The following is a 72,089-nucleotide window of genomic DNA, read 5'->3' on the forward strand; positions in this document are numbered from 1 at the left end:
TGGCTACATGTTAAAAATCATACATAATTTGTGTATATTTGATTAAATAAAATATATTAAACTTTTTAAAAAGTGCATTAAAAGCTCCTCTGTTGGTTTTAGAGCCAAAATGCATGTAATTCAACATATAACACTATCAAGTTTTATTGAATATACAGACTTTTGACAGCTAAAATGTTCCTAATTATATGTTTGTAACTCATCTCTCTCACACAGAATTTCGGTCATCATCATCACACTAATCAACTCCTTCCTTCTAAAAATAGTAAAAACAAATTCAGGGAAACCCTTTTAATATTTTCTAAAATGTTCTCCATACTACCATATTTAACACTTTGTTGAGACAAAGTCTATGGTTTTAACTACACATCTAAACCTTCATACTTACAAAGTCTTCTTCTTCAAACTGCAACTTTTCCATCTTGTCTTCTTTCTTGTCTTCCCTAATCTCTGAAGGTGGCTTTTCCTGAAAGGCACAGCCTTTCCGGGAGTGGAAGCTGCCATTCCAGTGGCGATGGTTCCCTGTGCCACCTCCACTACGCTGGTTCATGCCATCATGACCTCGTGAAGAGCTATGCCAACCAGACAGGTTCCCTGTGATTCCAGCATATGCTCCCTTAGAGACACCAGAGTCCACAGAATCATGACGGAACAGGGAGGGTTGGTGCCAGGAATCTAGAATAAGGAAAAGGAACATATTAGAATGCTTGCTTCCTGGAAAGTCAACAGTTGCAGGAGACTAGAATTTTAAAAAGCAAAGTTAGATTGTTTGCTTCTTGAAATTCAACATTGGCTAAGATACTTTCTGATCTAATTTATGATACAGCCAGAAGACCTTCAGGAATGTTTAAAATAAAACTAAATTCACAAAAATCAACTTTTTTTGGAGGTAATATGAGTTGTATGAGTTTTTCAAGTGAATAAATGACTCACAAAAACATGAGAATGATAGAAAATGAATGAAGTTGAGGATCTAACTGAGAGCAATATTTTAAAAAGATTATTTCAGAATTACAGACACCCTCAGATTCAGTCTGTTCTAATGAACAGTTCAAATGTAGTCATGAGAACTGGGGTTGGCTCACCTCCTGTAGTTCGCAGAGGTCCATTGTTAAAAAAGCCATCAGAGGAATTATGTCTTCGACGGCTTACTCCAAATCTACCATCTCCTCGTGGTAGGTGCTCTCCGTGCTTTTCAAAGGTGGCTGTAGGTGACTTACATGATATAGCAAAGAGATATGTGAACAATAAGTCTCTCAGCATTTTAAGTTTTGCATCAGGTTGTTAGAAAACAAGTAGTAAATGACCCAGAAGCCCACATTATAAGCATAGGGGCCTTAATAAGTATACAATGGGTTTTTGAGTTAGAGAAGTTCTAAGTCACATATTCAGTAATTAATTCTTTTTCTTTTATTTGTCCCAGAAGAGAAGGCAGTTACTCCAATTGTTAGCAGGAGAGAAGGGGGGAGAGGGAGAGAAACCCCTGTTAGTATCCATAAAGAATAAGCTCTATATAACAACTTCTTATTAAGCTAACCTTGCAACAGGAAAGGAAAAGCAAGGGGTTTGCGTTTTAAAAAACAACATTAAGTTTGTTATTTCTGTAATTTATCTAAAACTGGAAAGGAGTGGTTTAAGTATCACCTTGGTAGGTCATTAACAACTATACAGAGATTTTAAAGTTTTGTATATAAAACAATTCCAAACATTATTTAATAGTCATAGCAGTACTAGCTATAATTTGGCATTATCCCTATTTCACTCATTTACAAATGAGGAAATAAGTCAGAAAGAATAAATCTTTGATGCTATACAACTAAAAGGAATTAACTGAAGAAATGCTATTAAAGTTGAGCCCTAATATTCCTTCTTATTTTGTGACACTGTTTAGTCTTAAAAAGTAAAAAAAAAAAGCCAGAAAATCATGAATTATGAATGTGGATGTTTGACGTCTTATATGAAAACTATAGAATATGGCATATATGTTTATACAACTATTCTTTAATGTTTTCATTAATACTTGACATTAGTCTTTAGTCATTCTAATTAACCACACAAAAATTTTAATATAAAAGACTTATTTATTTATGCATATAAGAACTGTGTCGGCCAGAGGTGCAGGGGAAATGAATGGATTCATCAGGGACAGAGTTGTGGAGCAGAATAGGCAGAAATATTGAGATGTACTGCTGAGGGGAGCAGCAGGCAAGATAGGTCTTCTGTGCCATGTGGGTCAGCTCCCTGGCCAGGGGTTGAACTCATATGCTAAACTGGCTGGTGATGGCTTGATAGTGCTAAGACTTTAACCCATGCAGCACCAGGGAAGCCCAAGACAATTCTTCTTTACATATATAAGATCTGCGTATTAAATGCATTCTTGGATCCCATACCTACATACTTCAGTACCCCTAAGACTGGGGTCAGATTATGTCAAGTACGAGATACTGTAAATTTCATAAGGGTAATTCAAATGAATCAAGTTTAGAATAAAAGTTTGGACAGTTGGAAAACACTTCCCAAAATCCACATTCAAAATAGGTAAGGTAGACCATTTTAGGGGAAGCTACTTATCAACTCTGTTGCTCTTCTATTATTGGCAAAATGGGGAATGCTTTTAAGTTTGCTAGCTTTCAAAAGGTTTCCTTTACCAATAATTTACACCGTTGGACCTCCCTAGTGGTACAAGTGCAGTACTATAAAGCTATCCACCGCCACTGCAGCATGAGTTAGATCCCCTTTCCCCCCACTGTCTCTGATGAATCCTCTCACCCCCCTGCACCTCTGGCCTATACCCCAGTTCTTATATGCATAAATAAAAAATTTTTTTAAACCATCATAACCATTTTTTATAATGTTTATTTTTACATCATTTTGTACATTTTTTTTCATGTCAATTGTAATCCCCGTGTGTTTCTCATCACCAAGTCACCTATGTGCCATCACCATAGTCCAGTACACTTTCCTCCCCCCACTGTTTAATAAAATTAGACCAGAAATCCTCAAGGTATGACCATTAAAAATAAAATACTCAAACTATAAAACAGAGGCTATAAAATCAAAAGATGAAAAGAGCTGGTATTTGAATGAAGAACAGTACCTTAGCTGACTGAGGTGTTGAGAAATTTAGCCAAGCAGGAACAAAGTCATGCTGCGCCATTTAGGTCCAGTGTCTCTTTTCAGCTAAGTGAGGCATCCAACCTCATGGCCAGGACCTAAAAATGATAACTCTCAAATCACTTATGTTTGCAAAAATCTGACACCAGTGTGTAAAGGACTCTATGATTACTAAGATCCCCTCTTTGGAGTCTCTATATGTCTCCATACCTCAGAAAACTTCTAAACAAAAGCAACAGCTTATGAATATATGTCCATGAAAAACAAAGGGAAAAATGTGACACAAATCTGGAAGATTCTATCAAAGAAATTAATGAATTCCTGAGTTACAGCGAAAGAATCTTAAGAATAGTCACCTACTTAAAACTACAGATACATATGAAAAAAGATTAATTTATTGAGTATTCAGGTAACTTCTGGCAAAAGTCAAGATTTTTACAGGAGAGATATATAACCTCAAGAGTTTTCCTATTTAGTTCTCATTAGTTTCCTCAAACAACAACTTGCTTAGTTTTCCAAAGGGATTAATGGTGTCTCCAAACCATCCCACTGATAATTCTCCAAAAGTACGTACATCAGAAAAAACAGATATTTTCAATAATACATAGTCTTCTCCCAAAATAAGACATCAGAGAATATTTACCCCAGAGTGTAACCTCTGTAATCCTGTTTCCTGAGTCTGCCAGCTGGACTTCCCACGAGGTTCTCTTGTTAAAAGGATGCTTGATTACGCTGGCCAGCAGCTAGTCTTGTGATGAAGCACAAAGAAGCCAGACTCTGCGTGGATCACTCTCAGTCCCCTCAATGGCTCATCCTAAACTATCTAGTTCCTGGCACGTTTCCAAAAGGGGGAAGGGGAAGGGGAAGGGGGGAAGGGGAACATAAAAAGTATTTGTTACATTTAAAAAATGGGGGGAAGGGGAAAGAGCTATGTCTATGTTCACCTCATTCAACTTCCTTGAGTGATGTCACTATGATGTTGCTTAAACAGATAATTCAGGGACATTTGCACACTAAGTCCAAGTTCTATTCATAAAAAGGTCATAGCTAGAAAGACAGATGGGCTCATGTGTGGGTAAGTATTGTCATCAAAGTGATAGATCAAAAATATTAAAAAACTAGAAAAGATCTTCTGAGCAGTCAACTCCAGTGGCAAAAACTGACATGCCAAAGCCCTTAATTTACAACTCTCATTATTCTTACACAGCTGCTAAAAATATTATGCAGATATGTATTTGCATTTGGCTTATCCTTCAAAATCTAAGGATTTGGAAAATAAATATTTTTTTTTAAAAAAAAATCAGACAGGAACTTGATATACTTTTCACTTCACAGAACAGCAGCTTTCAAGGCAAATTTCTTGGTATGAAGCTCCCAAAAGTATCTTCTATTTCTTTGGTCTTCCCTATAAATTGAGAGCAAACTAAAAGTAAAAGAAATGGGAAGGGTAAGGGATAGTCAAGTAGAGAGACAGCTTCAAAGTAAGGCTTTCTTCTCTTCTGCTTTCTGTATTCCACTTAGTTGTGCCCTTCTTGAAGAACAACACGAATTACTGAAGGTGATATGAAGAATCTTCTGCTTCAGTAGAGAAGTCACTTATTTTTTGGATCCATTTCTGTCATTCAATCATTTAAAAGGTCACAGGAATCTATCACTATAAATGAAAAACAAAACACAGTATCATAAGAGGCCAAAATTATAATTGCTAAAATTACACAGAAATGATCAAAGGTCCTAGGAGTCAAAACAAGTTCAATTTAGACATAACATGTCAAACACCTACATTAAGAATTCTAAAAAATTTATAGAAAAGTCACCTGTCCAAAGTTTGCTTTTTATATAACTCATTTTTAATTAGCTAAGGTAATTCAGATATGCAAATTATAAATCAGATTTAGATTTTCATGTATATAATAGCTTGCAATGGGCCACATAATTTGCTGATTACCAGTCAACAACTACCTAATCATTCAGTAATAACCACAGTTAAGTCCTTAAAAACAAGACATCTGTCATAGCACTTCTCATGTATTTACATATTTTCAGATAACTAGGTATCAATTAAGAGAATTAGGCTTTTGTGCTCTGACTTAAGAAATGTAGTTAAGAGATGACACAAATATTTTTTCTGCTAAATTTCCCACGTATTTCCAGAGGCTAGAATGCTTTTTGATTTAAGAGAATGCTTGCATTTGTGGGCAATTCTGGTCTATAGAGTAATTCTAGGTTGGAAGCTATTTCTCCATATAAGGTCAGAAAAATTAACAAAATACTTTTGAAAAAGATTATTGTTAGGCCAGCCCAGGCAGGGCAGGGAAGCCAGAAGGGCTCCCTGACCTTGGCCAACTGATAACATACAGGAGACAGATGTCATGACCACAGGACATCTGCCCCCCCCATCCCATGCCTGTTTATGCAGCTTGAGAATCACCTGGGCCTTGACTTCCTCATCTGTACATTCCACCTTAGCTGTTCTGAGCTACGGCCCTCCCTCCTCCTCCTACTACTCTTGGGTATAAATTCTCTCCCTACACTTGCTTGGCATGGCCCTTCCTCTCTTGGAGTACTGCCCGGCAACTGGCCCGAGTAAACCTCTCCTTTCAAGACTGCTAGTGTGGGCTCCTTTCAGCAACACCTTACAATTATTAAGAGATAAACTCCATTAAAACTGCTTGGGAAAAAAGATACAAATAAAAATAGCATGAAAAAGATAAAAATTTGACCATCTTAAACTAGATACGTTTCTGTGAAATGGCAAAATTGGCACACACATGAGTCAAAACTGCCCACTTCAAAAGTGTCCCAGGTGAAGAAGAGAAGCTAAATTTCTGCCTGTAATTTGCTCAGCAAAGAGGTATCCTACTTAGTGAGCTGGGAAAGGATGGCTGGTACTTTACTTTAGCCCAGGCCTAGAATCCAGGGTCATTCTGCATAAAATAGAGCTTCAAGGATAATCCTTTGCCCTTCTTTGAAACTTACAGCATCTAGCAGGGTGCCTTGCATATATTAAGGAGTCAAAGATTTGAAGAATTAAGTTTTACTAAATAATAAGCAAAGGTACTGAGAAACTGGAATCGCAGGCAATGCTGGTAAAAATATAAAAGTAAAAATGTTGTGGATAGCAGTTTGAGAGATGCTCTAAAAGTTAAACACAGAGTTGCCATATGACCTAACATTTCCACTCCTATCCAAAAGAAGTGTTTTGTCCACACAATAAGTTGTAAATGAACATTCATTCACAGCAGCTTTATCCACAATAGTAAAAAAACAACCCAAATATCCACCAATAAATGAAATAAATTGTGGATCGCCATAGATTATTGTTCAGCTTTACAAAAATGAAGGATTGACTGCCAAAACATGGATGAAACCTGAAAATGTTATGCTAAAGAAAAGAAGTCTGATACACAAGACAATACATATCTTATGAATCTATATGAAATATTCAATCCATCCAGACAGAAAACTGATTAAGAAAAAAAAAAAGATCAGTTGCTACCAGCAGTGGGAAGGTGAGGTGGGAAGTGTGACTATTTAATGCATATGAGGTTTTTATCTGGGACAATGAAAAAATTCTGGAAGGAGACACTGGCGATATAAAATACTACAAGTGCACTTAATGTCAAGGCACATTTTTAAACAATTATAATAGGTAATATTAACTCACAAATTATAGAATCAGTTGAGTCATAGAAAGTCAATATTAAATATAATCAAAGCTTTACTTATACTCTCCATTCAAGTTTTATCCAAGAATCTAGTAAGCATGTGATTCCTGATCCTGAAAACAACAACAACAAAAAATGCTATTTTGTTTGACTCCCTTAGCTATGAGAATACCAGAAGGACCACATATCCACCTCCAGCATTGGGTAAAGAGTTTAAAACATACTACTGAGCCATCAAACTCTGAGGACCTGTTATAAGCACAACTAGCTGAAACAAACAAAAAAGCCAAGAAGCAGTAATAGGTTCTCTCAGCAAGAGGTTAACAGTTTTAAATGACTGGCTAAAAAAGTTAACATGGAAAGTCTAAAAGGAATCAACTTCCCTACTTCCTACTCTCATATGCTTACTTCTCTAAAACTGATCTGCCTAAAAAGGTACCTAAATCAAGGTTATTTTGTCGATTTTCCTTTCACACCTCCCTGGTTCACCAGTGCCCCGTCACCTTCCTATGTTATGATTTTCATTACAGAAAAAAGGACTTAAGTGCTAAGGGTGAAAAGGTCCAACTTACTTCCAAGAGATTATGTCTTTGGGAAAAAAAGGGAACTTTACAATATTTGAATAAAAGGGAATATGCTAATAAAAGGGAACATATTAAAAGTATGTTGGGGATTTTACCTTACATTTTCTTCAAGAGCTAGTCAGGAGTGGGCCCTCCCTGGTGGTGCAATGGGTTAAAGCACAGCACTATGAAGCTAGCAGCAGACACTTCAGCAGAAGTTGGATCCCCATTCAGGGAGCTGACCCACATGGCACAGGAGACCTCTCCTGACCTGCCCGGCTGTTCCCCTTAGCAGTGTATTTCAGTAGGTCTACCTGTTCTGCTCCCCACTCTGTCTCTGGGTGAATCCTCTTACTGCCTCTGCACCTCTGGCTATACCCCAGTTCTGTATGAATAAATAACTCTTTTAAAAATAAATAAATTCCTCAACTGAGCCAGAATGAATGGGTGGGCTGAGCAAAGGAGAAATCTGAAGGTTTGAAAAAAGGGTATGAAAGGAGAACTAGAGAACGAATAAGGAAATACACTGCATAGTTTCCCAGCACAATAAAGTCCCACACTTCTAAGTCATCATGAATTCAAAGTGAGACCAGCCAGTTTAAATTACCCTAGGTCATCATTATGATGCTTCTCTTCTACTCTTCTCTCAATTACCAGTTTATCCATTTTCTCAAACTGCAATCCTAGTAAAACCCAACACTTGCTTATTATTCTGTTAATCACCCTTGAAGCTGATTGCTTAGGTAAACACACAAAGTCATGCTTTTAAACATTTCTGTTCTCTACAACAAAGAACCCTGACCAGTACCATCAGAGATCATTAAATTGTGAATCACCACTCTTGATGGCTTCCGCTGTTCACCTGTTCCTGGGTCAATTTCATCTTAAAATCTCTAATGTTGGTTTCCATTACATCATTTAACCAGCAGTTTTCACATTTGGATTGCATCGAGCTAACAATTTCATAATGTTTTTCAGGGGCTAATATTTTATTTGGATATGCTGAACATTTAAGACAATTTACAATACTACCATTTCATAAAGAGAAGATAATTAAGGCCATAAAAGACAAGCCTCAGCATAAAGGACATTTAAAAATAAATGTTGGTATCCTACATTAAACTTATTTATGAAAGAACTTGTGAAATCTTTGTTAGAGTGTATCAGGTGACAACTACAATGCATTAAGATATCCTGGTCTTCACAATGTGATGACCATTTGAAAGGATAGGCTTATTAGGAAAAGGAGAAAAAAAATAAATAAATAAGAGGCACCTGCCTAGACAAGGTGGGCAGAGCTGCTGCTTCTGCAAGGGGGAAGATCTGTTAAAAAGAATGCCTGTGTACACAGGCAGGCAGTCCTGAGATGAGAGCTGCCTGTTTACTACTTTTGAATTTTTTCTTTTACCTCTTAAGTATAACAGTTACTTAAAATTTTTGATGCAACACGGGTGACTTGGTGATGGGAAACTCGCGGGGATTACAATTGAGATGGAAAAAAAAAAGGTACAAAATGATGTAAAAATAAACTGTTGTAAAAAAAAAATCTTTGATGCAGAATTTTTTTTCTGTTTCTCTGGAATCTCTTCATTCCAAATGAATCACATATCATATTTTAGTCTTCACTTCTCACCTCTTAAGTGGATAACAAATTTCTACTTCAAGGAACACTGTATCCTGCACATAGCTGTATGAAAAATCCATCTTAAAGCATTATATTTAGTTTGCATATTTAATCTGTTCTACAAATGGGGGCAAAGCTGTAAGGATTAACAGCAAATGGAATGATATCTAAGTATAGGGTGCCCAATAACTAATTTAAAACAGATGCCAACAATTTCACCAATTAATAGTTCCTTTACCTTAATATTCTTTTTTTAAAGATTTATTTTTATTTATTTATGCATACCAGAACTGGGATCTAGGCCAGAGGTGCGGGGGTGAGAAGATTCACCAGAGCAGTACAGGCTGATCTACAGAAATACACTGCTGAGGGGAGCAGTGGGCCAGACAGGAGAGGTCTGCACCACCAGGTGATTTAGCACCCTGGCTAGGGGCAGACTTCGTGCTGCACTGGCTACCCATAGCTTGATAGTGCTGAGACTTAATCCCTTGTGCCACCAAGGGAGGCCCATTTTTAAAATATATTTAAAAAGGGCTATTTGTGGAAGTTTTTTACTTTGATTCAGACTACCCTAAATAAGAGGTGGTAAACAAAATCTAGAAGCTCAAATTAACCAATTTTATTCATCAGGAACCTTGGTTAAGAAAATAATTTATCAGGATATTAGCAGTTGACTTGGCAAACACACAGAAATCAAGCATTCAAAACCACCAACCAAGGTTGCACCACAGGAAGAGTGTCCTTAAGAAATTGCCCAGCAAGCAATGGAATGAATTTGAAATTGTCCTTGCTTCTTTGCATATCTCATTCCAGATGCAAGTCCCCATCTAAGTATATTGGATGGGCGTCTGGGTCAGGAATCCACAACAGAAAATGTACAGAGAAGGTATGTATATGACGTAGGTACACATAAAAGTTTCACACTTGTACTTTCCAAAATTCTTTAACAGTCTCAAAATGCAACAGTGAAAAAAGGTTCAAATGATAAACTAACAAAATAAAAAGGTCACTTTAAAGATCAATTAGAACATCCAACTTATAGGAATCCTGCCAGTCTTTCCATTAATACTAATCTTTAGTCATCATGCTTTCTGTGCTTCATTGTTCAAAAAAAACCCACTTCCTAAAATATTCCTAAAAATTTCACAAAGCACAAAAGTTTTAGAGTGAAATTTATAACCTTTTCTCAGGTAACCTCCTTTACAGTATTTTGTTATTCCAGTTTGACAAGTACTTGCGATACCTATACCCTGACACTCACGATCCACTAACAGAAATGGAATATACCAAATTCATAACAGCTCCGAAGAGGAATAGCACTTTTAGAATTACATTTATCACTAATGCAATCTACACATTAAATTCTAGCTGTAAAAATCAAGTAACTAAGGGCCTTCCTGTTGGCGCAGAAATTAAAGACACAGGATTATCAAGCTATAGCCAGCCACTGCAGCACCAGTTGGATTTAGTTAACCCACACGGTGCAGCAGATTTCTGTCTCACCTGCTGCTCCCCTCAGCAGTGTATTTTAGTACATCTGCCAGTTCTGGTCCCCAATCTGTCTCTGGTGAATCCTCTTACTTCCTCCCCTACTCTGTCCCTCTCCCCCCACCCTCTAGTATATCTTAGTCTTTGTATGCATAAATAAATAAATAAATCCTAAAGTAAAATAATCCAGTAACTGCAAGTTACCTGAAACTCTAAGGTTTTAGAACCACCAAAATTTTTTTATCATGGGCCCTCCCTGGCGGTACAACGGGTTAAAGCACAGCTCTATGAAGCCATTGCAGCCTGAGTTTGATCCTTGGCCAGGGAGCTAACCTACATGGCACAGCAGACCTCTCCTGTCTCAACCACTGCTCCCTCAGCAGTGTACTTCAGTAGATCTGCCTGTTCTGCTCCCCACTCTGTCTCTGATAAATCCTCTCACTCCTCCACCTCTGTATGCATAAATCAATCTTTTAAAAAAACTTTTTATCATGTTTGCTACAAAAGTCACTATATCAACTACACTACAAGCAAACCATTCAGTTGTGACAACTTTTATAAAATAATTTCAACTGCAGTGATCGATCCTGAAAGGCTCCATTCTTTATGAGTATGTTAGTAAGGTACTTGTCACATGTAAAATTAAAAAAAAAAAAAAAGATTTATTCATTTATGCTTACAAGAACTGGGGTACAGGCCAGGGGTGGTGGGGTGAGACAGAGATAGGTGGTGAACAGAACAGCAGACTGGTTGAAATACACAACTGAGGGTAGCAGCGGATGAGACAGGAGAGGTCTACTGTCCCATGTGGGTCAGCTCCCTGGATGGGGGTTCAACCACTCCTGCTGAAGTGGCTGTGGCTGACTGCAGCTAGCTTCATAGTGCTGTGCTTAACCCCTTGCATTACCAAGAGAGGGCTCATAAAAATTTTCTTTTTGATTTGAGAGATGTAATAATAGTAACTCCTATATCATAAGACACACATTTATATCAAGAATAGGCAATCCATAGATACATAAATTAAATAGGTGGTTGCCTAGAGCTTTACTTCAAGTGCCTTTTACTTTTTTTTTAAAAAAAAGATTTATTTATTTATACATACAGAACTGGGTGTAGGCCAGAGGTGTGTGTGGGGAGGGGGGGGGATGTGGGCAGTGAGAGAATTCACCAGAGATAGAGTGGGGAGAAGAACAGGCAGACAGACTGAAATACACTGTTGAGGGGAGCAACGGGCATGTGGGCATGTCAGGAGAGGTCTGCCATGCCATGTGGGTCACTCCCCCGGCGGGGATCAAACTCGTGTTTCAGTGGCTGCAATAGCTTAACAGTGCTGTGCTTTAACCAGCTGCGCCAGCAGGGAGGGCCCAGTTCCTTTTACTTTCAACCACTTTTTAAAATCTTGTCAGGAATACTTTATGTCCAATATCAACTTAGTTTTAAATTAGAAGAGGAGGCTTGGACTTAATTGGTTCTGTTATATACTAGCTCTGTGACTTGGAACACATCTCTTCAACTTTTTGCTTCAAATCCTCATTTGTAATTTGAAGATTTTAATATTAATGAAAATGGTGACTATACATTAAGTGTTAAGATTAGTATCTTAACAATAAAACTACCGTAAGTCTATTATTCTTAACTCAATTTTATAAAACAATAAATATATGCTAGGGAGGAAAAAAAAGAATGAGAAATGATTACCAGGAAAAGTTAATATTGAACTGGTCACAAAAATAAGTCAAACACTCCATTTTACAAGCATATCCAAGGAGGGTAAATATACAATTATCCTATGCTGCTCAAAAGAGAAATTGTAAGAAATTATATAGAAGAGAACCAATGAACAAAACAGGAAAAAAAAAAACAAAACTAACAAAAGAATCACCTACAAAATTGTCAATCCCCCTCACCCCCAAGTCAAATTCCAATATAAGTCTCTGTGTTTAACAATTTACTGAAAACCTAGAATGTGAAAAACTGCATGGCAAATGACCTGCAGTCTTTCTCAATGTACGAGAGGGAATGTAGAAGAAACAAACCACGAACACAAAAAGAGACTTGAAAGAAATCAATCAATTACACTAAGTGTGATCAAGATCCTGGTTCAAACTAGGAAAGTCCAAAGAAAAGTATTATCTAAAGGGAGAATATAAATGAGACTCCACATGCAATAGTTTGTTCAGACTTCATGAATTTCACTGGATTGGTTTCCTTAAAAGGGCCTCCCTAGCAACTAACAAGGGGTTAGTTGCTCAGCACTATAAAGCTACAGACAGCCACTGCAGCACAAGTACAGCAGACCTCTTCTCCTGTCTCTCAGCAGTGTATTTCAGTATATCTGCCTGTTTTGCTCCCAATGTCTCTGGTGAATCCTCTCACACACCCTTCCCACACCTCTGGCCCAGACCCCAGTTCATGTATGCAAAAATAAGTAAGTCTTTTTAAAAAAAAGGTGTTGGGCTCTCCCTGATGGTGCAAGTTAAAGCACAGCACTATGAAGCTATCTGTCCACATGAGTTGGATCCCTCTGCCAAGGAGGTGACCCACAATGGCAAGGCAGATCTCTCCTCCCTTGACTGCCGCTCTCATGGGCAGTGTTCTTCAGTTAGTTCACCTGTTCTCACCACTCCGTCTCTGGTGAGTCCTCTCAATCCCCACACCTCTGCCTGCACCCCAGTTCTTGTATACATAAATAAATGTAAAAAAAAAAAGTGTTAATTAAAGACCATATCATACGATTTATTTAGTAATAAATAAATACCTTACCATGGTCAGGTATTTTAAAAAGATTTATTTATGCATACAAGAATTGGGGTACAGACCAGCAATTCAGGGGAGTGAAAGAATTCACCAGAGTGGGGAATAGAACAGGCTCATCTGGCCCTCCCTGGTGGTGCAGAGGGTTGAAGCGCTGCACTAAGAAACTTAAGCCACTTCCACATGGGTTCGATCCCAGCCTGCCCCAGAGGAGATCCATATGGCGTGGCAGACCTCTCCTGACCCGCCGCTGCTCCCCTCAGCAGTGTACTTCATCAATCTGCCTGTTCTGCTCCTCAGTCTGTCCCTGGTGAATTCTCTAACCCTCCGCATCTCTGGCCTGTACCCCAGTTCTTTATGAATAAATAAATAAATCTTAAAAAAAAAAAAAAAAAAGAACAGGCTCATCTACAGAAATACACTGCTTAGGGGAGCAGCAAGCTAGACAGGAGAGGTAAGACACACCATGTGGGTCACCTCCATGGCCAGGGATTGAACTGCTGCTGCGGTGGCTGCCTGTTATAGCTTCATAGTGCTGTGCACTTTAACTTGGTGTGCCATCAGGAAGGGCCCTATGGTCAGGTATTTTGTTCTTTTAAGAACTACATTTATTTACCATAATAGCCCTATGAGAAGGTACTATTTAACAGTGAAAGAAACAGGCAGAGAAATCTCATCTAAAACTCCTACAAAGTCACAGTAGTAGTAACACTGAGATTCAAACCAAGGCCACACAGTTGGTGCCCTCATTACCATACCATGCCACCTCTCTATCTGAAAGGGCAGAAAAAAATCTTGCTTTGGAATCCGAACGAGATGCCACCTGAAGGCCCTCTCATTGTTATGCAAATTACTTAACTTGTGGGAATTTCCTATACTACTTTAAACAAGTATTATAAGCAAAAATAAGATCACACACACTAGCTCATGAAACCCACACTAAATGCTTCCCATTTCCTTTCCCATCATACCTGGTAAGACTAATTAAAAAGCAGAAATAGGCCCTCCTGGTGGAGCAGTGGGTTAAAGCACTGCACTGAGAAACTAAAGCCACTTCCTCATGAGTTTGATCCCCGCCTGCCCTGGAGGTGACCACATGGCGTGGCAGACCTCTCCTGACCCGCCCGCTGCTCCCCTCAGCAGTGTACTTCGTTGATCTGCCTATTCTGCTCCCCACTCTGTCTCTGGTGAATCCTCTCACCCTCCGCATCTCTGGCCTGTACCCCAGTTCTGTATGAATAAATAAATAAATCTTTAAAAAAAAAAAAGCAGAAATAATAATTCATAAACACATATCAGGAACACTGGCATAGCACTGCCTTCTAATTAACCAAAGCCCCCAAAACAACTTTTCAATATATTTCAACTGCAAGGATAGCAATAATTCAGGGGGGAAAAAAAGTGTAACAAAATTTAAACTTACAAATCAAAGAAACAAGAGTTTGCAATGCAAGTGTGTAAGTCAAACTTAAGTGAATTCAATTTTTCTGGAAAAACAAAAAACCTCATCTACATAAATAGACCTACTGCTCAGAGAAATGTACTAAAATCTAAAATACTGGTGATTGTCTATCCTACTTCTGGTTAATTTAAGGCAAAGTCGTTTTATCATTAAAATGGATAAAGGTAATGAACATGTTAAAAATCAACTCCTATAAGAAAGACAGCTTTCAATGCCATTTCCTTGTGTATTCTGTGCTTATCTTGTTAAACTACTAAGTTCTTTAGTGGCAAGAATGTTTTATGGTCATCTAAGTATTCATAATCCTAGCATGCTCAAGCTTCACCCTAGTATAACCTCTAGCATTTCTTAAAAGAATGAGCTGTTTTGTCTAGAAAAACAAAAACAAACCCACAACTTGACTAACAGAACAACTAGAGTTTGACTTACTTGCTTTGAGAGGAAGCAACTATTTACTCCTTTAAATACTTGTCCAGTATATTTGAAATCATATATAAGAATTAATTTTATATAGTGTTAGGAACACTTTACCTCCTAATTAAGATATACTTATGGACAAAGATTCAGCTCCTCTTACTGAACCGAAAACTACTGTTCAAGTTTGACTATAAAGTTTTATTCTGAGCAGACTTCAGTGGGAAATAAAGATCAGAGTCTGATTTATTAGTGACATGGGCAGGTAGGTCGCAGTGCATTAAATTCCAATCAATGGCAACTATAATCAGTTATGAGTTAGCACATTATCTCTGTACCATAAAAACTGTCCAACTTTGGGGCTTTCCTGGTGGCGCAGAGGTTAAAGTCTCAGTGCTATCAAGCTATAGACAGCCACAGCAGCAGGAGTTCCATCCCCAGCCATGAAGCTAACCCCCAAGGCTCAGCAGACCTCTTGGGTCTGTCCGGTCAGCAACCTATTTCAGTAGCTCCACCTCTTCTGCTCCCCACAGTCTCTGGTGAATCCTCTTATCCCATTCACCCACACCTCTGGCCTAGACCCCAGTTCTTTACACATAAACAAATCTTTTTTAAAAAGGGAAATTATTCAACTATTTGAAAAACCATACACGCATACCAGCATTTATATTTTCTACTTTTTTAGTTGTGATCCTTTATGTTTTTATGCTCTCAGCAGTTTCTTTCATGGCGAAAGACAGTAATCACAAGAGTTAAAAGCATAATGAGAAAAAGATTGCTTATGTTGGAATACAGGATCGTCCTACTAGTTGAATGAGTCCTATCTTCCTCATCCATAAAATGGGAATAACACACTATCCACCTCATTGGAATAAATTAATATAAAGCACTTCCACAGTTCACCCCTGGCATGTTCATACAATTTAACCATAAAACAAAGATATTTTTCTTCTTTGAGTATTTAAATATGAATTATAAACAGAAATAAGAGCCAGATTTCTATCACCCCAAAACTATTAAAATGTGCTCTTCTCAGTCACTTTTAAATTACTGATTAAAAAAAATTAGTAAGTTGAATTCATTCAAGATAAAGATACCTAAGATTTCCCAAATTTCCAGGTCTGACCACCCAAGTATTCTAGACCAGGAGGCAATACTAAAAACAACTCTACTTATTTGTAACTCCTATAAAGCATTTTAAATGTTTTCCTGTAAAACCACCTAAGTAATTTAAGAACAAAAAAAAATCCGCTGGGAATTGACAAAACTTGTGCTGAAAAAGTTCAGGAAGGCAAATTAAAATTGATTTTGCCGGGAAGATGACAATTTACTATAAATTCAAAAATTCTCTTTCACAATGAGCATTTTTTTATTTTGTCTTTTAGACAGACTGTAACTTGAAAATCACCTTCCAAACACCGAAGTGAACTGTTCTTGGTTTCTATTCTGACCTTTTTCTTTACAATTAAACTCCTAGATATACTGGTTTAAAAAAAAAAAAAGGCAAACTGAAAGCCCTTTTGTTTGAATGGACACACCAATAATGCACTCCACAACTACCGTTTTTCATTTATCACTCGGATTTTTCTAATAAACAACAACACTAATTAACAACACTCCTGCTTGCTTTTCTTGTCTTAAGACGTAAAATAAAAGATCTTAGAAAGGTCAGCAACCCACCAAAGTACGAATCTAAGTCTATGGAGACTACCAACCACTTTTAGATGTAATTTAAACAGGAACTAGAATTCTAGCAGTAAATTAAAACATGAACCACCATTAACTTTTTTTCCTGGTCAGCAATAATTATCAAAGTTAAAAGCAAGTATCTCAACAAATAAGACAAACCAACCACAGAGCTGGTTGATAAAGCTAACCCAATAGCACAATTTCAAAAGTTATAAGCAACTAACAAAAAGAAAAACACACACACACAACCGCACCCATCCTTCAGTAAACTTTTGGAGTAAGCAAACTTCTTTAATCCACCTGTTTTCACCTAGCAAGGAGTCTTCAAGATAACACCGCAAATGCAAGAAAACCAAAACCTCAAAAGATTCAGTTTCAGGACAACAAAAATGTAAGATACGTTAACGTGTTTAAGTTACCGAAGCGCCGGGCACTTCCCCAAGTTACAGCCATTTTAGATGCAGTCTTTTAGAATTTCACAGGAGAAGTAGACTTAAAATAGAAAAAATATTCGTTAAAACACTTCCAAGATCGATCAGCTTTTTTCCGAGGGCAGGAGGAGTCGGTAGATGCTGGGAATACTTAACCTAAATAAATGAAAACACCTCGCAACCAAAGAGGACCTAAACGTTGGGAGTTAAAGCTCCTCTTTCCCCCAGATACCCCACATTTGACTTACACTACTTTTTCCTTTTTAGATTTTCCTTCACTGGAAAGCAAAAGACTTTCGCTCTGGTTTAAGAAAGAAAGAAAAAGCCCGTAAATCAGGCCTCTCGGCCACCAGCGAGCCGGAACTTCTGGAGAGGAGCCAGAAAGCCTCAGGTGAGCGTTCCGACCCGGAGACCAAAGTTGAAGTGGAAGCGCTCAGGAAGAGCCGCGGCGACCGCGACGCTCGTGTGCAAAGCTCTAGCGCGGGGGAGGTGCCGCGTCCGAGCCACTCGGCCCGTGGGCTCCACTCCCTCTCCCCCAGGAGACCGACACCCAACCACCTGTGCGAGAGCCTTCTTCAACTTGTTTCAACTGACGTGCGGTCAGGCACCGGGCGGAGCCCGGCCCCCGGACGACTTAAGAGCCTCTACTTCTCTACGTCCCAAAGTCCCACTCACCACTCACCGGGCAGCCGCGGGATTACAGCTACGGGCCAGACGCGGCGTCCGAGGGCGCTTCCCCAGCTTCCTGATCCCGCAGAGGTGGAGAGCCCACAACCATAACAAAGCTCTTCCCAAAATGGCTGCCCGTCCCACAAGGCCCACACCGCCCAGAAGCGGCAGAGCGGGCGAGGGGGAGGAGCGACACGCTCCCCCCACCCTCGTCCAACCCCGCCTCACACACGCCCACCCGCTCGCCCCGCCTAGAGGAGCGCACGCGCGCGCGCATAAGCTAGGTGTTGGGTGACCCTTCCGGAGACCCAAGCCGCCAACGTTCCGCGTGGTGAACAGCGGTTATTCCGTGCCCCGCCCCCAGCTCCCATCACCGCGGTACCAGGCGGCGCGCGGCCGCTCCCGCCCCTCAGTAGGCTTGAATGCTCTGCCCTCCAGGAGCCGCCTCAGAGTCGGAGGCCGGCCGTGTTTAGTGGTCCCCTTAGTATCTCCCAGCACAACACTAAGGCCTGGGCGCGTGTGAATGAGTGGGTGGTTGTGTTGTGTGTGTACCCATTTTTCCCCGCCCCTTCGTTCTTCTCCATCCCACATCTCACCTCTGCAGGCACGCGTCCCCAAACTAGCAAACCGGTTTCGTAAGACCTTGCGTCCCGACCCGTTCCCACCTTCCGCTCCTGCCTTCTTTCACGTGCGCGCGTCTACTCCAGCCCCAAGAGGGCCAGGTTCCCGAGGCCTGCGCGGCTGGGTCCGCACTACCCGCTGGGAACGGTAGTTCAGGCCCACAGCTGGCGTCACGCCCCCGGCCAAGGCGCCGGATTTCTGCCCTGAACCGGTTCCTATGCCTAACGAAGATGTTACTCCGACCCAAAGCCTCATTGGGTATCGCTGGACGGGAAGGGGCGGCGCCGCCAGGACAGAAAAGGAAATAAAAGTGAAAGCTAACGCGACAGGGCGCAGTTACTATTGCCAGAAATCCGCGGAGAGAGTAGTGTATGGAAAACTAAAACACAGGATGGCCGGCAACCAAAACGATGTAGAATCGGAGGAACAGAGAAACTGGCTGGCGCGGACTCCGTAAACTCTCATAGCGTGCCTTCAAAAGGACGCTCATATGCCTTGTGCTGTTTCCTTTGATAGGCCATTAATAGAAAGAAGCCTAGAGACGGGAAGGGACCTGCCCAAGGTCACATAACCGACAAATAAAATTCAAAGCTGACGGTCACCCCCACGTCCAAGATTGCTAGTAGCATACCTTTCAAGGAAGCGGAAATCCTACCCTTAGTGCTTTTTATTTCCAGGTGAAGTTCCCAGGTCCCAAGAAGGAATAAATACAAGTAGTTGGCTGTAAAATACTGGTAGTTTAGGTCCCTTAATGCGGAGTGAGATGAGCCCGGTCGGTTCAAGAAACCCTATTGTTTTGCGAGTTCTAAAGATGGCCAGCGATTGAATTTAGCCAATTCAACCTTGACCTGTATTTCAAATCTCTCCTACCTTTCCCTCTGAGGTTGTTCCAGTAGTTTTTGGCCCTTCACTTTCCCGAACTGTACAGGTTAGATTCTGCTGGCTAGGAAACCTAGGAAACCTAGGAAGGCACGGACCGTTCAGATACTCCACAGATTTCAACAAAAGCTTTCACTAGAATTAAGATATTAAAAGATTTGCCCGGTTGAAAGTCAGGTGTGGGAACCAGTTAACTCTGGTCAAGTCCCTACCCGGACTCATTTATTTTTGGTTCTCAGGAAGCCGGAGCTTCTAATCGCATGTGCCGGAAGTGCCTTTTCGTTAGTCCCTGGATGTTCTTGAAGTGCTGCTATATCTCCTGGCGTGACACTGGCAGGTAAGCGTTAGAATGGCAGCTACAGTAGAGGTTGGAAAAGGGGTCATCAAATGGTTGGGAGTAAATAGAAGCTGCAGGTACCGTTGGTCCGTTTTCCCGGGAATCTTTGTGTTCAAACTCTATACTTTATCTCAAATAACCGACCTGAGGGTTGCAGTTGTGTCTTATTTCCTTTGGGACTGTGGAACTATTGAGTTCACCTAAATCAAGCGGATTAACCAACCCTTAGGTCTTTCTTTTCCTTTAATTCTCTGTCTAGCTGCCGCTCCCAGACTAAGATTTATTTTTTGCGCATACAAAAGCTGGAGGGTGTTTGTGTGTGTGAAGAGTCACCAAATAGTGGGGAGCAGAACAAGGAGGCTTGATAGAAATACACTGCTGAGGGGAGCAGAGGGCGAGACAGGAGAGGTCTGCTGTGCCATGTGGATCACCTCCCTGGCCAGGGATCTAGGGAACTCTTGCTGCAGTGGCATAGTGCTGAGATTTAACCCCTTGCACCACCAGGGAGCTCCCGCGCTTTTTCGTCTTAATACAGTTGGAAAGCACGTCTCAGTGTGTAGAAATTTCGAAGGTGGAGGCACCGATATGATGTTTTAAATGGAGTGGTCAGGAATGCCTTTAATGCAGATGCTTTGATCAAAGGTGAGTGTGGGCCCTGCATATATGTGTATCTTAAAGTCACTAGGTGGATTTGGGTGTAATCTAAGTTCTACTCGAGAAACCCAGGATAACTTGTTTCTTTATATATGGAAATAAGACAGTGAAGGGGCCTTCCTGGTGGTGCAAGGGGTTAGTCTCAGCACTGTGAAACTATCAGCAGCCACTGCAGCACCAGTTAGATACCTAGCCAGGGAGCAGAACAGGCAGATCCACATGGCATAGCAGAACTCTCCTGTCTTGTCTGCTTCTCTCTTCTGTAGTGTATTTGAGTCAGTATGCCTGTTCTCCCCACTCTGTCTGGTGAATCCTTTCACCCACGGCCTACCAACCCCCAGCCTTGGCCTACACCCCAGCTCTTGTATGCATAAATAAATCTTTTTAAAAAATAAAGAATTAAGACAGTAAATGGTATATAGGATTTCTTGATCTGCAATCAAGATCAATTTTTTTTAATTAATCAGCAGTGTGGACTTCTAATTTTGTAGACACCAAATTTCCCTGGTTTGAAATGGGACTCATCTAAGACAAATCTAGATTAATAGTCTCACCCATCCACTTATTGGCAGCATCTATTAGACCAGGCTCTTAAACATTTCCTTTTGTGTAAGGTAGGAATACTATGTTAGTATTTTTAATGCTTTTTTTGGTGTTAAGGATAGTTACACAATTATATAAGGATATGTAATTGAGTTACATATATTAACTCAATTCTTACAATGGCCCCATGAAGAAATGGGGCAGCAGGCCTGCATGGTGGTGCAAGGGTTAAATCACAGCACTATGAAGCAATCTGCGGTCAATGCAGCACCAGTACAATCCCCAGTCAGGGAGGTGACCCACACATACAGCAGACCTCTTCTGTCTCCCTTCAGCAGTGTATTTTAGTAGATCTGCCTGTTCTGCTCCCCACTCTGTTTCTGGTGAATACTCAAGAAATAGGAAAGTAATTGGGCCTGAATTCCAGCCCAGATTCTTTGAACCGTATTACATTGAGTTAATCTGAAATATGGAGTTATCTTATGGTGCCTGATTCACAGCTAAGTTGTATTGATTGCTACTGTCATTATTTTGCTCAAAAAAAAAAAAAAAAAAGAGGGTCCTCTCTCTGGTGGTGCATGGGTTAAGTCACAGCACTATGAAACTGTCCACAACCACTGCAGAACAGAGTTCTATCCTCAGCCAGGGAGGTGACCCAATGGCACTGCAGACATTTCCTGTCTTAGTGCTGCTTTCCTCACTAGCCTTCTGTTCTCTGCTCTCCACTCTGTGTTGAGTGTATCCTCTGACCCGCCCTCAACTCTGGCCTGTACCCCAGTTCTTATATGCATAAATAAATCTTTAAAAAAATAGATAAAGGGGGTAAAATGAACAGAGAAGCTGTAACCTTCTGTTATAAATATAGAAAATAGGCACTAAAATATTTCTCAGGGTCACACAGCTGAAAATGGTAGGGATATTTGTAAAATACAATGTTCTGTCTCTGTACTATTTGTTAATCAAATAGCAAAAACTAGAAGAAATTTTCAAATAGCATCTACTTGTTTAACTATTAAGAAAACATTAACAGTTTTCAAAAACTTTACATAGAATAAATTTTTAGGAATTACTACTTTTGAAAATTATATACAAAGATGAAGAAAATTGATGACAGTTTTTTTCATACACAGGAACATGTCTCTGATTCAAATCCTCCACTTACCTGTAAAAATACATTAGAGACCTGCCTGGGATCTTCCTGAACAAGACTCTCAATAAGGCACGATATGTTTCACTTCTTCCAGAAGTTTTCTCAAGCATCTTCAAAGGTTGGTTTATTTCAGTAAATATTTAAATACTGTTTGCCAGGCACTGCTTGGCTGGGGCAGTATCAGTGAAAAAAGAAGACAAAAATCCTCATCTTCTGGTATTCAGGGTTGGAAGGGAAGGAGTGGTTGAAATACAAATATGTAAAATAATATGTCAAGACATAAGTGCAGTGAAGAAGGGATGTGAAATAGGGAATGTCAAAAATAGGATTGCCTTGTCCCCCAAGACAGAATCATTCTTAACATTCTGAGGACTCACAGTAGCAAACTTTTTTCTTTATTACATAAATATTTTTGGTTATTGGTATGTTTACTAGTTGAAGTCCGGCATCTGTTCACTAAAAAATCAGCAGGAAAGGTTATGAGTTTGGCTTTGTACCACAGAAGGCATTGGGGGAATTTTTTAAAGGCAAAAAAAAAAAAATTATGGTACTGGCTCTTAAGTCTATTTAGACAAGTAGACAATTTTAATTCACTATATGCAGAATTATTATGGAAGTGTATATAGCCTACTTAACTGTTAGAGCGTTAAATCAGATTACAGAGGTCAAGGAAAGCTTGAAGCCAATTTGAAATATGTGACAGAAGTTTTCTAGATAGAAAAGTAAAAAACTTCAGACAGAGACAAGTAGAAGGGCGTATAGTAAAGTATGCAGTTTTGTAAAGCTAATTTGAAAGGTAAATTGCTTTTCTACATAAATTAGCATGCCCACATTAATTAGTGCTACTGCTCTTGCAGTTTATAAATGGAAGAGACAGTGTGGAAAACCAAATACTCAACACCTAGTCTTTACCTGTTTCATTTCCAGATATTTCTCTCATGGGGTAAGATTAGTGGTATGTTGAAACACATCTCTGATTATAATTCAGTTGTTTCTTTTGCATGTTGTATAGCTGTTTAATAGTATAGCCAACAAAAACATCACCCTGCTGTTGATCCTTTCTGAAACAAAAAGCAGATGATTTGTTTTCATACTGTTTCAGATTAGAATTTAAAAATTTGGTGATATATATTTTTTAATGTTTTTGTCTTCTGGTTCTACTGTCTCTATAGATGCTGAAGTCCCCTTTTACAGTTGGACTATCACTCAGCAAAAGAAGAGATACACTTTGTCGTAAGACATGGGTTCAGCAGAAGTTTCCCCCTTTGTTTCCAAGACCTCGGCTTTTCTCATCATTTCCAGTCTGTATGAGCAGGACACAGTACTATCATACTTCCCCATGCTGCTTTAAGAAGAAGCAAGCAGTACTTCCAGCCAGGCCACCAAGAACCATCACTTACCTTCCTGATAGCCCAAAGCCAGCATTATATATAACTCTGGCAGGACTATTCCCTTTTGTTGCTCCTCCACTGGTCATGGTGATGACAAAGACTTACATTCCCGTTTTAGCTTTTACTCAGATGGCTTATGGAGCCAGTTTCCTATCTTTCTTGGGAGGAATCAGATGGGGTTTTGCTCTGCCAGAAGGCAGCCCAGCCAAACCAGACTTCCTTAATTTAGCTAATAGTGCAGCTCCTGTTTTGTTTTCATGGTTTGCCTTTATTATTTCTGAAAGACTCAGTGAAGCTATTGTGACAGTAATAATAGGTTTGGGGATAGCATTACACATTGAGCTTTTTATCTTACCAGATTATCCCAACTGGTTCAAAGCCTTGAGGATTGTAGTCACTTTAGTGGCTTTTTTTTCATTTGTGGCCACTTTAATAGTTAAAGAAATTTATCCAGAAAAAGGACCCCAAAGACCTGAGCAAATCAAATAAATATAAAACTATTCTGTAAATGACATTACTATGTTGACAACAAGCCTTACAAGATTGTGTTTGATATCACCTTTTTCTGTTTCTCCCATGTGGCTCTTTGCCTACCAACAGTAATTTTACTCTCCACAGACTATTTTTCATTTCTAGAAGGCTTTATTTCATGGAGTTAATTGAGCAATAACTTGAAAATCCCTGACTCCTTTTCATGTCTTGTTACAATTACCTTTTCATTAACTTAAACATCACTATGTTTTTACTTGTCTTGAAAAATAAAAAAGAAAAGAAAAATGTAAAAAAAAATCCCTTTTGCTAGAGCCTTATCGTTGTGGATTGGTGTGGGGGGGAATCAGTGAGGAAGAGCTGATATGCATGAGTGTCTGAAAATAACAGGTAGTGCCAGCGTGGGGTTTTCATTTAGTTTCCCCTGGGAAATGCATTTCTAAGCTCATTTTACCTGGATAGCCTAGTTATATGAACTGAAAGGATCTCTTAAGTCAGGTGTAGTGTCATATGGGGAACACATATTCAAAGGAAAATGACACATTTTCCAATTTTTATGAGGATGTTTGGCATAGGTATAACTTAGCTCATTATCATAAAGCTTAATACCAGGTGCTCAAAAAATATTCAGAGTAATAAAGCTAATCATACAAATAAATTATAAAGGAAAAGTTATCTAGAACTATCTTGTTCTAATTGCAGGGCTATCCAGTTCTACATGCCTTTTTGAAACAGTAAAAGCAATTCCTAGGTTCTAACTTTGAAAACCTAATCTCTCAAAATCCTTATCTCATAAAAAAGGGAAAACAGGCCCTCCCTGGTGGTGCAGCGGGTTAAAGCACAACACTGGGAGACTGAAGCCGCTTCCGCATGAGTTCGATTCCCGCCTGCCCCGGAGGTGACCACATGGTGCGGCAGACCTCTCCTGGCCCGCCTACTGCTCCCCTCAGCAGTGTACTTTGATCATCTGCCTGTTCTGCTCCCCACTCTGTTTCTGGTTGGTGCTCTCACCCTCCACATCTCTGGCCTGTACCCCAGTTCTGTATGAATAAATAAATCTTTAAAAAAAAAAAAAAAGGGAAAACAAATGATGTAAGAATATAAAGAAATAATATCACCTCATATGTTAACTTTGTGTTAAATATTGAAGTATTTGTTAAATTTCATTAAGTATGTACATATGATTTCCACTCATGATTCTTGGTGTGAATAGATAAATCAGAGGCCACTTATTTGAGTTATGAGGTCATATTGGTGGGCTGTAATATAATTATTTCCTGTGATCTAATAATGAAACATTAAGAGAAATAAGCATACAGAGAGAATGCCAAGTGAATATGAAGATGGCAATCTACATGTCAAGAAGAAAAACCTGAAATAGATCCCTTTATCGTAATTCTTAGAACCAACTCTAATAACACCTTCATTTTGGACTTACAGACTCCAAAACTGTAAGACAAATTGTGTTGTTTAAATTTCTGCAGTACAGTAATTCCAGCAAACCGATACAGTATGATAGAGCTAAACTAGTTCTTATCATTGAGAAGCTTGCCAATTAGAACCATGACTGAAACTACCACAGGATCCTTGTTTGTTACATAGAGAACAATTTACCCTGATTTGTAAGGAAAGAAAGCTCATACTCTTCAGATATTCTCAGATTTTACTTACGTTTTGGTGGAGGAAACTTATTTCTAAGTTGCATGAGTACTATGCAAACTCAGGATTTTTCTCTGATAACAAATTCACTATCTTTTAGAATAGGATGAATTAACACTTTTAGGCTAACTGCCCTATTTCACTACACAAATATGGACATACTCATTCTGCAAGTGAATTAAAGTGTATGATTTAAGAAAATGGATTTTAAAGTACATTGAACAGGATACTTAGAAACATACTGAAATGTCAAGTATTTTGGAGGAAGATCCTATTAATATGTTGCTTAGAAAACAGTTAAAAATAAATGTTTAAGGCCCTCCCTGGTGGCGCAGTGGGTTAAAACACAGCACTGAGAATCTAAAGCTGCTTCAGCATGAGTTCGATTCCCGCCTGCCCCGGAGGTGACCACATGGTGTGTCAGACCTCTCCTGACCCGCCCGCTGCTCCCCTCAGCAGTGTACTTTGTTGATCTGCCTGTTCTGTTCCCCATTCTGTCTCTGGTGAAGCCTCTCACCGCTCCTGAGCCTCTGGCCTGTACCCCAGTTCTGTATGCACAAATAAATAAATCTTTAAAAAAAAAAAAATAAATAAATGTTTAAGTCCCTATTGTTAAAACATTTAAGAAAAATGGGACAATTCTACTACAGTTTGGTAATCTAGGAAAGCTGCTACTTAAGTATTATAAGGGAAGCAAAAAGTCAAAATACTAGTACAATGTCATTATCTCAGTAGTAATCATTTATAATTACCTATTTCTGGGATTATCTGGATCTTTTTAAAAAAAGATTTTATGCACACAAGAACTGGGATACAGGCCAGAGGTACAGGGGGTAAAAGAATTCACCAGAGACAGGGTAGGGAGCAGAACAGGCAGATCTACTGAAACAACACTGCTGACAGGAGCAGCAGACAAGAGCTGTGTCATGTGGTTCACCTCCCAGGGTGGAAATCAAACTGGTGCTGCATTGGATAGTTTCATAGTGCTGTGCTTTAACCCACTCGGCCACCAGGAGAGCCCTATCTGGATCTATTAAGTCCAAATACTGATTGTCTTGACATATTTCTACAACAGCAGTACAAAATGCCTTTACAGTGAAGTTGTAGGTTGGCATCAGAAAATGAGAAATGATAGGAACATTTTGTAAGTTTCTCTTGGACCAGAATGCAGATTTTCTATCACTAAAAGTATTAAAGGCACATGGGTCAGAGCTTAAACAGTCTACAAATTACCATAATACTTCATTTCTTGACATTTTACAGATTCCAGCCAGGAATCTATGACCCTACTGACTTTAAGAATACCTGAAAGAGGGCCCTCTCTGGTGGCACAAGAGGTTAGGATGCAGCAAGCTAGCCACAGCCATCTCAGTTCTAGTTCAATCTCCGGGCCCAGAAGTGATCTACATGGCACAGCAGACCTCTCCTGTCACACTGGCTGCTCCCCTCAGCAATATACTTTGTTGATCTACCTGTTCTGCTCCCCACTCTTGTCTAGTGAATCCTCTCGCCACCCCTGCACCTCTGGCCTATACCCCAGTTCTGTATGCATAAATAAAATCTTTTAAAAAAAAAATGGAATTTACTAGGTGTATACCAACGGCTGGGCTCTACCCAGCTTTACATCATCCTATTGCAATGAAGGGCTGTCACTAGGAACCTGCTATCAATTCATCATTGCATTCTCAGCATCAAGTAAAAAAATATGAGTAAACAAAATCTTTGTGCTGTTATTAAAAATAAAAAACATATCTATATAAGTAGCTAGATATCTCCTACATGCCACTCTCGGCATGTGTTGCAATAAAAAGTTGAGGCTCATGAAAATTCCTGGTATCAAATAAAAGCAGGAAGCTTTTTCATTGACTTTTGTAATGTAATTTAAGCTATGACTGTAGAAAAATCATGCTCTGGATTGAACCATGAATATACAGGCATCTTTGAACTGTCTCATTCATATAAAGGTAATGTTACAGCTTGAATTGCACTGGGAAAACTGCTAAAAGGGCTACAAGTCAAAAACTGCTAAAAGTCAAGACATTTCCAGCAAATTATTTTTACAAAAAGGCTGTTACCCATAAACAGACAACTGCAGAGAATAAACAGCATTTCTATTGGCAAACTTGCAAATTTGTATGAACTTTTTATTAATTTAGGATATATTTCATAGCCTTCTCACTCAAATTCTCAGAAAAAAATAACTTTTTAGTCATTTATCTCCCAAATACATGGAAAACTCAATACAGAGTCCTAGTAACAAATACATTTTTGATTTGCAAAAGGTCAGATCCTGTATTTGCAAAATGTTTCTTGTTTTTATATTTTACATTCATAGTACAGCAACGCCTCCTTCACAACGGCTGGTTATCATGTTACTGATTTCTGTCCATGTATCTGAATGAGGGTTATAAACTTCAACTGAATCCAAGGTACCTGGAGCCAAGAAATCATGGCTGGAAGACCGACCTCCAGAAACATATAGAAGCCCATTGACTGCCACAACACACATGCCTGCTCTAGGCACTTTCATTGAGGCAACTTCAACCCATTTTTCCTGATTAAAGAAAAAAAAAAGTTAGTATTGTCTTAAAATGATAATAGAGAAAACTACTAAGAAACCAGATACATTTTTAAATTTTATTTTTATTTGTATTTATTTTAAAGATTTATTTATTTATTTATTTATACCTGTTGTAAGCCAGAGGTGGAGGGGCAGGGTGAGATGATTCACCAGAGACAGAGTGGGGAGCACAACAGGCAGATGTACTTTATAAAGTACACTGCTGAGGGGAGCAACGGGCAAAACAGAAGAGGTCCGTTGCACTATGTGGGTAGCTCCCTGGCTACCCTGGGACTGAACTCATGCTGCAGTGGCTGGCGATAGCTTGATAGCACTGTCTTTAACCCCTATGCCACCAGGAAGGCCCCATATTTAAACTTTGAACTCACATTCTTGTTGGATAAGTAGAACATTTTTTTTTTAGTAGAACATTTTTAATGGACTCATTTTTATAACATATCTACACTGATATACAAATACTTATAAATGAATGTGCACATATATATACATAAATATATGTACATACATATATTTCTTCTATTTACTGAGAGTGCCTAGAAGCTATAATATTCCAGAAGAAACAGTAATCTGGGTAATTATGTATCAATTTCTAAATGCTGCCCTTCAGTACTAGAAAACTAGAGAAAGCAGTTTAGCACAGAGAAAGTACAAGATGAGCTTGAAATATCACTGTACCACAGGTGGTAATTTGTTAACATAGTAGATCTTAAATGCTCTCATCACATACACAAAAAGAGAACTATGTGAAATAATAAAAAAGTTAATTACTTTGATCATGATAATAATTTTTAAGGTGTATATATATATATATATATATATATATATCTCAAAGCATCACACTGCAGATATTACACAATAAATTTGGGGGGGGAACCCTAAAACACAAAAAGAAAAAAATGGGGGGGAGAACTAAAAAAGCCTTATGACTGGGACAGTGACATCAAGGGGTTTTACATGCCTATTATTGGAGTCCAAGAAAAAGAATAGGAGCATACTTGAAGAAATATGAAAACATTCCAATTTGATGGAAGCTATTATCAATTCTACCAATTCAAGAAGTGCAATTAATTCTAAGCAGGTTAAACCCATGATAAATCAATTCTAAGCTGGAACCTCATGATAAAGAAGAAATCTTAAAAACCGCTAAAGAAAAAAAAAAGACACATTAATACTTTGGGAATAAGAACTTCCCATCAGAAACAATACAACTAATTAAACTAATACAAAATAATTAAACTCTTTTATGGTACTGGAGGAAATATAACAACCTAAAATTCTATATCAGCAAAATATCTTTCAAAAAGGAAGGTAGGGGAGAAAAGAGTTCAGAAAAATGAAAGCTGGAGAATCAGTATCAGTAGACTAGTGATAAAAGGAAGGTTAAAGGAAGTTCTTCAAGCTAAGAGAAAACCTAAGAGATAGGAACTCAGCTTTATAAAAAGAAGAATGAATAGAAACAGAGGTGGTAGTTATAATTACAAAATATTTTCTCTTCATTTATTTTTTAAAGATTTAAGTTTATTTAGGCATACAGAACTAGGGTACAGGCCAGAGGTGCAAGGGCAGTGAGAGGATTCACCAGAGACAGAGTGGGGGGAAGAACAGGCAGGCTGACCAAGTAAACTGCTGAGGGTGAGTCAGGAGAAACTGCCACGCGATGTGGGTTACCTCCCTGGCTGGGTATCGAACTTGTGAAGTGGCTGCGGATGGGCCAACTTCATAGTGCTGTGCTTTAACCCATAACGCCATCAGGAAGAGCCAAAAAGATTATCTCTTTAAAAATCTATCTTGGGGGCCCTCCCTGGTGGTGCAGTGGGTTCACACACAGCAGTTAAGAAGCTAAAGAGAATTCAGCATGAGTTTGATTCCTGCCCGGGAGGTAATTCACAGCAGACTTTTCCTGACCCACCCACTACTCCCTTCAGCAGTGTACTTCATCAATCTGCCTGTTCTGTTCCCCATTCCATCTCTGGTCAATCCTCTCATTTTCCTCCACACCACTGGCCTGTACCCCAGTTCTTGTAAGCATAAATAATTAAATCCTTTTTTTAAAATGATAGGTTCATCAAAAAGACATGATAGGCCCTCCCTGGTGGCGCAGCGGGTTAAAGCACAGCACTGAGAATCTAAAGCCACTTCCACATGAGTTCAATTCCCGCCTGCCCCAGAGGTGACCACATGGCGCGGCAGACCTCTTCTGACCCGCCCGTTGCTCCCCTCAGCAGTGTACTTCGTCCATCTGCCTGTTCTGTTCCCCACTCTGTCTCTGGTGAAGCCTCTCACCGCCCCTGAGCTTCTGGCCTGTACCCCAGTTCTGTATGCATAAATAAATAAATCTTTAAAAAAAAAAAAAAGACATGATAATCTCAATGTGTGTATATATTTAGTAACAGATTCAAAATATTTTAAGCAAAATCTAACAAAAATGAAAGAGAAACAGACAAACCCATAATTATAGAAGACTTCAATAGCCTTTTTTAGCAACTGATAACATAATCGGCTAAGTTGAAAAGTCTAAAGATTTGAACAACCCAAGTTCAACTACACAATTTGACCTGACATTTATCAAGCACTACACTCAACAAGAGCAGAATGTAAATGCTTTTCAGGAGCACATGAAACATTTACCAAGACAGAAATCAACAAGTATGTTAGTTTAATTGGAATTAAATTAAAAATCAATTATACAAAGATATTTAGAGAAAATCCCTAAATACCTGGAATTTAAATAACATATTTCTAACAGCACATTAATCAAAGGGGATATTAGAAGATACTTATAAATGCTAATTAAAGCTCAACATATCAAAATGTGATCCGAGGGATGAAGTAAAATAACAGTTAAAGCAGGGTTTGAAAATGATTTACAGTTTTAAAGGTTTACAATACAGAAAAAGGAAGTTTTTTTTTTTTGGATTTATACGGTTTTTTTGGTCAAAGTATCCTAAAAAAAGGAAGTTTTAACTCAATCATCTAAGCTCCCACTTTAAGAATGTATAAGTGCCCTTCCTGGTGGCACAATGGTTTGGAGTGGAGCACTATGAAGCACTGTGAAGCTAGCCACAGCCACTTCAGCTAGAGTTCAATCCCTGCCAGGAGGTGGCCCACATGGCTCTGCTGACCTTTCCTGTCTCTCCCACTGCTGCTCCCCTCAGCAGTCAATCTGCCTGTTCTTCCCCCAACTCTGTCTCTGGTGAACTCTCTCACTCCCTGCACCTCTGGCCTGTACCCCAGTTTTGTATGCATAAATAAATAAATGTTAAAAAAAGAATCTATAAAAGCAGCAAAGTAAATCCAAAACAAATGAAAAGAATTAAAAAAAAGCAATCAATGAAATAGAAACTAGACAATCAGTAGGGAAAAAGAAAACCATTGACACTATAAGTTGATCCTATTGTTTAAAAGAAATCTACAAATGATTGCTATCATGAATGGCAAGTACATTACCACAAGTCTTACAGACTTGTGAGACTGAAAGAATAGGGTATCAAACATTCGAAACCATCCAACCTACCTCTTCAAAGGAATATTTTTCTACAGTATGAAGAGCATCTTGTGTTTCATTCCACCCTCCAATAGAATAGATGCAGTCATTGAGTGCTGCCACCCCAAGATACGCTCTCCTAGTTCCCATTGGAGGAAGTGGAGACCAACGCTTGGAAAGTGGGTCATAAACTTCAAAAGAGCGAAGTTCTATTCCTTCATTGCTGATGCCCCCAACTACATAAATTAAACCTAGAAATGGAAGATTTTTGCTCAGATGCTATAGAAACTACAATGCAAATACTTACAAAAAGTAATAGCTGTGATATAAGTTGTTAAATGATGCTATTCTTAATGGTTACACTATTCTTTAAAAGAGAAATTTTACTTCTGTCTAGTTTATTACAGTTCACATTTAAGCCTGTTACAAAGAATTAGGGGTATGAATTTAAAGTGGCATTGAAATTTCAAATAATTTAGTGATGTTATTTATAACAACTAGTCAGAGATGGATAGCCCATCTTTTTGTCTGCATGATGGTCTCAAGTTCCAGATCCAATACCGTCATGTATAAATAAAGGAAGGAAAAGGAGAGGGATTTTTTCTCCCTCAAAAAATGTCATAGTGGAATGACAATATCCATCACCAAGGAATGGTGGCATCCTATCTATTGCTCAGATGGACATAAAGCAGCTGAATTTAATGAAGAATTACATGGCTATAGAACAGGGTCAACCAATAATGTAAAACAGTATAATATATAGTGTTCATTTTAAGACTTTACTTGAACCTAATGATTATGATAATTTACAATTACTTTTTAATCCTAGTGCCATGTCTAAAGTGAGGAGTTGTTAAGATTTGTTTTTAAAAGATCCATTTATTTCTGTGAAGAACTAGGGTGCAGGCCAAAGGTACAGGAGTTGAGAGGATTCACCAGAGACAGTGGGAAGGAGAATAGAAGTTTTGAGACTTATAGCCTATACCACCAGGTATAAGTTATAAACAGTGGCATTTTAAGAAATGTGATTTATATGTTAATAAACTTAAGTTCTAGCTCCAACTTTGCCAATAATGTGCTAAGAGCAAAAGACAATTCACCATTTCTTAAACTATAAATACAGGGGTTGAAAACACTAAACTTATGGGCCTCCCTCCTGGCATACAGGTCAAGTCTCAGCACTACCATGTAATCACGACTGCAGCCTATGTTTGATCTCCGCCAGGGAACTAACCCATATATGGCACAGCAGACCTCTCCTGTCTTGCCCACTGCACCCCTTAGCAATGTGTTTTAGTAGATCTGCCTGTTTTGTTCTTCACTGTGTCTCTGGTGAATCCTCTCACCTCCTCTCTCATCCTCAAACTTCTGGCTTACACCCCAGTTCTTCTATGCATAAATAAATAAATCTTTAAAAAAGAAAAGTAAAAACTAAACTCCAAGATGACTCTCTAGCTCTATGATTTTAGATGGGAAAATAAAAATAATAAATCTAAAACAACTAGGGAACACTGTAATGTTAAATAATAGAATATAATAATATAGAATAGAGTATCATGTAATTTGAACATTTAAATGGTAATGGAAATTTGAGAAAATATTCCTAAAGCAGAAACAACTTAAGGTGTTAACAGAGCAGGTTGAGTTGTCACATAATAACAATAAGCAATTTGCTTCCTCTTCTTCAAGTACATATAAATATGCCCCCCAAAAGAGGATAGAGAATCAAGTTCTATTTGACAGTGCTTACAATACACTCTGTTAAGAAAAACAAAACAAAACACTGAAGAAGCCTATAAGACCAAGATTGTTTTAAATTTTTTTTCCCTACTTAGAAATACTAAGACTTTATGGGAGAGAAACTGACAATAGATGACATTTTATTAGTCAGGTATATTTTTGTGTATTACAAATATAATTTTTGTTTATTTTGGAAAAAGGGATTATTTGGGCACTACAGAAATAAAGAGACAAGAGGCTAAAAGAAGAAATTGAAAGCTGTTAGTGTCATTCTGTTAGTGTCAATTATTCAATACTAACAGACATAAAATATGTTTCTGTGAAAACAGAGCTGCAAGCTCAGGTTTTTTAAAAATATTTTTTCAGGAAAATTATTATAAAGCAATTACCTTGCATTTCACAGCATCCAAAGTAGTAGCGTGACATCGCCATGTTGCCAACTACTTCCCATTTATTTTCATCAGGATCAAATCGTTCAATGGTGTTCCCAATCTCAGCTCCAACCCACCCACCTGTAGCATAAAGAAAAATGTTACTTCTGGAATAAGGAAATTTAATTTATAAAAAGTTCTTTAGAGGCCCTCTCTCGTGGCGCAGCGGGTTAAAGCACAGCACTAAGACGCTACAGCCACTTTCGCATGAGTTCGATTCCCGCCTGTCCAGGAGGTGACCACATGGCGCGGCAGACCTCTCCTGACCCGCCTGCTGCTCCCCTCAGCAATGTACTTCGTTGATCTGCCTGTTCTGCTCCCCACTCTGTCTCTGGTGAAGTCTCTTGCCGCCCCTGAGCCTCTGGCCTGTACCCCAGTTCTGTATGTACAAATAAATAAACCTCTTTTTAAAAAAAAGTTCCTTAGAAAACATCTCCTATGACCTCATATTCTAAAGGATTAGCACATGGACCAGAAGGGTTATCTGGCAAGGATCACACAAAAAGTTGTAATTTGTGTGTAGAACTCAAGTCTTTTACTCTGTCTAATTTTTACTAGCAAATAAAAACTTATTCATTGCATAGGAAATATGGCAAGTTGCAAAACTACTTTGAAACATTTGCATATTCAAAATGCCTTAACTAGTCAACTGAAGTGATTCAGTGGTTATCTCATTTATAGTTCCATCTTCTTAAGAACTAAAAATTCCATGTCTGAAAGTATTCCCCATTAATATAATTTTGGGAATAAGAATTTATAAAGCTAAAAGATACAAATTTCTTAGAGGAGGGAAGAAACAATTCTAAAATAATCAGAATCTGAGGATGTAAATAATACTAGCTATCCTGGAATTGAAGAGTATAATTACCCAATGCATAGATAGCTCCATAACACACGCATACTCCCAAGCCACAGCGGGGGTGATTCATGGAAGCTACAGTTGTCCACTGTTTAGTAACTGGATCGTAGCATTCAGTACAGTCAAAAATCATTGAATCCTTTTCGCCTGAATTAATGAAAGAGATATATGAGGTTTAGTAATTAATACTAATAGGCTAGAATCATAATACAACATTCAGCAGCATACCTTGTCAGAAATGCAACCATTTTGTCAGATTTTATACTTCTCATTAAAATTCATTTGTCCAGCAAACATTATTTTGAACCTTTAACACTGTCATTTATCAAAGTCCATTTAATGAAACAAAGGCACAGTTTTCCCATTATTTTTAACTCTACCCAAAATAATCCATGAAATATTTGAGGAGTCAATTTGCATTTTAACACTCCTTTATATCATGTATTAGTTTGAATAGCTGGCCCTGGTACAATTTGAGATTTAATGTAATCCTTATCTACAACAGACAAAATGAAACTTAAAAATAGTTCACTGAAAATTGAATTTTATTTTATTTATTTTTAAAGATTTTATTTTTATTTATTTATGCATAGAAAAACTGGGGTCTAGGCCAGAGGTGGGGGGATTGAGAGGATTCACGAGAGATAAAGTGTGGAGCAGAATAGGCAGACTGACTGGAAAACAATGCTGAGGGGAGCAGAGGACTAGACAGGAGAGGTCTGCTGTTCCATGTGGATCACCTCCCTGGACTGGGAGTTGCAGTGGCTGGTGATAGCTTGATAGTGCTATGTCTCTAACCCCTGCACAGGGAGGCCCTATTTATGATGTTTCTTGATGTAAGGTTTCCTATCAGATACTATTATTGTGAGTTATGTGGATAACTTAAGTAATCAGATCACTTGCTGCAGTCATTCTTTTTTTTTTTTTTAAGATTTATTTATTTATGCATACAGAACTGGGATACAGGCCAGAGGTGCAGGGGCGGTGAGAGGATTCACCAGAGAAAGAGTAGGGAGCAGAATGGGCAGATCAACAAAGTACACTGCTGAGGGGAGCAGCTGGCGGGTCAGGAGAGGTCTGCTGTGCCATATGGATCATCTCTGGGTGGGGATCGAACTCATGCTGAAGTGGCTTTAGCTTCTTAGTGCTGTGCTTTAACCTGCTGTGCCACTAGGGAGGGCCCAGTCATTCAAAAAAGATTTATTTAGTTATGCATACAAGGACTGGGTACAAGCCAGAGATGCAGGGGGTGAGAGGATTCACCAGAGACAGAGTGGAGAGCAGAACAGGCAGACTGACTGAAACACACTGCTGACGGGAGCAGTGGGTGGGTCAGGTCTGTCACACCATGTGGGTCACCTCTCTGGCCAGGAATCCAACTGGTGCTGCAGTGGCTGTGGACAGCTTCATAGTGCTGTGCTTTAACCCTTTGCACCACTAGGGAGGGCCCTTGATTCAGCCATTCTAACTAACTGATTCTAAGGTATGAAACTAGAAGAAATCACCAAGAGTAAGTGTAGACTGTCATTTTAGAACTGAGTCTGGGGAAATTCTGCTATTTATAGGTTTGAAAGAGAAAGAAGATTCAACAAAAAACAAAGAACAATTTCTAATGAGGGAGGAATAAACTGGGGAGTTCATAAACCCAGAAGCCAGAGGGGATAAAAGGAGGTGACAGAAGGAGAGGTGGTATATAAATCATGCTTTTTATTTTCTGCATTTCTGATATTTTAACAACCAGGGCCTTACTGACACTGAGAATGCTCTTCCAAGTGCTCGTCGTTTCTCATAGGTAGTAAAAGATTGGAAGTATAACTTTCATATGCAAACTAATCAATCAATCCAGACCCCATAACTCTACCACCTCCTTCACTATTCTTCCCCTACTCTTTCACCCCAGGGACAGGTACCTGTTAGGGACCATCCCTGTATCCAGAGGTTACCAAAAACTATTCAACTATATCAAATATATATATGTAAACTAATCTTATATCTGCTTACTCTGCTTAGCCCATTCCTTCCTACAGAAATCACAAGAAAGTTCTTGCCCAGATTTTCCTCCTATTTATTTTCCTCCTGTTTCCTCTATCCCCTAACCCTTGTGCCTCCACAAGTGACACTCTCCACCCACCCACAACATGGCATGGCATGGTGTGCCCCCTCTTCTTGGGAAGTATGAGTAACAATTATTATTTCAATGGCATGATGATCTTATCATAACCAAAGAGTAAGATCTACATGATGTAAGGGGGGAGGGGCACTTTAAGAAGCAGAAAGCCATGTGTTAAATGATTGTGAATGAGGATGAGTAACTGGCCACTGATTTTGACACTGATAGGAACTGCAGTGAGTAGTCTCGGTATACTAGTGGGGATGCCAGTAAGCATTTATTTCTCTTTAGATCTCTCTCTGGCAATTATTTCCTTCCAACATCTAAATTCACTTTAAATGTATTCATCTAGGGGCCTCCCTGGTGGCGCATGGGGTTAAAGCACAGCACTATGAAGCTATTTCCAGCCACTATAGCACAAATGAGTTTTGAGGCTTTCTTCAGGCACAGCAACACAAGTTGGATCTCAGGACAGTGAAGTAACCCACATGGTGAAGCAGACCGCTCCTCTCTCACATGCTGCTCCCCTCAGTAGTGACTGATTGGCTTGTTCTGCTCTCCATTTTGCCTCTGGTGAATCCTCTCCCCCCACACCTCTGGTCTGTGCCCCAGAGTTCTTATATGCATAAATAAATCTTTAAAAACAAATACATGTATTCATTTATAACTTTACAATTCACGACAAATTCAAGAAACAGTGACTTCAATCAAGAAATACATCCTAGTGTCTAATTCACTTGGCTTTTATATACCCCAATATCCTGATTACTTGGTTATTAAAAAGGTAATGCAGCTTTCAGAATTTTAAAATTTTTTAGTATAAATGCTGACCTACATTTTGGTGCCACATAAATTTTAGCATTTGTTTTTAAATAACTTTTTGCTAAAGCCAAACCTAAGTGTTCTGTCTTATGCAGTATCTCTCTGGTCTGAAATATTTAATATTTCCTTTCCTTTCATTCATTTATTCAATAAATATTTATTGAGCACAACTAAATCTATGTATGGCTAAAAGTATCTATATATAGACACATACACACACATAAACACATTTAAGAATATAGCCAAATTATAGCTAGTGACTAATTAAGGAAATAAAATATTATCACTATTACCTCCGATAGCGTAGACCATCCCTCCCAGAACTGCTACTCCAAGCCCACATCGAGCCTGATGAAGTGAAGACACAGTGGTCCAGTACTGGCTAAAGGTGTCAAAACGCTCTACACAGCTGAGGGCTCTACTATCACTCCAACGACCCCCCTGTAACCGAGTATATCCTCCTACACAAAGGAAAGCAAGTACAGAGTAAATCCCTTTGAGTTACATATCTAACTGGTAATAATGAAAAAAGTCTACCCTCCTATGGCTAGACATTTAGCAATACTACTTAAGTAGCTACAATTAAGTGATTTAGAGTCTGCTATTTATACAAGTATTATTCTTAAATGTGCCAAGTTCAAAAAAATTATGGCTCAGATATAATCAGATATATACCTATCATCTGATCATGGTTCTAATAAAATGTTAGAGAAATAAATCCAGAAGCTAGTTATCTGCCTAATTAAGAAATTTCATTACGACTTTTATTAGTGTCTTTTTCAACTGAAAATAGTGATTTGAAATCCTTGTTTAGCTACATATTCTATCAATACAAAACTTAAAAGCATGCATTCAAAAATCACATTCATAGCATATACAAAATTACACAAATATTTTTATACAGAGTATAAATAAATTGCCACATATAAATCTGGACAAATTATTTACAGAACTGCGTCAACTGTTGATAAGATTTAATGCTTTTTAAAATAGAAATAAAAACGTTTAAAATATTCATCTGATATTCCTATGGATTAGCCTGTACAAACACACTGGAGATCTCTGGAGATCTCTGGACCTCTGGTTCCTACCCATCATCCCTAATGTCCATCTAGAACACTGTAAGTAGTTAAATTTTTTTCTATTTATTGCCCTTATTTTTCACAAGAATTAAAATTTTTAACTTTTAAAGCAGTGTTTCTTTAATCAGTTATTTCATGATAACTGGTCATTTAACCCAAACATTTAGATCACAGAAACAAATGTCAAAAAGGTAGCTATTTATTCTTAGATATGCCCACTGTATTATTATAAATGCAGTGTATACAGTTGTAGCCTGTATGTGAAATTAAATATGCCTAGTTTGACATAACAGCATATGCACAACTGTGTAACAGCAACAGAATAATACAAGGTTTTGATCATTAAAATAAAGATAATTTCTATTACTTTCCTAAGGATTCTCACCTACTGCATATAGGTACTTTCTTGCTTTCTTCCGAGGTCGAACTTTAGATGTTTGCAGAAAACTATAAAACTTGTTCTCTTTGGAAGATTTGCACACTTCACAGTACTCTTTCAAAAGTGTTTGCAATGCAACACGAAGATTAAAATCCGATATGCCTAAAGCAATGTTTTAAAGAGATTTTTTAAAGAACTTTTAAATAGTTTTAAAGACATGTTTTCATAAAGATAACAGACATACTATAATAAAAAATAAAAACACATCATCAAACAATAGTGTTTATTTCCCAAAAAGCCAAATATTATATTTGTCATTGTTAGTAAAGAATATTTTCCTCAAATCAGATTATTTTTAAAAATATGCTTCAGGGCCCTCACTGATGGCACAATGGGTTAAAGTGCAGCACTGTGAAGCTGGCTGCAACAGCTTCTGCACACATTCGATCCTGGTCAGGGAGGTGACCCACATGACGCAGCAGACCTCTCCTGTCTCACCCGCTGCTCCCCTCAGCAGTGTACTTCGTCAATCTGCATATTCTGCTCCCTACTCTGTCTCTGGTGAATCCTCTCACCACCCCTGCACCTCTGTCCTGCACCCCAGTTCTGTATGCATAAATAAATCTTTAAAAAAATGCTTCATAATATCCAATTTGAAACACATGTATGAGGCTTACTAAATAAAGATGGCAAGGGGAAACAGATCACAGTTATCTAACAATAGGAAAAATTAAGTAGGCCTAAATTCTATACTTACAATCTAGTAACAAAAAGAATATACTTAGTCAATGCAAGAAACAATATATTTTGGTGGGGTGAATTCCATCTAAAAAGATATTGCGCATGACTGGGTAGAATGTCCCTGCTCAAGGTTTCTTGGCTAAGGAGGTGAAATGGGGATGAATCTGAGTTCATCTTAGTGAACCTGAGTTCTACTTAGCACATTAAGATCTGACCCTCCTGAAAGGGCATTTTCTAATTTGCATAAAGCACTATACATATTAGCAAGGGTCTATCTCCAAACCTTGTCCCAAATCTAGAAGCAACTAACAGAATCTTGAGATTCTCCTTAGTAACTAATAATTTGGAGAGAGGTATACTTAATAGGTAAGAAGCAGAACTATGAAATCAAATAACAAAATTACTTATAGGACCATCGGTGAATGTAGAATGGCTCATTAAAGCTTGCCAGTCATAAGTGCTACCCAAAGTACTAGCTGAGATCCATCTTTGATGCGGTTAAGAAGACCCTGATACAAGATGAATAATGGGATTTTATTTTTTTAAAGATTTATTTATTTGTGCATAGAAGAACTAGGGTGTAGGCCAGAGGTATGGGGGTGAGAGGCTTCACCAGAGACAGAGTAGGAAACAGAACAGGAGGATCTACTGAAATACACTGCTGAGGGGAGCAGCTGGTGAGATAGAAGAGGTCTGCTGAGCCATGTGGGTTGACTCCTTGGCCAGTGGTCCAACTCAGGCTGCAGGGGCTGGCAATAGCTTGATAGTGCTGAGATTTAGCCCCTGTGTCACCAGGGAGGCCCCAAATAATGGGATTTAAAACAGTAAGATTAGGGCCATCCCTGATGGCACAATGGGTTAAAGCACATCTCTACAAAGCTGTCAGCAGCCGCTTCAGCACACGTTTGATCCCCAGCCAAGAGGTGACCCACATGGTGAAGCAGACTTCTGCCTTGCTTGTTGCTCCCCTCAGCAGGGTACTTCATGGTTTGCCTGTTATGCTCCCCACTCTGTCTCTGCTGGGTTCTCTCACTGCCTCTGCTCCTTTGACCTGTACCCCAGTTCTGTATGCATAAATAAATAACTCTTTTTAAAAAAATATTACTTCAGTAAAAGAAATTATAAATCCAGTTAAAAAAATAAAACCTTTAAAAAAAATAAAAGATTATTATCTCAGGTTCCCAAGCAAGGACCTCAGCCTCAACAGATCTCTATTCTTCCACCACCTTTCTTCATGTTTCAGGATATGAAGAATTGAGAACACAGTACAAAATCCTAAAATTGTATAAATAGATGGGAGAAACAAGCTTGTTACACTAAGGTAGAAAGGGTATTAAGGAAAACAAGCTGTTACATTATGAGAGCAAACAAGTTTGAACAGAGTTGCCTATATTAAGCATGAGCAATCTGTCAAGAAATGATAATACAATCATTAAAATAAACCCAAAGAAAAAGATAAGGAGAAATTCAGTCTGGAAGAAAGAAACATTATTTTAATTTTCATTCTCCTTTTCCTAATTAGCCCTATGCTTTTAAATAGAAAAACAAAGGCCTCCTTGGTGGCACAGGGGTTAAAGAAGGCACAGGGCAATCAAGCTATCACCAGCCTCTGCAGTATGAGTTAAATCTCCCCTCCCCTACTGCCAGGGAGCTAACCACAAGGCACAGTAGACCTCTCCAGTCTCTCCCACTCTGCTCGCTGCTTCTCAGAAGTGTATCTCAGTACATCTGTCTGCTTTGTTAACCACTGTCTGGTGAATCCACTCATCCCTGCAGCTCTGGCCTGTATTCCAGTTCTTGTATGCATAAATAAATCTTTAAAAATAAATAAATAAAAGCAAAGATCATTTTTCTAATATAAAAATTTTTATACCATGGTTCAAAATTTAGAACCTAAAGATTATTCAAAGGATACTTAGAAGCTAAGATATAAAATTCATTTTATAATAAGCGGGTTTACAACATTTATTGAGGTCTGGTTTTGCTTTCAGCATATGCCTTTTCTTCAAATGCTGTTTTACTGAACTTCTCAAAGTGACAATAAGAAAACTTACATGAAATATTTAGTATAACCAAAACAGCAGTATTTTAGCTGTCAATATTTTATCTATAACTCAAATCTCCCTAAGTATTTTTCACAAGCAATATATACAAGATATGATTTAAATGGGTAGAAATATTGAAATACTGTCTACCCACAAAATACATTATTGAATCTTGCATATAGTAGACATCCAATAAATGTCTGTAATTGAATTGAAAATGAAAACTTTTTTCAAACAGAAAGTCACTGAGTAATTGATTCTTTTGACATGCAACAAAAAAATTACCTTCTATGTACTTTAAAAGCCTTTGAGGAGGTAATAAAGGAAATCGAATTGGATCTAGCACTTCCACCACATGTTTTCTTCTCTTCCCCACGTCTTTCAGAATCCATTGCATTGCAGCTAAGAAGACCTGGTATTCATCCTCAATACTAAGCTCTTCACTTCGTAAAATTTTGATTAGCTGATCTTTTGTAAGTGCCAGGAACTCTTCCCCACTATGAACCTCCAAGAAATGGACATGAATGTAGTTTTCTGTGAATTCCAAAAGATCATGGCAGGCAATTTGCTCAGAGAACTGAAAGATCCCAATGCAGTTCAGTGGATCAATTTGTCCTTTCAGAAATTCACAGCAAAGATTAACAACTTCAGTCAACTGTAGCATGTCTGCAGCAACAATCAGTTCCTGGACATTATTCACACCTATGTTCACTATACCTAGGAAGTAGGAAGACAAAATAGTCAATAAAATAAAAAAACACTTGACTTACATTTTATAGCATTATAATGACTTTAGCATTATAATGTTATAATTATAGCATTATACTTGATTTCATTGATAGCTTAGTGTTTGCAGAGCAGATAGATGCTAAGGAAAAGGTAACAAAAGATTTACAGAAAGAGAGTAAAACTTACATGATGGTATCTAACATTTATGGAACATATTTAATGAAGCAGGTCTAGCACTTATTCTCTCACTTAATGCTACTATCCCATAAACTGGTTATTATTATTATTCTTGTATTAAAAAAACAGAATTAGGTTTAAGTTACTTGTTCCTAAGTCACACAGTTAAGTGAATTGCAGGGTGGGGACTGACATCAAAGTCTATACCTTTAAAATGAAGCTCTATGCATCTAACATTTACTTAGGCACTGGGGTGAGTAAGCCAGGGTCCCATTTATATGATGCCATATAAATGTTCATTTTTAATATTACATATAACCAAAATTCTGTAACATTAAGTTATTACTTGTCCACTCTCTTTGCAGAGGGCTTCAGTTTCATATATTTATATAATGACTTTATGAGGATGCTGAAGTTAATTTTATATAAAAAGAAAACAAACCACCTAATTAGGGCAAAGTCTTCAATCCTGTACTTTCCCTTTGCCCTTTTTAAAACATTCAGTCCACTAAACTACTCATCTGAAGTTTGTGATCCCAAACTGATTTAGAAGGCCTAAAGAGGCAAGGTTTGCCTCTTTTGTATTTCCAATGTCTGCCACATATGATAAAAACTTTTTTTTTTTAAAGCAAAGAATAGCCAAAGAGATTGTGGGGAGAGGAAGAATATTATTTGTTGAATGCAAACTTTTTCAAAAGTATAAGAAATTTAACCCACCATGGGAGCTAGTGGTAGCAGTTACAGAGAAAACTGAGGTAAGACTTACTTGAAATGAGAATTAACTACATATTTAGAGAAGATAAAATCATGGCTTGTGATATACGGGGGCTTACTGACTGTTACTGAAAAAAAGCCAAGAGTTATTTGAGAATAGTAAAATGAATACCCCACTTTGTAACAGGTATGGGGTTATATATAGTTGCTGAGGTGAGAAACTGTTGTAGTATCACCTCAACAAAAAGGAAAAAATACTTAAAGAAAGTCCTATGACTTAATAAGGCTTTACAGATTACAAAAAGCACTTTATATTTATTCAAATTTATCTCAAATTTAATGTGAATTGTAAGTGCTACTATCCCCACTTTATGATGAGAAAATGAGTCTCTCATAAGCTCACTTCTGTTTTGTAAGTAATCTGCCTTATGTATAAAGCTCTGTTAAGGCAGAGACCATGACAGTCTTGTTTACTGTCTTGTTTATTGCCAGTTACTACCTCAAAAAAGTATTCAATAAGTATCTGTTGAAATAGTAAGATAGTTGACAAAAGTTAAATGAGATTCTTTGCATCACATCACTAATTAATGGCTGAGCTAGATCACAAACTCAGGTCACTTGATTTCAGGTGAAGTTCATAAAAATTTAAGGTGAGGTTATCCATTAAGACCTATTAGAGGGCCTCCCTGGTGGTGCAGTGGTTAAAGACAGCGCTATCAAGCTATCAGCCATCCTCTGCAAGCACAAGCTCCATCCACGGGCAGGCCAGGGAGCTAACCCACCTGGCCAAGCAGATCCCTCCTGCCTCACCGGTTGCTCCCCTCAGCAGTGTGTTTCAATAGATCTGCCTGTTCTGCTCCCAGCTCTCTCTGGTGAATCCTATCAGCCCACACCTACCCCATCCCATACCTCTGGCTTGCATACCCCAGTTCTTGCATGCATAAATAAATAAATCTTTAAAAAAAGCATACCTATTGGAAATGTGAATGGTTAATAGAGAATATATAGACAAGTGCTAAACAGATAATAGAATAATAGGTTTTAGTGGCTCCCTCCCCACTGCAAAAATGCATTACTGTGACAACCAAAGGGGTGTTTTAAAAAAGTTAATTTTATAAAAAACTATGAAGCACCCTGTCCAATAAATTACCAATATTTATTTTCTTTTCATACTAACTACAGGACCCTTGTTCTGTAGTTGGATGGCACTTATGCCTTGCTGAAAATTAGACTTGTCAGCCTTCCTTGCAGATAGGGGTTAACTTTTGATTGTGTCTGGCCAACAGGACACAGGCAGCATTTGATGACAGGGCTATCAGAAAAGCTTAAAAGAGAATATACTTATTTGGCAAGTCTTTTTACCTTACCATCCTCCTCCTTTCATTGGCTGGAGTTCAGTGATCTGAAATTAGAAGCTACAAGCAATACATGGTGGTAGCTTGTCAAAAAAATAACAGATGAATGGGACACTAACGACATCAGGAAGTCACCATACCAGCCCCGGAATACCTATCATGGGTTCATTTTTGTGGCAAAATAAACTCCCAACTTATTAAGCTATTTTATATCTTTCAGTAAAAGCCAAATGATGTTAACTTTTAATACCAACTTTAGCCTTAAATGTCAATATTCTACACTGTTCTTTCCCCCTACATATGCTTAGTAGCATTTATTTCTCTGGTTTTTATTTCTTTAATGTGCTAATCACCAGCAGTATGGTAATGATACCATAAACATTCTCTTTTACAAAATATCTTATTACCACTGTCAGATAATACAGACAGAATAGACACCTTATGGCATTTCTTTGGTTTTGTGTAGTTCAACACTAATTCCATGATTAGCCTGTGTTAATTTATACTTTGCAAATAAGAGAAGCAGGGGCATTTATGAAGCAGTTTAATCAGCTCACACAAGTCATTTAGAAAAGTGAAGTCAAGAACCCCTCAATACATCAGGCAATATGCAGAAAAGCATTACTTTCAGTATATAAGTCATTTTTACAATTCCCAAATTAATCATCTTGTAAAATTTTCCAAAATGGAATTTGAAACAACACAGAGAAATCACCTTTTGTCATTTTTCAGGTTTAAATACATCAAGTAAATAAAATTTTATCAGGCCACAAAATTATCTCCAACCAAGAGCATTAAATCCTCTTATGTTGATAAATTCTTATAAACTGCAACTTTAAGCAAAATGAAACAATGTATAACAAAACCAGGTCCTCTGTTTTGTTCAATGTTGGCTAGGGTTTTTTTTTCTCATTAATGATATAATGAAAAATGTTGAACTGGATGTTATTTCCGGACCTGCTGTAGTCCTTTAAGGAATACACAGTATATCTCAAAACTAGACCAAACATAGACTTTGTTTTCAAACATTTTTTTTTTCTGACTATATGAGTAATATATATTCACTCTGGAAAACAAACATTAAGGCAGAAAGTATAAAAATGAAAACCACACATTTCACATACACAGACATACATTGTTATCAACACGTTAGTGTATTTCTTCAAACCATTAGTCCACATATATTTGTTACACATCATGTAAGACTTATACTTTATATACAGTTTAGTTTTTGTGTGCCTTTTCTAAGGTCATTAAAAGTCTTCAATAACACTTTAAAAATAAAAGTTTTAATTAAACTAAACATTCTAATAATAAACATTTTGAGGGAAAAACAGAAAAAAGGAAAAAATAAGAATTTTCCATTTTCATCATTTAGAGATAAACACTATTAACACTGTCCTTTTACTTATGCACAAGTACATATAACTGTTTTTTGTGTACAAACAGGGTCATATTTGTACTTAGATATTTTTCATTTACTATAAACATTTTCCTAGGATTTTATATATATATATATAATTATTTGTAAGATCTAAAAATATTCCATTACATATACATGTACCATAATTTAACCACATAACTTACTGTGGGACAATTAGATTGTACTCAATAATATACTAATGTAAATAATACAATAAACATTCTGGTACATAAATATTTGCCTGAAGTACTAATTAATTCCTATAAAAGGGACAGCAGGTCAAAAGATAAGGAACTTTTCAAAGGCTCATAATAACACACTACCAAGTTACTTTCCATAAAAATTAGATTTATATTCCCATAGTGGTGCACAAGTGATTACATCAGTCTTCATTCGAAGCAACAGGCTCACTTAACATACCTGTGTAAATGAAATCTAGAAGTACTCGAAAGATTCCAGCTTCAATTCCAAGAATCTGTACGACATCTTTTGAGGACTCTTTCATTCCTCCAGTGAACAAAGCTGCAAAATAAGGACTACTGGCAGCCAAAACCAGCCGGTGAACTTTAAAAGTTTCCTTCCCAACTTGCAGTTGCACATCACAGAAATGCTGTCCATTCCTCATTTTATTGATCTGAGCCAAGATGAGCTGGGCATGTTTATCTGATGGAAAAGGATTATCGCTGGCCTTGGAACAGCCCTCACTAGCCATGATGGTGATGATAGATTAATTAAAAGGACTGTTGCCCATAATCTGGTCCTTCCCTAAAAAATTAGAAAGAGACAAAGCAGCAATACATTTAGCGCTTAAATTGTTTTCTATTTATACATATCTGAAACATTTCCTATTCACAAGGAGTTTACAATCACTTAAGGACCTAAAACACCCATGAAACAAGTAAGAACTAAACAGTGTAGTACTGTCCCTACAGAGACAGTATTATTTCCTTCAGAGAAATAATGCAAATGGATGATCTGGTGATGGGAAGCCCAAGAGGATTGCAAATGAGTTGGAAAAATGCACAAAGTGATGTAAAAATAAACTGTTATATATAAAAAAAGAAATAATGCAAGACTCATTTTGTTGGAGTACTAAGCTCAAACAGGAGTATAAGAAATAGGACTGGAAAGACAGAAAATATCAGATTCGGAAGACTTTTTATGTTAAAGGAAGTGTACAAATGAAGAATTTCAAGTAGATATTTAGCCCAATCACATTTCTTTTTGCACAATTATTCTGACTGTAATGTCAGAGAAGGAAATAATAGGTAGGGCCTAAAATTACTGTAAAAGCTTCTCAGCAGAAGTGTAACCTGAACAAGATATTGAAAGATAAACAGGATTAAGGTATGCAAAGAAGAGTATAAGCTCTCCTAGGTGGATTGAAGAAAATAAAACTAGACACAAAGGCAAAAAAAAATTTATACATCCGTAAGGAAACACACATTGCAGTCAGAATAAATGTGCAAAAAGAAATGTGGTTGGGCTAAATATCTGCTTGAAATTCTTCAATTTGTACACTTCCTTTAACATGCAAAGTCCTCCAAATCTCACTTGTAATTAAACCACTGGGGTCCAGAATCATCTGACAGGAAGACAGCTGAAACAGAAAAAAGCCTGATAGCCATGTCATGTTTACTAGTATCTGCTGGTCAAATTTCTATGTACAAATACATTGCTTGCTTTTTTATGAGTGTTAAATGTAATATGTTGACGTAGTACATACTTTGGAGAACTTCTGGACTCCAATAGTTTAATTACAAATCTCACACCTTTCTGTCTGTCCAGTCCTATTTCTTATACTCCTGTTTGAGCTTAATACTCCAACAAAATGAATCACTTACAGTTCTCTAAGAGTCCCTTTTATGGCACCCTTCCCCTTTTTCCTCCTGTATCTTGGTTATAAGCCAAGACAAGTACAATTTCCTTCAGGAACCGGTCCCTGTTACTCTCTTTTGGGCTTGGTGCAGACCCTAATCTTAACCAATGTATATCACATGTATATCACAATGTATATCACAATGTATATACCTTGTCAGACATTCTACCATTCTACTCTTGACAAAGGTACACATTGAAAGCGCTTAGACAGTCTCTTAGGGAAGAACATGTCTTTTATTGCTGTAGCATCACATATTAATTAGGTTTTCCAGTGTTCTGTGACAAAAACAAATGAATGCATTGAAAAATAAATAACATGATAGCTTCAGTTGTTTTTGTTTAACGTGGACAGATTTCTACATTATGCCTAAAAAGTCTCACAATAATTTAGAGGCTAGGAGAGGAGTACTGTTATTTAAAATGAGAAAGAAATGAACCTAGTTTCTCAAGGACATGGTAATAGAATGATGATATTTTGGGTATTTGAATCCAAGTTTTCTTACTCTAAATTCTGGGTTTTTCCCATCTTACTATATGCATAAGCTCCTGTTTGTGCTTAATACTCCAACAAAATGAATCTTGGTTATAAGTCAAGACTGTTCAAGTACAAAGGATTTTGAAACCCAAGCAGAGAAATCTGGACCTGGGTGTTTGTAGATTCATGATGAATAAACATAATACTCATGTTTCAGAATTGTTATTTGAACCTTTCGGGGGCTAAGTCATAACAATGTTCTAGAAAACAGCTTTATAGCTTCACAATGAGAATCAAAGGGACAAACTTGTTTTTTAATGTAAAAAACATGAGACAGTAACATTAAGAGACATGGAGATGAAGCACATGAGAAATCTAAGATGATTAGGGCTTCTTAATTTAGACATCAAGGAGGACTGGCAATAAGACTCACAAATTGTGTGGACTGATGTTAGAAAAAAAATAGTTACATGTAGAGCATATAGTCAAACTAAAAAGGAAAAATAATGAAGCTGCTTATGATTATTATCTGGCCATTAAATTACTGAGGTGTATGATTCAGAAATTCCAAGACAACTGCTAAACCCTCACATCAGTGTCTCCAGAGTATGTACTACGTCAACATTACATTTAACACTCATAAAAAAGCAAGCAATGTATTTGTACATAGAAATTTGACCAGCAGATACTAGTAAACATGACATGGCTGTCAGGCTTTTTTTCTGTTTCAGCTGTCTTCCTGTCAGATGATTCTGGACCCCAGTGGTTTAATTACAAGGCACCTCTTTCTACCTCCAAACTGAAAGCGGCCAGCAGTCACTGAGTTGAAATGCTGCCTCCTGTTACAAACAAGAGTGCACTGAATATCCACTCTAGTAGCTGATAGTTCAAGTCCTAAAGTTACCCGTTCTTAAGAACTGCTCCACTATAATTCAGCTAGTGGAGTACTTCATCCCAAAGGGGGCACGTGATGTTAACTGTATTTCTAAAAAGAAAGAACATAATTCTGGGAGATTACATAGGGATGTAAGGCCCTGTCTCAAGAGGCCCAAACTTGAGAGGTAGATTATTAAGAAACCCCCAGTCTGAAGACCCTGAATTCAGTGTCAGGGCACCGGGAAGCTTTTTCAGCAAACGGTGTCAGAGCGAATCCCAGGAGGAAAGAGCCTCTAAAGAAATGCGGCTCTTTGTGCTTGACTTGGGGACTGGACCTGACCAGCTACCCTAAAACACTGCGACACAAAAGGAGGAGAAACACTCCGAGCTACCTACTCGTCTGGAAAGGTGTCTTAGTTGAGTCTGGAGAAGCCCGCAGATCGGGGGCTCCACCTTCGCCCTCCCCAGAGGGAGCAGGGAAACAGAGGCAGGAGCTGTCCGCGAACCGACGCAGTTCTAGTGAGGGCAAAAACACTTGACCAAAAGCGGCGCACCCGAGCCGCAGGAGGAAGCCAGTTCCAGAGGCTCCTCTCACTCTCCTCCTCAGGGGTCCCCAGGGCGGCGCGGGGAGCCAAATGGAAATTCCCAGCCCCGTCATAGACGCACCCAGGACGCAGGCCCTTCTTACCCGCCGCTTCCCCTTCCCGCCGGAGCCCGCTCGGGCTCTGCGCGCGCAGTCGCGACCAGCAGTGGCGCGGAGAAGGCGGGGAAACCAAGCCCTGGTGACGAGGCCGGGAGGACTCGGCAGCGCGGCCCGGTGAAGGCTGGCGGTGAGGCCCGGCCTGGTGCTGGGTGCCGCTGGCGCACCGCCGCGCTGGGCGAGGCTCTGCGCGTGCGCCGTGTTCTGACGCTTGCGGTAGCGGCGGCTGCTAGAGACGCGCTGCAGTGGTTCGTGGCGTGCGCTAGCGACCCCGCAGGCGCACCGGCCCCCAGGTGCCCGGCGGGGCGGCTGCCTGTGGGCTGCCTGGTTAGCTCGATCCATCCGCCTACACTGTCGATTCTTGTGACGTTCCAGGATGCCAGCGGATATCAGTGTTAAGGGACTCGCGGATTGGCGCTTCTCCTTTATTCTTCACGGTTCATTCACATCATTTTCTGAGTCTCCGCCTGAGTCAGCACTGTGAATGGATGCCTACTTTATTGGAAGGAAAACTGCAAACATTAGTTTCACCGTTGGACCTCATAATATGTCACATTAGTGGTTTTCAAACTTTTGTAAACCCAGCCCAAAGTGACAGGAACGTCCTACCTCAAACCCAGTCATACCATGCTTCTATGTGTATGGATAAATAGAGAGCTGAAACAAAAACTTCGCAAAATTATGTTTACTACCAGTAATGTCCTGAGTTCTTTTCGATTTCATTATCATAAAGAAAACACATTTTAATATTAGGAAATCACAGATTTTTTATATATTTGATTTTGTTCATCTTATTGCAGTTATTACAGCTTTTGATTCTCAAATTATCCCAAGTTTGTTAGTAAGACTCCCTTTCAGCTTGGCTTGGTATCATTTTTTTTTTTTAAGATTTATTTATTTATTCATACAGAACTGGGATACAGGCCAGAGATGCGGAGGGTGAAAGGATTCACCAGAGACAAAGTGGGGAGCAGAACAGTCAGATCGACGAAGTACACTGCTGAGGGGAGCAGCGGGCGGGTCAGGAGAGGTATGCCACGCCATGTGGTCACCTCCGGGGCAGGCGGGGATCGAACTCATGCAGAAGTGGCTTTACCTTCTTAGTGCTGTGCTTTAACCCGCTGCGCCACCAGGGAGGGCCAGGCTTGGTATCATTTTTGACACACTGGTAGTCTTTTGAAACTGTTGTTTACTGGCACAAGTTATTTCAGGGTCACTTTGACTTATGTTACAGGCCTGGGATCAGCAATTTATCAAGGATCTCTAGAGCCTTTTAAGTGAGAAATGGTATTTAGAGATCACAATTTGGGCACCAGAGGGAGCTAATTGCTATTAGCTTAGAACATACATCATTTTTGATAGATTTTGAGTTATTAATGTACAAATTGGATAATATCACTGTTTTCCTTGGAAGGTACTGTTAAAGAGTCTAGTATGGAGCTGTCCCAATCAAGCAATCTGTTTTACAAATAAATAGATGGAATTTATTCATCATAAACTGAGTATCTTTTTTTCTTTTTTTCATTTCTATTAACAAGTAGTTTGGACTAGAAATAAGGATTAGTGAAGTGTAGGGCAAATGGATATGATCAGGTTTGTTCTGCCCTCTCGCCATTAGCATCTATGATCAGCACCTGTGGTCTTACGCGCATGCCTGATGGCATGCACCTGGCGTAGTAGGGCTGTGTAGGTGGGCACACCTAAGGAGAGAGACTGAGCTGATAAGGGCAGTAGCAGAGGACTGTGTAAGAGAGAGCAGTAGAGAACACCAAGAAAGAGTGAGATTCACTGAAGATTAGGAGGTTTACCAGCTTCCTGGCCCCCTGCCTGTCCCAAACCTAGTTGCCTCACTACAAATGGTATAGAAAGATCTTTAGACGTCTGAAAAAGCCAAAGAGGGCTCCAGGTCTCTCTACCCATCTGCCCAGGTCCATAAAGTACCTGCCTTGCTGGTACTTCAAAAGCAAGATGGCTTAATAAAAGAGGCTGCTTTTAGATTTGAACCGAAATTGCTGCAAACTTACTAGATACTGAAGCAAAAGCTGTTTCTCCTATTAATTGCAATACAATACAATATAGGAGGAGATTAAAAACAATTCAGTGGTTTCTTCAGGAAGACTATTGGAAAGAAAGGAAATGATATCAAGTGCGTACTGTTTCTTTTTGGTACTCAGTCCAGAAGTGCTCAGTTATTCTGTGGAGTCATTTTATGCACTAATTTGGCAAACAAGTCAACAAAAAATCAAGGATTAGTAGTTTATTTACACACCAAAACTAGAAGTTTATTCAAAGTTCAGAGTCCAAAGTTCATAGTCTGTACTTCCCTCATGACTTAAAATGTCTTCAGAATCTTGACTGAGGACTAGGGTATATCTGAAATGTATTGGCTGTGACCTTTACCTTGTATCTTTATTTTGCTTTATTTTGGTTAAGAGAAAAGAGGCAAATATTGGCTGGACATTTTGTGATCTGGATTGTATTTCCTCTAGTGGTCAGTTTCATGGTTTCTGGGAGCTGGGGTTAGTCAGAGAATCACACCTCAAACAGGATGTTTTTCCAAATGGACCTTTTTTTTTTTTTTACAAGGTGCTTTTCAAAGACAATTCCCTCTTTCCATGGCAGTAGTTCTTTGCACTGGTCCCCATTAGAATTACCTGAGGAGTGCCCTGCCTGGTATCACAACAGTTTAAAACACAGCACTATGAAGAGACCCACAGCCACTGCAGCAGGGGGTTGGATCCTGGCCAGGGAGGTGACCCATTTGGTGTGGCAGACCGCTCCTAACCAGCCCACTGCTCTACTCAGCAATATATTTCAATACATAGGTCTGTTCTGCTCCCCACTCTGTCTCTGGTGAATCCTCTCACCACTGCATCTCTGGCCTGTACCCCAGTTTTTGTATGCATAAATAAATAAATCGTTAAAAAAGAAAAGAAATTGCTAGATGACCTGCATTCACTTGTTAAACTGCAGTGTTCCATGGTGGGAGATAAATTTTATTCATTAATGTCATTTTGGGTTTTTTCCAAATTTTTGTCATTGTAAATATTGTTACAATGACATTAACCTTGTATAAGTGTTATGAACATAATGGTCTATATTTTTGGAGGCATGCAGGTCATTGTTAAGTCTTTCAGCATTCCAAAGAGCTCCTTTAGGGTCAGCTCTTTCAGACCACTTTCATATTCCATACAGGGATGCAACATCATGCTTCTGCCCTTATAACTTGCTGGAGTCACAAGAAACTTGAGCTTTCCTGCAATCACTTATTACTTCTGTGCCATTTTTAGTTGCCCAGGACTCTTACTACTGCCCAGGTGTTCTGCTGCCCTTATAACTTGCTGGAGTCACAAGAAACTTGAGCTTTCCTGCAATCACTTACTTACCACTTCTGTGCCATTTTTAGTTGCCCAGGACTCTTACTACTACCCAGGTGTTTCACTGGAGACCAGGGAGTTGTGTTCACTGGGAATGTAGGAACAACTCTGCCCCCAGATTTGTTTGCTCATTTATACTACCTAATACTCTCTGCTTTGGGGCTTGCAATCCTTGTGGCTTCTACTTAAAAAAATTTTTACAGTTTCTCTTTGTGCTTGGAGTGCCTCTAAAGGTGTCATAAGCACAACTCATCAGTAAAGTGCAGTCAGCCCCTCCTCCATCTTTGCTTCCCCTAAACTCTTTCTCATCTCAACTTAACCCCAAGCTAGTTTTGACCATAGGAAGTTTCTTCTTACATCAGATGCACTTGCAATCTCAAAAGCCAAGAAACCACTTTTTGTTCTGCTATATTACCAGAGGTATTTAGTGAAGCAGTAAACGCATAGAATAGTAGAAAAACAAAAATTACAAGGAAATGCAGAGGAACAGTCAATTCATTTATTCTCCCACAAATTAGGGTCAGTCTTTCAGTAATCCTACAATATTTTAAGGGAAAAAATGTCATTTCATACCCAGGAATTATGGGCATCTGGGTCTCTTGTTTGGTCTGAGGGACTTGTACTAATAGAAGGGCCCAGGAGGCTTTTCTGCCTTTCTCTCATCTGAATTGAACCAGGCCCAGCCTCATATACTAGACAAGGCTTCTAACACATCTGGAGGATGTTTCTAACACATCAGAGGCTCTTTAACTCCCAAATTTCTTCTATCCCAGCACATACTAGTTTCCTTGGCAGGAAGAGCATCATGAGGACCCTATCATTTGAGGAAAACCAATTTCTTTGGGGCCTCCTTGGTGGCAGAACAGTTAAATCTCAGCTCTATCACACTATCACCATTGAGGCCTAAGTTCCATGCCTGACCAGGGAGCTAACTCACATACATGGTGCAATAGACCTCTGCTGTCTTGTCTACTCACTGCTCCCCTCAGCAGTGTTTCCATAGGTCTGTCTGTTCTGCTCTTCACTCTGTCTTTGATGAATTCTCTAACCACTCACACCTCTGGCCTGCACCCCAGTTCTTCTGTAGATAAATAAATAAATCTTAAAAAAAAAAAAGCCAAAGAGGTTCTTGGGCACTACAGGGCTCAATGAAGTGGACCCTTGTCTTTCCGGGGGCCCTTATATATTTCCATGCAGGGATGCCAAGGAAATTAATTTAAGGAAGACACAGAAGACAAAGATTTTTCTGACTTTGGAGACAGACAAACCTGAATTCTAATGCTAGTTATGCCACTAGCCAGTTCTATGACTATGGGAAAAAATCACCTAATTTAAGCTTACATTACTCCATCTATAAAATGGACATGACACTATACCCAAAGGGCTGAATGAGGCTCAAATGAGATACTATAGTTAAAGAGCCCCATAAACTGTTTGTCTCTGTGCAAACATACAACGTTGTTGTGAGGATGATTGCTTCCTGTATGGCCAAAGTTATTAGTAGACTTCCTGCACATGCAAAGTGTCTCTAAGGCTCTGGTGTTGTGCTAGGTCCTAGCATAGTCAAACTGAGTTTCTGCCTTCATCCAAACTGTTTATTTTGTAACTTGGCTCTGTTTCAATTTGGCCTGACATTGAACAGGATTTGTCCAGGATGTTCTGCCTGGCCATACTGGACCTCCTGAGATAAGGGATTGGAAAGTCATTATCTGGATCCTGTACATCATAAAAAATGGGCTTCTTAGTTCTTGGCTCTTGGTTCCAGTTTTTGAGCTGCCACATCCCATGCCTATCCTCACCTTTTTCTGCTTTCACAGTTTTCTGTCCCTGCTACTCCTGCTCATGCCTCTTTAGGTTCTGGCCCAGACTGTGCCTGACTGGAAAATCAGTAATCTGTTTAGCTAAAAACCCAGTCTCTCTGCAGCTGAAAGTAAGGGCTGCTTGAATAATGAGTCCCTTTAATTTTTTTCAGAGCCAGGTTCACAGGGCCTGTGAAAAGGAAAGAACACTGGGCCTGGTGCAAGTTGCGAGGAGAAAAGGGCAATACTGGCACCACCCTCCAAATGGACATATATATGGATACGCACATACTAACATGAGCACATTGCATTCACATCATGTACATAGAGACATGCACATTGGAATGATCACATGTACTGACATACACATACAGACAAATACACACCTTATGTTAGAAAGTTTAGATGAGGACCTCCCTGGTGGTACAGCAGGTTAAAGCACAGCACTAAGAAGGTTAAGATGAGGTAAGCAAAATGGTTGGCACTGATTCCCTTTTATTCCCCAAAGATTAAGAAGCACTGGTAAGCACTTTCCACAGAAAAGAGCTTGACAGGGTAAGGGCTGTGCCCTTTCTGTCTTTGATGACCCTTTAATTAACTAAGATCACAGAAGTAACAAAAATTTCCTTTTATAGAATGTGCTTGTGTTCAGTGCTATCTTAGACCGATCATGGAGTCTTTACCACAGCTCCATGTAATCAGAATTTTTCAAGTATCGCCAGCTGTGGGTGCAAAAGAAGGCATCTTGATATCAAAGTATAATTATAGAGGTCCTTAGTCCCCATTAGCTAATGTAGGACCTCAGTTCCCTGGGAAAAAAAAATCTCTCCAGATTGTCCAAGGACTATTCAGAGGTATCCAACAGGGATTGAGAGAAAGTTGTTTATGTTCTTATGTTCCAAACACCTCTTCAAGGAACCATCCATCCAGAATTCTCCAGCAGTCATAGTATTCTTTTCCTTTCACATTGTAGTTTGTAGAAAAGGAGAGTAGCGGAGAACTATGAACTCCAAAATCTTCCCCAGTGTGCCCCAAGTCTCACAAAGATTTGTAGCAAATGCTGTTGGTACTCTTTCTTTTTTTATTTTATTTTTATTTTTTTTAAGATTTATTTACTTATGCATACAGAGCTCAGGTATAGGCCAGTGGGGCAGGGCCGGTGAGAGGATTCACCAGAGACAGAATGGGGAGCAGAACAGGCCGACTAAGTACACTGCTGAGGGGAGCAGAGGGCAGGTCAGGAGAGGTCTGCCGTGCCATGTGGGTCACATCCGGGGCAGGCTGGGATCGAACTCATGCTGAAGTGGCTTTAGCTTCTTACTGCTCTGCTTTAACTTGCTGCACCACCAGGGAGGGCCTCTTTCATTTCTTTTTATTTTAAGATTTATTTATTCATACCTACAAGAACTGGGGTACAGGACAGAGGTATGGGGAGTGAGAAGACTCACCAGAGAGAGTGGGGAGCAGAACAGGCAGATTGACTGAAACATACTACTGAGGGTGTTACAGAGTAGCCTGGGCCGCCTGTCTGTGGGGCCTTACTCTCCCCCCCACACACGCACACATGCAGTTGCACCCTATTAATCTGCTGGGAGTTGTAGTTTCCAATCACTGGAGTAGGGGGTAGAGTCCAGAAAGCTGGAGTAGGGGGTGGGGCCCACAAGACTCTGCAGTGTTCCTTTAGGACATCCTTCCCCTTAACAAGGGGAGCAGTGGGTGGGTCAGGATAGGTCTGTCACCACCATGTGGGTCACTTCGCACACTGGAGATGGAATACATGCTGCAGTGGCTGCGGTAGCTTCACAGTGCCATGCTTTAACCCATTGTGCCAAGGGGTGCGGGGTGGCCGTGCTGGTGCCCTCTCTATTCCTTCAGGCTTTATCACCTCAGTGCGCACTAACAACTGTCTACAAGCCTGAAATTACTCAACTCTGGCTTCTGACAAGCTGGAAGCACAGTGGCAGTGGTAAGAATTAATATTCCCTGGAGTAGTTCTCAACTAGTGACTGATGGTAATTGATGTGTATAGACCCCTGGCATGCAGTAACTCTGAGGCCTGTTTTCTATGTAATTTCCTACATTTTCTCCATGGGATTAAACCCTAGTCATCCACAATTATAGCTAATTTGATCATTTGTTCTTTATTGATGATCTCCCCTTTCCTTTCTCACTACTAAGCATCAAGGAGCTATTCCATTTTCCTTATTTGCAGGTTTGTCTCATTTTGCCCTCACCATTGAACAAATGCTTAGGTTTTCTAAAGCTGTAACTCATCAGCATTCTTGCCTATTCTGCCTTTCACTGACCCAAGGATTCTGGGAGCTATTTTGACTTTGAGCACAGGAAGTTTACAGAGTAATCTTTTTACCCTATTTAAGGTTTTGACACTAGAACACATTGCTGCTTAGCTGGTCAACTAGTTCCATTTGTACTCCTTGTCACATAAACACACATCACAAAGATGGTCTTGAGAGTCTGATATCAGGGGAGATGCCAGAGTGTGCTAAAACCCCATGAAAAAGCACCTGAGACCTCTTAACTCATATCAGTTGTTATGACTCAGAAAGTATTTCACTTGAGGAGTGGCTTACTCTAGCCTGGGGAAATTGAGTTGCTAACTTTTCCTGACAACAGAACAGAATAGAGATAAGAAAATTCAGAGAGGCAATTTTTTTAGATTTACTAAGAAACCATAGATACCCTTAAGCAGCTGACCTTGCTATTGGGCCTAACTTGCTATTGCTAATATAATTATACACACATATATACATATATATTTACGTACTGCATGATTAGGTGGTGAAGTCAGAACCATCCATCCTTAGATCAGGGTGCTAGTTGAGCATATGTGTGTACTTGGATGAAGTCAGTTATATTCCACTTTGAGAAATAAACACAGCCATATCTTTTCCAAGTTCCAATTGTTTAGGTAGGTCTGTTTACTTATTTGTCTGATCGAAAGTGCCCTGTATTTTTCTTGTGACTGAATCAGAAAAAGGCTAGGACAGGACTCCAGGAAACCACATCTGTAAGTTATACTTGCTTTATTCATTGTTTTGAAGACTTGGAAGTCAGGAAGGGTCTCAAGGAACTCAATAGAAGGTTTCACTGGTCAGACTGACATCTTCATACTCAACCTGAGGGTTTTTATACATACAGTTTTAATTTTATTATTTATTTATTTAAAGATTTATTTATTTATGCTTACAGAATTGGGGTACAGGCCAGAGGTGCAGTGGATGAGAGGATTCACCAGAGACAGAATGGGGAGCAGAACAGGCAGATCCACTGAAACACACTGCTGAGGGGAACTGGGGGTTGGTCAGAAAAGGTCTGCCATGCAGGTCAGCTCCCTGAGGGGGATCAAACTAGTGCTGTAGTGGCTTCTGAGAGCTTCATAATACAGTGCTTTTACTTGTTGCACCACCAGGGAGAGCCCTACTTGCAGTTTTTAAAGAGCCCTTACACCTTTAGTCCTGGTACTTGATAGATGTTAATGAATTACTTTTGAAGGCTTGATCGATCATTTTCAGTAACAAATGTCCTTTAGTAAGGGAGTAGAAAAAATGACCAGAGGAGTAGTGCGTTTGAAGGGTCATCATTTAGTGAAGAAGGACTGGGAATAAAGTTAAGTTAAATAAATAAGGTGTGGCTGTGTTTTGGTCTCAAAACAACCACCGTTGCTTGGGGTTGATAAGTATTCTGCCTAGACCTGAAATTTCCTATCTAGATCAACATCAGCCCTGAAGACCTAGTAGTGGGAGCAGATCCACCAGATGTACTGATTATCCAGTTCTCTGGATTATTTCAGACTAGGCCCCGTATTGAAGAGTTGACTAAAATACCATGAAAATTGAAAGGGGCTCTTAGGTCTTTGAACTCATCTCTTCAGAGCAACAGAAGACAGTCTTGATAGTACAGTGGTTAGTGTATCAGAGGAGTGACTCCTAAGGTGACCATAATTCTAATGCTCTTGGCTGTCCAGCAAGCTTTTCCATTCCCCTCCTTTGGGGTTCTCCGTATCATTGGACATGTAATTTATTCAAGGCCTCTCATCGTATTCCTGACCCAGTGATTGATCCAAAGGAGACATGTGACCAAAGTAGATCTAATCAGCTTCTTGGAGATGTCCCCTTTTTGGTAACAATGTAGTTTTTGGAGTTAGTAGGTTTGGAATGTGGGGTCCTTGGGTTCACTCTGGAAAAGATTTCACCGGAACACCCCTTTCATTTTTTTTTTTATATTCTCTTTCTCTCATGCATATGTTATAGCTGATTTATTTTTTTCATTTATTTAAAGATTTATTTATATATGCATACAAGAACTGGGGTATAGGCCAGAGGTGGGGGAGTGAGATGATTCACCAGACTCAGAGTGGGGAGCAGAACAGGCAACATACTGGAATGCACTGCTGAGGGGAGCAGAGGGTGGGTCAGGAAAGGTCTGCCACACCACGTGGGTCACCTCCCTGGTCAGGGATTGAATTTGTGCTGCAATGGCTGCAGAGAGCTTTACGATACTGCATTTTAACCTGTTGTGCCACCAGGGAGGGCCCTGTTTATTTATTTTAAAAACTCTGTTTATTTCTGCATATAAGAACTGAGGTACAGGACAGAAGTACAGGGGTTGGGGGTTAGAGGACTCTCCAGAGACAGAGTTGGGAGCAGAACAGGCAGACTGACTGAAACACACTGCTGAGGCCAGCAGTGGGCAAGAAAGGAGAGGTCTCTTGCACTATGTCCTGGGATGGAACTCATGCTGAAGTGACTGCAGCCAGCCTTGTGGTGCTTTGCTTCAACCTGTTGTGCCACCAGGGAGAGGCCCCTTTGCCTTTTTGATCTGTGAAACACTTCAGTATCTTCATAACAATTTATATTTTCTTCTTAAGCTAACTTGGGTTTCAATTACTTACATCTTAAAATCTATCACAGTTTAACAGATAAGGGGATGGCTGAATAAAAATTGTAAATTATTTGTGCAGTAGATTATCAAATTTCCATTAAAATGTATTAAAGGGGGCCCTCCCTGGTGGGGCAATGTATTAAGGCACAGCATTGCCAAGCTGGTCTTAGTCACTTTAGCACGAGTTCAATCCCAGGCCAGGGAGGTGGCCCACATGGCATAGCAGGCCTCTCCTGACCTACCCGCTGCTCCCCTCAGCAGTGTACTTTGTCAATCTGCCTGTTCTGCTCCCTACAATGTCTCTAATGAATCCCCTCATTGCCTCTATATCTCTGGCCTGTCCTCAGTTATGTATATATAAAAATAAATAACTCTTACAAAAATTTGTAAAATTGCTTTAGAGGGCTTTTAAATTTCAGGATATGCAATTTTCTGTGACGGAAGTTTACAGAAAACTAAATTTTCAGCAAGAGTTACCTTGTGATAAACTTTCATTTATTTCATATACTTTGGTAAAGTTGCTAATATAATTAAGGTTATGTTGCAAGCATTTTTCATACTATCCTATGCTTTTTAAAAATATTTTATTTATTTATGGATACAGAACTGGGGTATAGGCCAGAGGTTCAGGGGCAATAAGAGGCTTCATCAGGGACAGAGTGAGGAGCAGCACAGGCAGATCGGTGAAGCACACTGCAGAGGGGAGCTGTGGGCTAGATAGGGGAGGTCTGCCGTGCCATGTGGATCACTTCGGGGGACTGGAATCAACCTTGCACTGAAGCAGCTGTGGCTAGCTTGCAGTGCTGCATCCTTTTTTTTTTTTTTTTTTTTTTTAACAAATGCTATTTTATTATTTACAAAATACAAAGTGATCATAAGGGTACATGTCACAAATTACAATACAGAAAATTACAGGGAAAAGTAGAGCTAAATGTGTTAATTGACAACAAAGTACCCATTCTAGTGAATGCATTTAGAAAAAAAAATAGCTCTTTGTTAAAGTCTGGTAAGGTCAAGAGTAGGTACATTGTTGTGCAAAAAAAGTCAATTACTTAGAAATATGCCTCTGCCAAAAAAGTAGAAATGTTAGTAGTGTATGTAAGTGTGTCCTAAGTGAAATTACAGCATACACAGTGATCCACAATACAACAATGATTTTAGGCAGGGATCTGTGAGAGACTTGATTGCCTATCTTGCTGGAAGAGCAGAGCCCCAGGACTGATTAACTTCCCTACCTTCCATAAAGCTTTGTTCAGGTGACTTTGGAATGTGGTATCAAACACCCCATTCATTTCTGTTGCAAGTTCCCTCAAAACAGACACTGTGGACTCATCACTGGCATTCAGAATCCACATAAAGAATTTATTCCACAATTCACCATCTTTTAGCTCAGAAATATTTTGGCTAAGTTTCCAGAGGTACCCATTCCAGAAGACCTGTAGGTGTTCCTTGAACAATAGTAAATGTGCTAAATCTGCAATACCAAAAAGATCTACCTGGTAGGGAGAAGAACAGTTAGCCAGGATCTTTTGTCCTTCTAGGATCTGTACAGTCCGAAAGCCACTGAGTGTGAAATTGTCTAGCTGCACCCTAAGGTCGACACTGTAGGAGAAGTCCACTATCTTCAAAGCTTGACTGTTCTTGTTACAATCATAGGGATCGTGGAGGGATCTACCAGAGAGGGCCTATCATATACTTTTTTTTTTTTTTAAAGATTTATTTATTTGTACATACAGAACTGGGGTACAGGCCAGAGGCTCAGGGGTGGCGAAAGACTTCACCAGAGACAGAGTGGGGAGCAGAACAGGCAGATCGACGAAGTACACTGCTGAGGGGAGCAGTGGGCGGGTCAGGAGAGGTCTGCCTCGCCATGTGGTCTTCTCCGGGGCAGGCGGGATTTGAACTCATGCAGAAGTGGCTTTAGCTTCTCAGTGCAGTGCTTTAACCCGCTGCGCCACCAGGGAGGGCCTCATATACTTTTTAATTTCTGTCATTTTAATGGTTGAATATCATTGCATTATAAGAGGATATCATAGTTCATATAACCAACCTTTGCTACTTGTTTTCAAATAATTTTTATTTTTTAAGTAAATTGTCTTTAAATATTTTTTCAAGTGATTCTGGTAAGCTATCTATAGTACTTGTTTTTTTTCTTTCTATTTTGAATTATTTGCTTAGGGTCTTTTTTCAGAAACAGAATCATTAGGGTAGGACATCTATGGTCCATGAATAATTTTGACCACAATGCTTACTGTAAAGGCTGTGCCCACTTCCTTATCATCTGAAACACAGGTGAGTGCCCAGGTTTGACTTATTGCCTCAGTAGTCAGCCTATTTGCTAATCTAATAAGTTGAAAAAATAGTATAGCTTCTTGTTTTAATTTGCATTTCTTTCCTCACCAGTACATTAGAATATTTTTATGTTTAACTTCATCCTTTGTGAATTATCTGTCCCTGCCCTCTTTCATACATTGGAAACTTTGGGATTCTCATTGACTTGTATGTAATCTTTATGGAACTAAGTTCAGAATATAGTGTTTAAAACCTTGTGAGGGTCCTCCCTGATGATGCAATGGGTTAAAGTGTAGTACTGTGAAGCGAGCTGTAGCTACTGAAGCATGAGTTTGATCCCTGGCTAGTGAAGTGACCCACATGGCCTGGCAGACTTCTGTCCGGCCCACTCCTCCCCTCAGCAGTGTAATCCACCTGTTCTGTTCTTTACTCTGTCTCTAGAGAGACAGAGTGAGACCTACCATACCTCTGACCTGTATTCCAGTTGTGGTATGCATAAAGAAATGTTAAAAAAAAAAAAGCAAACTTGTGAAATATTGTGGCAAGCCTGTAGGGCACAGGACAGTTTCTCTATGGATCCAGGCAGATGGGTATATGAGAGTCCTGAAACACTCAGTGGCTTTTTTCAGGTCTTTTAGATTTATTTATACATAAAGAACTAGGGGTACAGGCCAGAGATGTGGGGGGTAAGAGGATTCACTAGAGACATTGTGGGGAGCAGAAAGGCAGATTGATGAAGGACACTGCTGAGGGAAGCAGCAGGTAGGACAGGAGGGGTCTGCCACACCATGTGGGGCACCTCCGTGGCTGGGTATCAAATTCATGCTGTCGTGGCTGTGATAGTTTCATAGTGCTGCTCTTTAACCCGTTGCACCACCAAGGAGGGTCCCCTTTTGATGATCTTTCTATGCCACTTGTAATGTGGCAACTAGGTTCAGGGAAGCCAGGGGGGCCAAGAGGGCAGGTCTCATAGCCCCCAGTGAATCTTTACTCTTTGGGGTGTCTCTGACTTTCTTTTGTGTCCTGTCTCTACCCTACCATCCTTTGTGATACTGTCCTGTGTCTTGACTCAAATGTGTCTAGTCATGAATGCACACATCATGTTCCAGATGTTCACCATCAGGCATGAGTACCCTGGGCCCATACTCCCTAATGCCTTCTGCATTCAAGGCCACAGGTGATAGTCACAGAGGGCCAATGGTGCAAAAACATGAGCAATCTTCATTTATCCTACAAATGTGTAGAGAAGAATCAACAGAATTCAGACCAAAGTTAGTGTTGTAGATAACTTAATTTGACTTAATTATCAATTCTTCTTTCCTTTTTTGGATAGGAAACTAGAGACCTTGAAGTCATTGTTAACTTCTTTCATCAGTCCCTCTGTCAACCAGTCACCTGTAGATTCTCTCCCTAATTATTCCTGGAATTTCTCTTTAAAATATATATGTATATATATATATATGTATATGTATATATATTTTAACACTGATTCAAAAAGTCATCTGCGCTCCCAGGTTTATTGCTGCTTTACTTACATTAGGAAGGACATGGAATCAACCCAAATGACCAAGAGTAGATGACTGGATTAAAAAGATGGGGTACATATACACAATGGAATATTACTCAGCTATCAAAAAATATAAACACATGCTTTTTGCAGCAACATGGATGGAGCTGGAAGGGATCGTGTTTAGTGAAATAAGCCAGAAAGAAAAGGAAAAAATACCAGATGGTTCCACTCATAGCAGATGTATAAAGGACCAGGGGAGAAAATAATAATAATAATGAACAACTATATACCAGAGACATTTTAGAGGGGTAGAGTGGGGAATGGGATCAAAAACGAGGAGGGGGAAGTATACTGGACTGTAATGATAGCACACGGGTGAAATGGCGGTGGGAAGCACATGGGGATTACAGCTGAGATGGAAAAAGGCACAAAATGATGTAAAAATAAACTATTATTTTATTTAAATATATATATATTTTAAATTGAAGTAGCATTACATTAAAACATCACATAGCTTTCATGTGTATGTCAATATTTGCATGTAGTACATTCTGTTCACTACTAAAAATCTATGATACTGTTTTAGGGCAACCCAATGTGAATTGGATTGCCTGTCTATGCATCCTCATCCATGTACTAAAGATACATCTGCACTGCAGACACACACAAAAACATCAATGATGGGCTTATTTACAAGGGGAAAAGGAAAAGGAACAACACAGGGAGAGAGAGAGGTACAAGTTAACTAATACATTCTACCAGCTCCACTGACTTGGAACCCCAATAGCATGTTGAAAGCTAATCAAGACCCAAGTGACCAGCCACTAGCCATAAGGCCAAGAGAGAAAGAGCCCCTTAGCCCAACATATCCAGTTTTATATCCAAAACCCCAAAATAGCTGCTTAACTCCCACCTTGGTTCCTAGCAGTCCTCCCTTTGGTGTTGCTGGGATTTGTAATTTCAATGTCTAGAGTGGGGGTGGAGTCCACAAAACCTGTATCCTTAGAGTTCATTGAGGACATCCTTTCTCCCTTACAATACCACCACCACACTTAAGTCTTTGCAAGTAACATCTATTATTTTATCTGTCAACATCCCCTTTCTTATGGGAACTGCTTCTCCTCCAGTTCTATCCATATAGTTTGTTGCATCAGTAACAGTACAGTCACAAAGAAAACAAATAGGAGTTGTCGAGCAGGCAGTAGGATGTAGGATGCTGTTTGATACAGGATCCTGGCCTTACTATTGACAGAAAAGGGTGGGTCAAACTAAATGCTGGATTTAGGACTTTAGGGAGGGTGAGTCTGATGATATACTCCCAACTCTCACCCATGTTTGTGTGTTTATCTGATATATGACAGATATTACTTTGAGTCCTGGCTCTGCACTCATTAGCTATGTCATTTTTAGCATTTTTATGCTACTTGAGTTGCAGTTTCCTCAACAGTAAACTGAAAGTAATACAACTCACTTCTTGTGCATGTAAGAATTGAATGCACTGTCTGATATTAAATAGTCATTCTACAATGTTAACTATTGTTACTATCATCTTTTTACTACTATATTTTACTATAAGGCCTCCCTATTGGTGCAGGGGTTAAAGCCTCAGTACTATCAAGCTACTGGCAGCCACTACAGCACGAGTTTAATACCAGGCAGGCCAAAGAGCTGACCCATGTGGTGGAGCAGACCTCTCCTGTTTGGTCCATTGCTCCCCTCAGCAGTGTATTTCTGTTGATCTGTTCCCCGCCCCCACCCCCTGTGAATCCGCTCAACCCCCCACATCTGGCCTGTATCCCAGTTCTTGTATGCATAAATAAATAAATTTAAAACTTTTTTACTACAGTTCATTTTACCATTAATTTACTGTTATTAGCTAATACTATTAGCTATCTCTATTTCTAAGAAAGGGTCCAGGAAAAGTAGGTGAAGCCTTCTACGAAAGAACTCTAGTCAAGTTAAAAGAGGATTAAAGCAACCTTGTGGCAGAGCAGCTAAAGCCAGAAGGAGGAGGCCAGGCAGGGCTGTGCTACAGCCACGTTGCTGGGCTGATGAGTCACTGGAAGTGGCCTACTGGGCTTTCCAGACCACAGCTGGACAGCTTTGGTCAGACTGGACTGGGTTTAAATGTGATGACTTCATTGTTGGTGGGGAATCATGGGAATGTTCTGGGAATCCTTTTGTCTTCCCCTGCCCCTTGAAGGAATTCATCAGCTGTTCTTTTTTTTTTAAATTGGAGATTCCACACCCTATCTTATTTTCTTAAAGCACCATGAATAGTGGAAAGGGACAGAAAAGCCAGAATATAAGTCCTATCTGGTTTGGTCACTGTGTCAAGTGACTCGATTCTCCTCAGTCTTCTATTTGTAACAGGAGACCGAGCACACTAGCCTCTAAAGGGGCAAGTAAGACTTAGGAGAAGGCTGGCAGGAGCTCAATAAATAGGAATACAGTAATGTTCAATTCATTAGTTGTGTATTTTGTCTCTTTTCTGCTCCCTTTGTTTCCTTGAGGATAACAATCGGTTCACATTTTCGGGTACCCAGCCTTAGCTTCGCCAGGCATACAATTTCATGAATGGGTGATCAAAAGAATCAATGAATGTTCACTGACGCAGCCGGCTCGCCGGGAGCCCCGCCCACGCCCCTCCCTTATCCCCGCCCCTCCCGGCGCGGCATGGCCTAGGGCGGGTCTCGCGCAACCGTTCGCGGCGCGTGCGCTGGAGGCCGCGCGCGGGTCTTCGTGCGCGCGCGCGAGGGAAGGGGCGGGGCAGGCCAGAGGCTGGCGGGCAGGCGGTAGCCTGTGGAGTCGACGCCGGCGGGTGGCCGTCTGTGTGCTGGGTGAGGGCGGACTAGGCGGCGGCGATGCTGCCTGCCCCGTAAGGAGTAACCAGCAGGCCGCGGCGCTTGAGGCCCGGGGAGGCGCAGCGAGTGCGGGCTGGGGTTGGTGCCTTCGGGCGCCCGGCCGGCCACCATGGCTGCGGGCGGTGGTTGGCGCGGCAGCACTGCGGCCCGGGGCGGTGCGGGGCTGGGACGTTCGCGGCGTTGACGCCCACGGGGCCCAGCCGCAGATATGAAGCGGACTCGCTGTCGCGACCGACCGCAGCCGTCCGCGGCCTCTCGCGGGGAGGATGGGACCCTGAGGGCGGCGGAGCTACCCCAGCTCCAGCCTCTGCGCCGGCGAGCGCCGCCCGGGAGGCAGCGACTGGAGGAACGGACCGGGCCCGCGGGACCCGAGGTCAAGGAGCAGGTAGGGGCGGACCAAGGTCCAAAAGGCAAAGGATGAGTAGGGAGAGACTGACTGGGAGCGACGGGGAAGGTGGGAAATCTTTGCCCAAAGGATTTGGGTCTGAGGCTTTTGAATGCTGGGCACTAAATAGGTGGGATGGGAGGTCCGGCGAGGCAGAAAAATGGGAAATGGAGAAGTGGACGCGATGGCCTGGGGTGTAGTGGGAAATGGGAGAGTAAAAAATGAAAAAAAAAAAAAAAGGTCTTGGGGCGTTTGTAGATAAGGATTCTGGATGGGAAGAAGGGACACTGAAATGCGGACTGGGAGTAATTGAACTGCAGAGCAGCCTTTCTAAAAATGGGGTATTGAGTTATCCTGCGGGGTAAATAGTGTAAGGTAGGGAAACGACGTTGTATAGTAATCCTGTTTCATAGAGATTGTTTTGACAGTTATGAAAGTGGATGTCATTCCTAAACATTCTCTGATTTGACTATTAGTCGTGAAGGAGTTATGTTCAGAATCATTGTTAAGCTGCTCAGTAATCTGTTTCAGGAGAAAGTACTTAACATCTGAGCGTATGGTATCTCAGGTCCAATGCTTTGAGCTGAGAATGTCTAAGTATTGGCTCTATCGTCTAGGAATTAACCTCTAAAAAGCCTTAATGGGAAAACAAAGTGATGTAAAAATATTAATGGCGTTTCTAAACGGACAGGGCATGTTTTATTATTTATTAATCAAGCCTATGTGTATTTAGAAGTTGGGGATAAAGGTCAGTTTTATTAGGGAGGCGAAACTGCCTCTAACAGCTGTAGGAAGTTCAGTGAAAAGAATATGTGGTTATTGATCTTGCAGGGTTTACAGAATAGTTCTGTAGTAACAAATTCTAGTTACAGTTTTCCTTTTGTATAGTTCTATTGGCGATCCCAATGAGTCCATTCCTGAGCCTTTCAAGATTTATGTAAGGTTTCCTGCCTCTTTCCCAACATGTAAATAAGTATTTTCTTTAGATATCAATTTGTATTACATAGCTTCAGTGATGCACTTGCTAGCACAGGAATTCCCCACCTGTTTTGTTCTTCCACCTATTTTCTCCACTCAGTTTTGACTGCTCCATTAGCTATCTCTGGCCTTGTTTTCAGAACACTGAGTATTGTCCTCTTGCTGTGATTTCCTCCCTCTAAACCTTTGAAATGTAGGTAAAGCCCTGAACCTTTCCTGACTTAATTCACCTGCTCCAATTGACCTTACTGTGCTTCACTCCAGAGTTCAAGGTTACTTCACATTCCTCTTTCCTTTATTTCAGGACTGTCTTCATTCTTCCTTTGCTTCATTCCAAAGAAGTAGAAACATTCTTCTTTCAAGGCTAATCCCACTACTTATAACCTAGATTTCATCTTCTCTCTTCTGATGTAGACCCTTGTTACATGTTATATTTTCTTTGTTTTCTACCTCAAATAAAAACCAAATAACACAACTTCTCTGAATTGTGTAACCCACCCAAGCTACATTATTATCTCTTCCTTGTTTCCCCAGCAACCTCCTTGAAAAATGAGTTTGTATTCACTATCTCAGCTTCTTCACCTTGTGCACATTTCTTGTGCTTTTACACAAATTTTCCCAAATCTGATGTCCTCAGGGTCACCATAATTTTGTGTGTTTGTTTACCTTTTCACTGAGGTGTATTTAACAGTGCATAAATCAAAGTTTCATTCAATCCATGTATTTTTGCAGAATTAAAACACACATGCGACTGTTACTTAGATCAACATGTAGAGCATGTTCCTTGTAGAGGAAGGAACCCTGTAGTGTTCCTTGGTTTTTCCCGGCTATTACTTGTCTCCAAAGGTAACTACTTACCTAACCTCAATCATCGTGAATTAGTTTTGCCTTTTGTTGAACTTCATATAGTTTTTACTCTTTTGTGATGAGATTCTTTCATATCTTGTTTTCGAAATTAAACGGTGGTGTTGTGTGTAGTGTGTGGAATTTTTTTTATTTGCTGTTTATTTTTCTATCATATGAGTTTATCACAGTAGATACCCAAACTTCCACCTTTTTCAAGTTAAAAAAAATAATGCATGGCTACTTGTGAAATACTTTATTTTTTTAAGAAATTCATGATTTTATTTAAAGATTATTTATTTACTTTATTTTTTAAAGAAATTCATGATTTTATTTAAAGATTATTTATTTATGCATACAAGAACTGGAGTATAGGTCAGAGGTGAAGAGGGGTGAGAGGATTCACCAGAGACTGAGCTGGGAACAGAACAGGCAGATCTACTGATAACATTGCTGAGGGGAGCAGCTGGTGAGATTGGAGAGATCAGCTATACCACGTGGGTTAAGCTGGGGGGTGTGGGGGGTGGGTGTGTGTATGTGTGAGAGGATCTAACTCTTCTGAGGTAGGATAGCTTAATAGTGCTGAGATTTAACTCCTTGTGCCACCAGGGATGCGCTATGTGAATTTTTTTTCAAAGTGAAAGAATTGTACAGATAGGGTTCCCCCCCTTTTTTTTTCTTTAAAGATTATTTATCCATACAAGAACTGAAGTACAGGCCAGAGATGGGGGTGAAAGTTTTGATCAGAGACAGAGTGTGGAGCAGAACAGGTAGATTGACTGAAGTACACTGCTGGGGAGAGCAGTGACTGAGACAGGAGAGGTCTGCTATACCACATGGGTAGCTCCCTGGCCTGTGGTCTAACTCCCTGCAGTGGCTGTGGACAGGACAGCATCTTAACGTTTTGACTTAACCTCTTGCGCCACCAGAGAGGCCCCCTTAGGACCTTTAATGACTAGATCTGATTGTCTTTCCCTAGTTTTCCTCTTTGATTTCTGTGACCATGTGCTCCTTGACATTTTCTTTTGTCATAATATCCATTCCACTTCTATTTCTCTGATGGCTTCCTAGGTATCTTTTCTGTTTTATCTTTTTTAAAAAAAGATTTATCTATGCATATAGAACTGGGGTACTGGACAGAGGTGCAGGAGAAGTGAGAGGCTTCACCAGAGACAAAGTGGGGAGCCGAATAGTCAGATCAACAAAGTACACTGCTGAGGGAGCAAAAGGTGAGACAGAAGAGGTCTGCTGTGCCATGTAGAGCACCTCTGGGGCGGAGATTGAATTTATGCGGAGATTGAATTTATGCGGAAGTGGCTTTAGCTTTTTAGTGCTGTGCTTTAACCCTCTGCGCCACCAGGGAGGGCCCAGTCTCCAATTTTTGAAAAGCACTTTTTCATAAATGCATATTGACTCTTGGATATTGACCATGCGGTTTTTATTAAATGAATTATGTTAATTGATTTTCAGATGTTAAACCTTATATCCCTGCTATAAACACCACTTGGTCATGTTGTGTAATCTCTTAATGCATTTTTTTACTTGTTTGCTAAGATTTTGTTGAGGATTTTTACATCTGTGTTCATTAAGGAGATAGGTCTATACATTCTTTTTTTGTATTATCTTTGGTTTTGGTATTAGAATGATAGCTTCATAAAATGTGTTTGGTGATATTTCATCTTTTCCAGTTTTTGGGAATAGTTTTGAGGAGGGTAGGTATTAACTCATCCTTAAAGGTTTGCTAGAACTCACCCATAAAATCATTTGATCTAGATCTTTTTTTTTCCTAGGAGACTTGATTATTGTTTCAATTTCCTTGCCTGTAACTCTGTAACTGGCCTGCTCAAACTTTCTTTTCTTTTCTTTTCTTTTTTAAAGATTTATTTATTCATACAGAACTGGGGTACAGGCCAAAGATGCGGAAGGTAATAGGATTCACCAGAGACATAGTGGGGGACAGAACAGGCAGATCAACTAAGTACACTGCTGAGGGGAGCAGCGGGCAGATCAGGAGAGGTCTGCCGGGCCATGTGGATCACCTCTAGGGGCAAGCGGGAGGGAGGATCAAACTCATGTGGAAGTGGCTTAAGCTTCTTAGTGCTGTGCTTTAACCTGCACCACCAGGGAGGGCCTGCTCAGACTTTTAGTGTCAGGTGTTTGTATATTTCTAAGAGTGTGTCCATCTCTTCTACATTGTTCATCTGACTGTCATACTAATACTCATAGCAATCTTTTATAGTCCTCTGACCTCCTGAGATCTGTTGTCTTCTCTTTCATTTCTGACCCCATTTGAGTTTTCTCCCTTTGTCGGTCTAGCTAAAGGTTTGTCTATTTTTTTCTTTCTTTTTTTTTTTAAGAACCAACTTTTGTTCTTGGACTTTTTTTTTTTTATTCTATTACATTTTTTTTGTACTCTAATTTTTATCATTCCCTTCCTTCTACTAGCTTTCCCCCCCCCTTTTTCTATGTCCTTAAAGTGAGAGAGAAGATTACTTACTTGATCTTTTTTTGCTTTTTAAAAAAATATTTATTTATACATACAGAAATGGAGTGCAAGCCAGAGGTGCAGGGGCAGTGAGAGGATTTACCAGAGACTTGGGGAGCAGAGCAGGTTGATCAATGATGTACACTGCTGAGGGGGAGTAGCGGAAGGGTCAGGAGAGGTCTGCCACACTATGTGTATCACCAACAGGGCCAGGGATCAAATTAGCACTGAAGCATCTGGGCTAAATTTCAGTGCTGCATCTAACTGGTTGTGCCACCAGGGAGGGCCTCTTTTTGCTTTTTATGTGAATCTGTATTCTCTATACTTTATTCTTAGTATTGATTTCCCATAATTTCTGGAAGGTTGTGTCCTCAATATCCTTTGTGTCTAGTTATTTTTAAAATTTGTCTTTGATTTCCTTATTAACCCAGTAGTCACTCAGAAATACTTT

The 72,089-nt window shown here is 39.6% G+C and overlaps 3 protein-coding genes across 7 annotated transcripts in view; 1 reads left to right on the forward strand and 2 right to left on the reverse strand.

Moving 5' to 3' along the window:
• Positions 1 to 18,602, reverse strand: part of GPBP1L1 (GC-rich promoter binding protein 1-like 1) — a 38,344-nt gene extending 19,742 nt beyond the window's left edge. The window contains exons 1-5 of one of the 2 annotated variants that reach the window (XM_012722707.1): positions 18,473 to 18,602; positions 3,758 to 4,768; positions 3,098 to 3,212; positions 1,086 to 1,215; positions 389 to 675 (exon numbers count right to left, since the gene is read on the reverse strand). In XM_012722707.1, the coding sequence (XP_012578161.1) occupies positions 389 to 675; positions 1,086 to 1,215; positions 3,098 to 3,157 (477 nt within the window). In that variant the 5' untranslated portion in view covers positions 3,158 to 3,212; positions 3,758 to 4,768; positions 18,473 to 18,602. Of the gene's footprint in view, positions 1 to 388; positions 676 to 1,085; positions 1,216 to 3,097; positions 3,213 to 3,757; positions 4,769 to 17,889; positions 18,022 to 18,472 lie in introns of those variants that run through there. The other variant, XM_004678947.2, reaches the window with a different exon arrangement.
• Positions 18,603 to 27,407: 8,805 nt separating this feature from the next.
• On the reverse strand, positions 27,408 to 50,478 carry IPP (intracisternal A particle-promoted polypeptide). Of its 2 annotated transcripts, none has more exons than XM_004678948.2 (9): positions 50,192 to 50,478; positions 46,692 to 47,036; positions 42,159 to 42,590; positions 39,094 to 39,249; positions 37,920 to 38,087; positions 34,704 to 34,841; positions 33,794 to 33,916; positions 31,695 to 31,915; positions 27,408 to 28,153 (listed from the first exon to the last, which is right to left on the reverse strand). In XM_004678948.2, exons 2-9 carry the CDS (start codon positions 46,981 to 46,983, stop codon positions 27,929 to 27,931), a joined length of 1,755 nt encoding a protein of 584 aa, XP_004679005.1. In that variant the 5' UTR covers positions 46,984 to 47,036; positions 50,192 to 50,478; the 3' UTR covers positions 27,408 to 27,928. The 2 variants fall into 2 exon arrangements, with proteins under 2 accessions (XP_004679005.1, XP_012578070.1); XM_012722616.1 differs by having other exon boundaries at positions 49,900 to 50,478.
• Positions 50,479 to 66,871: 16,393 nt separating this feature from the next.
• The window catches only part of MAST2 (microtubule associated serine/threonine kinase 2), a 140,724-nt gene continuing 135,506 nt past the window's right edge, over positions 66,872 to 72,089 (forward strand). For all 3 annotated transcript variants that reach the window (XM_012722391.1, XM_012722392.1, XM_004678949.2), the window contains exon 1: positions 66,872 to 67,332. In XM_012722391.1, coding sequence (XP_012577845.1) covers positions 67,156 to 67,332 — 177 coding nt within the window. In that variant the 5' untranslated portion in view covers positions 66,872 to 67,155. The remainder of the gene's footprint in view (positions 67,333 to 72,089) is intronic.

This window comes from Condylura cristata, unplaced genomic scaffold, assembly GCF_000260355.1.
Source record: "Condylura cristata isolate star-nosed mole 26May11 unplaced genomic scaffold, ConCri1.0 scaffold00008, whole genome shotgun sequence".
Lineage (NCBI taxonomy): Eukaryota > Metazoa > Chordata > Mammalia > Eulipotyphla > Talpidae > Condylura > Condylura cristata.

Bases quoted from the DNA above. Each gene is read 5' to 3' on its own strand.
- IPP (XM_004678948.2), bottom strand. From the start codon at position 46,983: ATGGCTAGTGAGGGCTGTTCCAAGGCCAGCGATAATCCTTTTCCATCA. The intron at 39,250-42,158 runs GTAATTTTTTTG...ACATTGCTTTAG, and splicing joins GCTTTTAAAGTACATAGAAG to GCATATCGGATTTTAATCTT. The intron at 28,154-31,694 runs GTAGGTTGGATG...TTCTTTAATCAG, and splicing joins AAAAATATTCCTTTGAAGAG to GAAAAATGGGTTGAAGTTGC.